At 36.2% G+C, this 67,985-nt stretch overlaps 1 long non-coding RNA gene across 1 annotated transcript; it reads right to left on the reverse strand.

The window, feature by feature from the left end:
- Positions 1 to 15,555: 15,555 nt before the first annotated feature.
- On the reverse strand, positions 15,556 to 60,479 carry LOC138176075 (uncharacterized). The gene is made up of 3 exons (XR_011172155.1): positions 60,139 to 60,479; positions 42,424 to 42,539; positions 15,556 to 16,211 (listed from the first exon to the last, which is right to left on the reverse strand). It is a non-coding gene; the product is annotated as an uncharacterized lncRNA (long non-coding RNA).
- Positions 60,480 to 67,985: the final 7,506 nt, after the last annotated feature.

Consider the following 67,985-nt stretch of genomic DNA (forward strand, 5'->3'; position numbering starts at 1 on the left):
CTTTAAGCATAATTCCAAATTGCTTTCCAGAATGGTTGGACCACCTAACAACCACCAAGAAAGCATTTTGTTCAGTTGTTCTATCATGGCCAACTCTTTGTGAACCCATGAACCGCAGCATGCCAATATTATTCATGGCGTTTTCTTGGCAAAGATAGTGTAGTGGTTTGACATTTCTTTCTCCAATTGATTAAGGCAAACAGAAGTTAAATGACTTGCCCAGGGTCACAAAGCTAGTTAGTGTCTAAGGCTGAATTTGAACTCAGGTCCTCCTCACTCCAGGTCCAGCACTCTATCCATTGAACCATCTAGTTTTGTCATTTTCCTTTTCTGTCATGTTAGCCCATCTGAGAGGTATGAGGTGTTTTAATGTGCATTTCTCTAATTAAGAGAGATTTAGAGCATTTTTCATGTGACAGTTGATAACTGATTTCTTCTCAAAACTGCCTATTCATATCCTTTGACCATTTATCACTTGGAGAATGGCTCTTAATTTTTAACAAGTTTCACTCAGTTCCCTCTATATTTGAGATTTTCCACCATCTCTTTAGGGAAAATATTATTCTATTTCATTCATGCACCATAATTTATTCAGTCATTCTCCAGTTATTGGATAAAGCCTTACCTTCTATTCTATTTCTAATTTCTATTCTAGCACAATAAAAATTCTGCTGGAAATATTTTTGTACATATAGGTCATTTCTTTTTCTCTTTGCGCTCTTTGGGATCTACTTTTGTTGTTGTTGTTGGATAATTTTTCAGTTGTTTCTAACTCTGTGTGACTCCTGTTGGGGTTTTCTTGGCAAAGACACTGGAGTTATTTACCATTTCCTTCTTCTGCTTATTTTACAGATGAAGAAATAAAGGCAAACAGGTTTAAATGACTTGCCCAGGGTCACAGAGCTAGTAATTGTCTGAGGTCAGGTTTGAAAAAGATATGAAAATTTTAAAAGAAGTATATTAGAAATAAAAAACAATATATTTCACATAATAACCTAGACTAAATCTTTGACAAAAACAAACATTTTTAAGAAGAAATTTACATGATAACTTTATTTTACATTTTTAAAGAATAGCAGGTTGTATATAATAGATTTGCAGTTTCATGTACAATCATGTTATTTTTCTATTCCACTATGCTATGGAAATGTTTATTTTATCTAAGTTTAGAATAAATTTTTTTTAATTTTTAAAAAGTAGTTTTTTTATGTAAAAATTTTGTAATATTTCATTTTTCCCCATTTTTTTCTGTTTTCATCTTTCCTTTTCTTTTCCCCTCAAATGAAGAAGGAATTGGAAACAAATTCCTATGGAAACAAATAAAAGCAACTATTCTTCTCTCAATCCCTCCCCTACAGAAATATTCCTAGAGGCTATTAGGAAATCATATACAACCTTGCAAGAAATGCCTCCTCATAATAAATCAGGGGGTCCTTTGTAAACTTTGGAAGTCTTTTGAAAGCAATTATATTAATCTTTCTATAATAATGATTTATAGTTGTGTACTATTTACCTCAGAATAACCCTGTGAGCTTGCTAATACCAGGGTCCTAAATTTTACATGAAGGAATCCAAGTTCCATAAAGTTTGTCACTTACTCATAATCACACAGCTAGTAAGTGGCAGGATGGAGCTGAAACATGAACCCAGGTCTTCAGACTGTAGTACCAGGGTCTGTCTTTTTTACTACACAACCCTACCTTTGTGGTACAAGGTAGTATGTTATATCCCCTTTCATCCCACCCTTGAAAAGGGCAGAATGGCCTGTGAAATGGTCAAGCGGGTAATCAGATCTCTTGCTGCTTGTTCAAGGAGGACCAACGCCCACTTGAAAATGGGGGTTTGCAACCTGCTGAGATTAGATGGAACTTTATAGATGAAACAACAGCTAAATTGCCAGGATGTCTCCAAGGAGTGGCCAGATGTGATTTTAAAGATGACTACTGCACCCTATTGTTGCCTATCCTTCATTCTCTAAGAGGAAGATCATGACATGACCATGACATCATAAGAGAGATTGAGCAAGGATTAAGAAGGACCTCCTTGGGGCGGCTAGGTGGCACAGTGAATAGGCACTTAATATGTACTAGCCATGTGACCTTGGGCAAGTCACTTAACCCCAATTGCTGTGCCTTCCTCTCTCCAAAAAAGAGAGAGAGACACAGAGAGACAGAGAGAGACAGAGAGAAGGACCTCCTTTACTGACAGAGGAAACTGATGAGCTTTGCAGTTTCCACTGGGCTATTTTTTTTTATTTTGGTAGCACTTGAAATACTCTTGACCGTTAAATGGTAAGTTGTAACTTTAGTCTGTAAAAAGTACACTGGGGCTTGAGAATTTGTAGTAAGGGAGAAGACAGGAAGAGAGAAAGGGAGCTGCTAGAGGATGTGAAAATATGAGGGTCATATGACAAGGCAGCTAAGTCTGAGGAGCAAAGTAGATAGGATCTTGGGCCAGGGTATAATAATTGCATATTTAAAAGATACCTACATATCTGAGATAAATGAGGTCCTTTTTTAAAAAAATCTATTTACCTTTCTTTGCCCCAGCATTTGTGAATGTCAGAAAGCCCTGGTGTGTATATGTGTGCATGTGTATGTGTGTGTTTGTATGTGTTTGTGTGTGTGTGTTATTCTTCTCCCTTGTCTTTTTTTACATTTTTTTTTCTGAATTACATGTGAACAAAAATTTTTAACAATCTGGCTTTTTAAGTTCTGTATACCTCCTTTTACACCCTCCCTCCCTCACCTTTTCAAAAAATAGCTTCATTAGCCTTTATACTTGAGAAGTGTCCACATCTACTACAAATGGTGCAACATGTCACAAATCTCGTAGACAAGCAAAATTACCTGTTGTCATTTTTCATGATTGAAGTCTGACCTGGAAGAACTCAGGTGAATAATACGACCTCAAATTTGGCGAAATTCCAGGAAATCTGCTTTCATACCTGGGTTCATGAGTATATATAGTATTTTTGTCATAGCTAAAGCTCATGGATGAAATATCTGTCTTCATTCCTCACTATGAAGAGAAACTTATTTTAAACTAATCAAAACCTAGAAGTATAAGAAAAATTGATCCATTTGCTGAGTTTGGGACAAAATCTCAAATAAATGAAAACTATGTGTCTATTTGATATAGGATATATAGACAGAATGAGTGGTACAGTAGAGAAGTGCTCTGGGCTTATAGTCAGAAAAAGCTGGGCTCTAGTCCCTGTGATGCCACTACTACCTATGATCTTAAGTAAATCACTTTATTTTTCCAGACCTTGAGCTTGTCATCTGAAAAATCAGAAGTCTGTACTAGGTGATTGCTGGGGTTCTCTCCAGCCCTACATATATGAAAATGACTCATTGCTCATTTTACCAGTAATTCTAAACTAAAGGTAGGCTGATTCAATGGGGAGAATACTACAGAGAGAATTTGACATGCCATGAAAAGAAGCAGAATAGTACTTCCTGCAGTGATTCCATTCTATTCCAATGTTGCTAGAATAATGTCATTGGATCATATGTTCAAAGGCAAGAAGGAACGTAAAGACCACTGAGTGTAACCCACTCATTTTACAGATGAAGAAACTGAGGCATAGAGAGATTAAATGATTTTCTCAGAGTCACATATCTACTGTGTCTGAGATAGTATTTAAACCCAGATCCTCCTGACTCCAAGTCCACCAGTCTATACATTACTCCATGGTGATGATGATGATGATGATGATGATGATTGATGATGATAATGATAATGATAGTAATTATTGGTGATGATAATGATTATGATGATAGTGATGATTAATGATAACAGTGATTTATGATGATAATGATAGTGATGATTGATTAGGATGATGACAATGATGATGATGATGGTTGATGAGGATGATGAAGATGAGGAGGAGGAGGAGGAGGATGTGGTTCAGATTTTTGTGGTGGATAACAGATTGGGTTTGTTATAATTGCCTCACAATTTCCAAAAGATAATTCAAGTCAGTTTCCTTATTGTACATAATTCTGGGTCCAATCCATTAACCATCCCTAAGATAGAGATAGTCAGACTGTCTTGAAAATCTGTCAAAGCTGCAATCTGGACAAGGTGTATTTTTAAAATCTTTGTTTTCCAGTATGGGTCACCAGATCACTTTCTTCCACATTGATGTAGATCAGTTTGAGGAGGGTTTACAGGGTTTAGGAGCATGATTCAATATGGCACAGTGGTAGAGACCTGGCCTTAGAGTCATGAAGATCTGGTTTCAAGTCCTGCCTCTCATACATACTAGTTATGTGACATGTGGCAAGTTAATTAACCTCTTTGTATTTATTTCTTACATATTTATGTAAGTATGTATGTATATATATAAAATACCTAAACATCTAATATAAAATAAATAAATATGGATAAATATATGAAATAAGTATAAGAAGTTTTTACATATAAATTTATTTAGTATATATATATTGTGTGTATACACACATATATGTATACACATACACACATGCATACACAAGATATCTCAAAAGTGTTAGTATAGTTGCAAGCTTTGAGAGCTTAAAACTGCACCAAGATTTTTGGGATATATGTGTGTGTGTGCATTGTATATGTATATATGTGTATATATAATCCCTAAATATATAAAAGTAACAAATATATAATATATTAAATAAGTATAAGAGAGTTTATACATATTTAGCATATACGTATGTGTATGTGTATACATATACTTACTTGCATACACACAGGGTGTCCCAAAAGTCATAGTGCAGTCATAAGCTTTAAAAGTTTAAAACTGCACTAAGATTTTTATAATATCCTGTATATGTGTATGTATGTACATATATCATGTGATTGCATGTGTGTACATGAATGTATCACTTGATAAATGTAGTATCATTGAGGACAGAAACTATTTCATTTTTATCTTTTTATTCCAGTGCTTGGCATAGAATAGAAGCTTAATAAATGTTTGTTGATTGATATCTAGTAAACATTCTTCACCTAATTGTTTCATTTTTTCCTTGTGGATTTTTAGGTTTATCTCTTTTATCACGTTCTGTACTATTCTCAAACTGGATGTAGTCAAACAAAAGTCGTCTCTAGAATGCTACCAGTGAGAAATAACATGTAAATTACAGTGGTAGAAAAGATATCACCTGGATACCATTTAGTTATCAAACTCAGATAGAAACACGGGCAATTAATTCACATGGAAGGATGTTTATAGGCTCCTATTGACTTAGTTTGGAAATGTCATGTTTTTCATGTTCCATAGTATTTTTTTTTATTTTGTTAAATATTTCCCAATTACATTTTAATCCACTTCCTGTGGTTTGCATGTGGCCAGCAAACTGTGTATTTAACACCTCTGCTCTAGGAAATGTTTGACTGGAAAAGGGATGGGGCTCTTCCCAAAGTGAGAATGAGGGATAACAAGAGAACAGGCTTATTGCTACATTAGTACCCACAGAATGTTGACATATTCAAAATAAAGCCTACATTGTAATGGGAAGATCCTTTCCACCAATGTAGGCCTTCTTCTGTTATCCATCATTCTCACTTAGGGATGGACCCACTTGGTTCTCATAGATTGAGGATAAATTTCTTGACTTAGATTATAGCAGAATGGAGCAAAGACTGTGTTGTTAAATGTTTACCAACAGGCTTTCCAAAAAAACAAGTGAGCACACTTTTTAACATTTGACCTGTATTAACATTTTCTTTTGACTTTCTTAAGTCTAGATAATAAATAAACAACAAATTAAGCCCTGATATATAATGTTTGCTGATTCCTAAAGTGCAAATGCTCACACTGAAAATTTAACAATCAGTTCTCTAGAGCCAGTATGTACAGTTCTATACTCCTTTTTCATTATGTGTATAGGGATATGGTTTTAACTTTTGGAATTTTGTAACTTCCAGTGCTATTTTTCTTCCCTCTGAAATATGTAAATGAATTAAATTTTACTTGCTATAGAATACATGCATGCAGACACTTAATAAAACTCCTTCAGACTTAAGTCCTATTCGTGGTTTTCTTCAATCCTCGTTGAGTTGCCACACCTAGCTTGCTACATAATTATTCATTTGAAGACACTTTCACAGTCAAATGAATGACCTAATCAAGTGTTTTCTTCATTTCAAAAAATTCTTTGAACTTAGAGACCCCTTTTTCTAATTACTACACTAAGAGACCCTAATTAAAGTCCTTCCTTTCCAACTGCCCATGGATATCCCTTCAGTATCTCAAACTCAATAAATCTAAAGCATAAATCATTATATTCCCCTTGCCCTCCTCTTGACTTCCTCCTTTTGGTTAATAGCACTACCTTTTGACCAATAGCTACCTAGTTCAAAACCTGGTAACCACCTTTGACTCCTCTCCTCACATCCTGTCACTAACCTCTATCCAGCTTATTTCTACAATGTATATCAAATCTATCCTTTAATTTCCATACTCTTAACAGTCCTAGATAAGGCCCTCATTAACTTCCTTTGTGTACTGTTGCCTTGGTAAATTATAAGAGGCAGATCACCAGAAGGTTTGCCACCAAAGATGGTCCCCTCCACCCATCCTTTTTTATATACAGCAGCACATAAAGACAGTCCATTAAGAAAAACTGGCTAATTAAAAACAACTAGAATTTCTAAAGCATTTTTAGGTTTGAAAAGTACTTTGAAAAGTCATTTGATCCTTACAACAACCCTGGGAGGTAGAAAGATGCTATTATTGCACCATTGTACAGATGAGGCAAACAAGGATAGCAGTTAAGCAAACTGCCTAATGTGAACTCAGAGTATCCTGTCTCCAAGTCTAGGACACTACCCACTGTATCACCTAGCTGCCATGTTGATTTAGAATAATTGTGATCTGTATTAGTGGAGAGAATACCCACACCAATTTTGGTTTGAACCTATCATGAAATCATAAATTTTTCGAAGTATTGAAGAAATGCTATTTCTGATTCAACATTTGTACTTATCGTACTTTAGATAAAAGTTAATAGACTTTGACCCAATGACCTAGCCCTCAAGGAGGTCAAAGACAGATCAAAAGTCCCCTCATGTATCAAAGTAGTCTTTATTATCAGAGAAAAGAATAGAAACAAACCATTGATTGGTGAATGATTGAAGAAACTGCATTATACTAAAAAGATAGAATACTGGGGTGCAAATATAAAGAATTCAGAGAAACATTGGAAGATAGAAACACGTGCAGAGGGAAGTAAGCAGAAGCGGAAATCAAAATACATGATGACTGCTACAATGAACAAAATGACTGCTTGCTGAAAGGAAGTCATATTTCCAGCAATTCTAATGACCAGTCTTGGTCCCAGAAAACAGATAATATAACACAGTGCCAGGGGCCTACCAGAGCCAGGTCCCAGGCTCACTAAGAGGCAACAGTTACATTTCCATTGCAAATATTTATACCTCAGAAATTGGCAAATGCTATAAATCAAAGTTTGATTTATAACTTTGTTGATTTTTTTAGACTTAAGAAAGCCATAGAGAAAATATTAATACAGGTCAAATGTAAAAGTGTGTCATTCATACATTGTTTATAAATTGATAGAAAAAAGTTAATAATTCAAATGAAACTTAAAAGTATGTCATGCTTTTTGGAAAGGTGTTTGTTAAATATTTTCCATCATACCCTTGCTATGCCTTCATCCTCTCAGGATAAATAGATGGGGGATTATGCATTTAGAATATTTTATATATATATATATATATATATATATATATACTGTTTGATATAGAAACTGCACCTTTTTTGTTTTTGTTTTTTTTCTTATGCAGAGGGGTGGTGTGTGGCATATATAGAAATGACTGTCATGGATGAATAAATGAGAAAGCATTTATTAAGGATTGACCATATTTAAAAACTATATTACTTCTCTAAGAGCTGGGGATGCAAATAGAAAAATAAGTCAGTCCCTGTTCTCAAGGAGCTCACATTCTAACAGGGAGAGAACATATGCAGGAGATTTCAGCTGTAAATTGGATAGAAAGGCCCTATGGTCTTTAGGGTATAGCAGCAAAGCAGATGGTAATGAATCTTTTTTAATGTCATTTCCATTAATAAAATGATATCAGTGTCTAATGTTGAACCATTTGACAGTACCAAGGACTTTGTTGGTGAGAACAGAAGGCATTAATAAAAAATATTGGGGTGGGGGAATTAAGGAAAATAGTACATCTGTAAATCATACAATTATTCCTCTGCCTCCAAAACTGGAATGTATTAAAAATTCTCACAGAAAAAGTCATAAGCTATACACATTCTAACTAGTGATAATGTAACATTGAACATAGTTGATCAATAAATGTGTTAATTGAAAATATGCCTCATAATAATCATGTTTTAATTTTTTCTAGACCTTAGGCCAGTGTTAAGTGTCGTTGTTGTTGTGTGTGTTTTTTAATGTGGGAATGATTATATGTGACAGTTTGATATAGAGGATAGAGCTAGTCTTTAATTCAGAAAGATCTGAGTTCTAGTCCTGCCTCCTACATATACTGGCTGATGGTGCTGGACTGGTCACTCTCTTAGTACTCTAGGCAAGTCTTAAGTTGCAAAGAAGGTGTTGATCTAAATTGGTAAAGGGAGCTTCTTCACCAGAGAATTATATATGCCAGTGAAATCTCAGCTCCAGTCCCTGGTAAGTCAAATCAATGAGTATTTGTTAAATTCCTATCATGTGTCAGACATTGTCCCCTGTTATCATGTAAATATATTTAATCATTTCATGATGAAAATTTGCCACTATCTCCTCTTCCTGTCACATTTCTTTACTTTAAAAAGTTAACATTTGTAATAAAAAAAATTCCAGAGATGGGGATTGTTTTGTCACTATGTAAAATTATCTCTTTCTAGTAAACCTTCCCTTGTGCAGAGAAAGGAGGGAAACAAGCATTTATTAAGTACCTAATATGTGTCAGGCTCTGTGCTAAGCACATCAAGGTCACATGTAATCCACAAAACAACTGTGGGAAGGAAAAAGATGTTGTTATTATTATCCACATTTTACAGCTGAAAAAGCTGACACAGACTTTAAGTGACTTGCCTAGAGTTGACATAGCCAATAACCATCTGAGGCTGTATTGAACTGAAGTCTTCCTAATACAAGTCCAGGGTTCTACCCAACATACTACTTCACTGCCTCTGCCATATAAGATACACACAGTTCTCAGTCTCATCCCCCATATTCTAAGAAACACTTACAAAGAGGAAATTGCATTGTTTGTTTCACACTCTAAAGTGTGTTGTCTTTTATTTCTATGTCCTTAAGGCTACCACGCCATCATACTTTCTACTAAACCCAAGGTTACAGATTCTAAAAATAATGCCAGGGATAGCTAGATAGACAATCTGAATTTCCTCCTTCCAGCTTGAATATTGACCAAGTATATTGACTTTGGTCAGGTCAAGTCAGTTTTTCAAAGACCCAAACTGGATCTTTCCCCCCATCTGTTTGTATAATCCTTATTTCTCCAATATTCAGAGAAGGTGCTACAGAAGAGCAAGTATTACTATTGATCCAGTATTGCATTTACAGGAGGACTCCAGCAAAAGTCACTGAACCTATTAGCCTTGCTTTGTCAGGCATTCATTGCTGGTGATTACCAGAAGTATTTGGTTTGGGTTAGTTATCCTTTTTTTAACTTTTTTTGAAAATTTATTTGCTATTAGTTTACAACATTCAGTTACACAAGTTTTCTAATTCCAAATTTTTCCCCCTCTTCCCCCATGACAGCATGCAATCTGATATAGTTTCTACATATACCTTCACATTAAACTGTAGTCAAGTTGCAAAGAAGAGTAATAACCAATGAGATGAATAACGAGAAAGGAGAAACAAAACAAAACAATATGAAAAAGAGAGAAAGTAAGTAGTTTGCTTCAATCTGCATTCAGACTCCATAGTTCTTTCTCTGAATGTGGATAGTCTTGTCCATCATGAGTCCTTTGGAGTTGTCTTATAACTTTGCATTGCTGAGGAGTTAGTTATTCGTTGAGGGATATAATGACCTAAAAAATATACCCAGAATAGTTGAGTGTCGCATCACAAAAGGAAATCATTCTCTTTTGTTGGATCAATCTTTGATGTAGACAAAGATTGCACTATAAATGGGAATTTAGTTTGTTCCTGTAAGCCAGATTAGGATTTTAAAAGAAGTCCTGACAATGTAAATAACTTTTACAACAACATTTGAAACTAGGCTGAAATCTTATTGGGGTGGTAAGCTTACAAACTCCCACTTGTATGATTTCATGATAGTGAAGTCTTTTGAATTACTGCTGTCTCCCTTTGTTTTTGATTACTTGTGAGGAGAAATAGTAGATGAACTCAGCTCTATGGGTTAGAATCCAATGTAAGTCATTTCTATCTCCTGGTAGCCTAACTGGTAGGCAGATTCAAAGCAAACATGAATTTCTAGGGATATATTATAATATATATTATGTGATTAAGTTCCACTAGCTCACCTGCAATGGATTTGTGCTCTCTCTTTCTGATAGAGACCCATGCTTTTTTCCTATAGTAATCTTCCCAAAAGGAGGTTCTGTACATTGGGCACTTAGGCTCTTTTAAAAATGAATGCAAATCTCACTTACACAACCATCAAATACCACAAACATGATTGCAAAGAGAACAAAACAGAATAAAAATATTGTATTTTCATCCCTCATCAACAGAAAGCTTATATGTAATATACCAGTTTATTAGAGTTTGGTGTGTATTCATTTGGTTGAAAAAAAACATTGTTTTATTTTGTATAGAAAATTGCAGCAATAAAATGAAAGTAAGTCAGCATCTAAATTATGAATAACAGGTCCTCCCTTCCTTTTTTGCTCCTACCATAATATTTTTACATTTTCTAAATAAACTTTTGGACAAGCTAATTAAAATACACTATTAGCTTTGTTCCTAACAGACTATACCTAGTTTCCAAGACCCAGTCTTCCTAAATTAAGAAAGGTTAATCACAAGTAGCTAGCTGGCAACTTGTTGATGAATTACTTGGCCATGATAGACCAAGAGAATACAAAATGGCCCTCAGTCTTACATGTTTTCCTTCTTCTGAAGTGATGTTGGCACAGTAGTAGAAAAGGGGACAGAGGAGGCTAAGAATAACATAGATTTTAGAACATCTATAAACAAATTTAGCTGTTGGTATTCTAAATGTGGGTGACCAGGTGGCATAGCGGATAGGGTGCCAGGCCTGGAGCCAGAAAGACTCATCTTCCTGAATTCAAATCCAGCCTCAGATACTTACTAGCTCTGTGACCTTGGGCAAGTCACTTAATGCTGTTGGCCTCAATTTCCTAATCCATAAAATGAGCTAGAGAAGAAAATGATAAACCACTCCAGTATCTTTGCCAAGAAGACCTCAAATAAAGTTACAAAGAGTAGGACACAATTGAAAAAAGACTGAACAACACTCTGAATGTGAAATTCTTGTCCAGTGAACAACAACTAGTTGAAAATGTTACTAGAGGAACTTAATCTTCTCAATTTTGACATGATTACTATAAATGAAATGAGAGGACCCAAGGTAGTCACAACTAAATAGAATGATGGTTCTCCTTGTAGAGGAAAATTAAGGAGTAGTCAGAGTTTATTTTATCATCACTCATCCAAGGATAACCAAAAAAATATCATTTCAAGGGATACCACTATGACCACATTGGTCATAGGATCATAGGATGGAACCATGAGGTTATCTTGTCCAGTCTCATCATTTTGCAGATAAGCATATTTGAAACCCAGATTGACTTGTGCACAAGTCTGTAAGTGGCAGAGCCAAAATTTGAAATCGGGATCTTCTACTCCAAATTTTAGGCTGTAGTATATAAATGATGAAAAATCTTGGTTTTTTTAGATGAAGAAAAAAGGAATGAATAAAGGAAATTTTTGAAGTTTATTGTCAAAAAAAAAAAAAAAGAGCAAATGGGCAGTTATATAGTGAGAACAAATTATGAGGAAGTTGATTCATTGAAGACCCCCTACTCTCTTCCAATCAGTATCAATCAATTTGATATAATTATAAGCTCTGTATATTTGGTCCCAAAGCTATGAGCTGCAGATAGTATAAGATCACTTGAGTAATCATGGGACGCCGGCTGGAGGCCCTCCATCCTTGCTTTTCCTTGTCTTGGTTATGAAGTCCAAAGTGGCAGAGGAGACTCAACTACATGGAAAATCCCACCAAATTACTTTTGTACCTCTGGACCATTCTCTCTTGCCTAACATGATCAGGTGCTCATCTTGTGACCATATTATGACCACCTAGTCAGTGAAGATATTCCTTGTTTTGCCCAACTTGTGGCCCTGCTGATATATTGTTTTGCTTATTTTAGCCTATATGTCATATGTCAACCAGTTGAATTATTCTGTATCTTATAAATGCTCTGAATGTTTATACATTGGACCCTATAAAATAGAGCCCTGGAAGGAGGAGGCATCTCACATCATGAAGAGGAAGATCTGAGGTCCACTTCATTGGAGGGGACCATGAGCCCTTTAAGAAAGTGCCATTGGCTCAGAGCTCTGCTTCAATTTCTCTTATTGGAGGTTGGATAATTTTTATCCCAACAATTACAACTGATGAACAGCTCATGTGCTCCTTTGTTATCCATGTAATCATAAAAAGATTGAGAGGAAGCTGCTCATTGTATTAGGTAGATTTGGGAGAGGATATGGTCTAAATTCTCACAGGATAAGAAGGCATTGGTGGTTTGTGACATGCACCATTAGAAGGAGTACTTAAATTAATGAAATTAACAAGTACAGTAAAGTGAGTGATAAGTACTTAGTTTTTTAAATTATTTGTGAAAAATCCTGTCATATTTCTTTAATAGAAATTCTAGCTAGCAGAAGCTGAATAGGATTCTCTCCAACTTTGCCAACTACACCCAACCCCAAATTGAAATCTGTCCACTTTCATGGTTATTGTAATTCAATGCCTTCTTGTCAATAAAGACAAAGAAGATAACAATATGAACCAAGGCAATAGTGTAAATGAAAAGAATAACAATCACAAAACCGTTGAAAAGAAATATTACTAAACTACAAAACATAAACCTTGACCCCACAGATGAACTATAAGAAGACACCTCCTCCCACCCATTTACAGGCTGTAGGGTCTACAAGGATATACCATTGTATACATTTTCAGATATTTTTCTTTTTATTTTAAAAATGTTTTTAGTCCATGAGATAGCTCCCTGAGAGGAGGAGGAAGAGAGGAAGAAATATAAGAGGATATCTAAGTGTTGGTTTTTTTTTTAAGCTGTCAAAAATTTTTTGTTGCTGTATGTTGCTATTGTTTTGACTAAATTTCATTATCTTGCACGGGATGGAAATGCAAAAACTATTCATGGACCTAAAGTCATTAATTGAGAGCTTTTACTTGGTCTGTTTCTAACCTGGGCCAGTCTGGCCCTCCTTAGGCAACCTGGTGGCTTCCTACTTTTGTGACTCACCCTAATAATACTAATTCAGTTTGAACACCTTATCAGCATAGCCTAATGCAGCTCAGAATTTCCAAACTCAAAAGTCCCACTAGCCTCAGTGTCTCCGGTAGTTAGGATTACAAGTATACATAATAATGTCCGGCGGTAAAAAATGTTTTTTAGAAAAAGGTCTAAAAAGCAATAAATCAGATCATATAAGACTCAAATCACAGATCTATTTGGTTACTGCAATGAATCCAAGTCATATTTCTGGTGCTGTTTGACATATGTGTGTATGTAAATATGACATGTCACATTATTATATAATGAAGATTATATAACTATGCAATATATATGTACATGTATTATCTATGCAATTAGTAAACCCATTCTCTATACAAAATATTATATATATATATATATATATGTTTAAGAGGCTGCATAATGTCTTGAATGGATAAATATCCTTGGATTCAAGACCTGGTTTCTAACCTAATTTCTAGCACATACTGAGTCTGTGACCCTGAATGAATAACTTAACTTTTTAGTGCCCCAGGCTACTTCCCAAGGCTCTAAGTTGTAGAATAGTTGCCAAACATCATTGGTAGAAGTTTCTTTCCTGGGGGTTCTCTGTAGTGATGAAAACACGGTTCTGGACAAAAACAAAAGTATACATAAATATATGTATATGAGGGTATTCGCATTTATTTGCTGTATTACCCCCCATAGCAGTTAAACATAAGTATATAGAGACAAGAGTGTTCTTACTCCCATACACACACACACACACACACATATACATTGGTAATTGACTTAAGAGATTGCCTTTACAAATGTGTACACATGCATATGTGTGTATGTGTGTGTATATATATATATATATGTATATTTGTATTAATGCCAGTGCCATCTTCCCTTTCTACTGTCCTAGAAAGCTGGAACAGATCTGAAGCTTCACTGGCTAACTATGAAGTAGAGGTGGCAGTACAAAGTTTATTTTCTCAGCTCGATGTCACAATTATTTAGTGTGCTGAGCACCATTTTCAATATGCCCTTTAATTTCCTCTAATCCCTACCCCTTGCATGATGTGGAATTCCATTTATTCTATTTGTTCTATTTTAAAAGGGATGAAGTCATTCATGCTGGAAACTATGACCTGATTGAGAGTACTGAAATGCTGCAATGTCTCAGATTCAGCGCTGGCACACGGAGAGGTATAAATTAAACTCTTCTGCAGACATTTGATCTCTTGCTATGAAAAGGGATATTGTGCTTCCTCTGTTTAACAGTATTCTCTGTCCACTGTGAAAAGAAGCCTGTTTGCTTAAATAAGTGTTGCATTTTTTTCCACCCTGAGTGGCATTGCAAATGAAATCACAGCACACACTGCATATAGAACCAAGAGTCTATATTAAATTAATGTGTGTATAGACGTAGATATATATGTGTGTATGTATATCTCAAGAGAAACTACTGTTGAAATAATATATGTTCACTTAATTATGATATGCTGTGAATGATTTCATAATATAAATACTCCAATTACAGCCACCTCTCTAGTTCACCAAATTATTCATTCTACTGAGACAGAGAGATCGTTGGCACAATTGTGAAAATGTGTTGTGTGTGCCCTCCTGCCAATCATCTAGTGGTAATCCATGAACCACCTATACACACAAATATAACATCAACTTTGGTGGCCATCTTTTTGCATATACACAATTTCTAAATTGGGAAAAATCTCTTCTCTATTACAATTGCCCCCACATCTGGAGTCCTTTATTAAGACCATGGTAATTTCCTGAAATCTCTCTTTTAGTAAAAGTGTGTAAATATTTTTAAAGGCACTCTCTAAATAATTGGGCCAACCAAGATTATCAATCCTAGGGGAAGAATTCTAAAGGATGATGTTTTTCTTATACCAGGACTTCTTTTTTCTTAATGGGATGTGGAAGGTTTTTTAGTCTACTATGAAATGGAGAAGCCCACATGACAAGAAACACAGACCTTAAGAGATGGGATCAGTTTCTGGTAGTTGGCAAATACATGGTTCCTTTATCCTGAAAGAATATTTTAAAGGAATAAAGAAGCCACTTTCATGGACTAAAAACAAAAAAAAATATTTCTATTCAACAAGTTACCACATTGAACAGCTTAGTTTATTCAGGTAATAGGACAAAAAGACATTTGTTGGGCAAGGTTATTTTTATTACAAACAATAATACAAACATCAAGCAAAAAAGATTGGCTCATTCCCCCTTTTCACATTACCTTCATTCACTTTGTTAAAGGGGGTCTGTGGAATTCCTGGAAATTTTGCCCCAACTCTTTTCCAAGTAATCCCACCCTCAGAAAGGTCCCAGATTGCAGTGATCCATTTGTGGCTAATGTGTTGAGAATATTGTGCCATTCATTTTACTTAATCCTTGGTGAGAGAGAGGTGGTGTGCCACCTGACTGAGGTGAAAACTCAGGCAGTCTCACTAGAAGATTTAGCCCTTCTACATTGAATTAATGATCCAACCCTGGAACTTAGACGGGAACCTTGGGAAATGTGTGGAGCTGCAATGCCAACCTAATAGGTTAGCCAAAGTGTTCATTTTGAAGTCAAGAAGTTAAATAATCCACTCTTGAATTACATACAAGATAGGTCCAAAAAACGTGCTTTTCCAGCATGTAGTAGATATTTCAACACTTGGTGCATCCAGATATTCCCTTCCTTTGGTTGATTTATCCAGAAGCAATATTGCCAGAATGGTGGCTTGTTCATTCAATTGAGACCAAAAGAAAAAAAAAAGCAAAGTTTTCACTGAATTTTAAAGCATATTCAACATTGCTTCAAATGCCTAATACCCACCCTATTATTGACATGCTCTATGCCTGCCCCATTCACACATTCACACATACACACACACACACACACACACACACACACACAGTAGAGAGCCACAGTCAGAGATCCACCTTTTCCTTTACTCAGCCTCAAGGTTACCTTCTCTCAAATACTACAAAGGGGAAAAAAATCAAGTATTTCAATTTTTAAAAATCCTGTAGTAATGTGATTATGTCAAAGCTCTGCCTGAGTGAACATTCACACAATCAAGTTTGCTTTTAGGTCATTCTGCCAACTCTGGTAAATTGAAGCCGCATAGACAACTAACCTGGGAAATTCAAGCTCGTAAAGTCCATGTTGCAAGTGAGAAGAGATTTACTTTGATACCCGAAGTATATTACTGACAGTATATATATTACTAATATATACATATGGGCTTGAATTGTCCAGGCTGGTTGTCTACAAAGACTGAATTCTGCCACTTTAATAAATCCTGGAAATATTTATGAGCAGTTAAAATGATGAGGCCAGATTATTCATGCCTATATTACTTTGTTGTTAGATGTTTTCCCAAACTGACCACAATGATCTTTGAGCCATCGTGTTGAAAGGAGGCCAACAGTACAAAGATCCTTATTCATTTATGATGGAATATATTTGTTTGGTAAGCAATAAGATTCCTTCTCTGCCTATTACATGTACATTGAAAAAAAAAATTAGTTGCACCTTTTTCTCTTAGAGGAACTTAGTAACTATGTTGTTCTGAGATACAAAGGGCCATAGAGCATTGCCCACTGCCTTGTGAATGGGGCCTTTGTTTTCAATGCTGTTTTGGTAGGAAATAGTTGCTATTTAGGTCTCCAAGAGGGAATATAAAACTATGCTCACCTAATCAAACAGACCAGTAAATACAGCAGTTAATCTGACAATTTCAAATTCCTGAGTTGCATTCTGAGAAACAATTGTGCACAAACAATCATTTAAAGTCAGCCGAGTTACTGATCTGGTTTTTGGTTTTGGTTTTGTTTTTTGTTTTTTTAATTCTTGCAAACTCCCACTTCCAAGTCACATTTCAGCATAGAGTTTTCCTGTTGAACAGAAAACAAAACCAAAAAAAAAAAAATACCACGATGGGAGGAAAAAAAAAGTAACACTATGGCTCAATATACATAATGTCAAAGAACACAAAAAAGGATGGGTGAATCTGTGAAAAAGAAAGATGACCCTATCATAGTTGTATTATATAAAAATGAATTGATCCCAAAGGGTAGCATAGCCACGTGCAGGTCTACAGGGCCTAATGAGCTAGACTGCCAATTGTTCCCTTCTCTTCGTGCTGTTACTTCAAACTAATCTGCTCCGTGGCCAGCCGTGGAGTAAAAAGCAGTGCCTGTTTGTTCAAGTTATTACCAGTTTGACAATGAATGCCTTCAGCAAGTTACCTTGAACGGGTTTAGTCACCACTCAAAGAACAAAGACAAGGGGGCTTGGGGGAGGGAGAGAAGGGAAGTGCCCAGAAAAAAAAAAATCTCCAAGTAGTTCTTAAAGGCAATGTAGACAGATACTTCTAGCCTTAAAGAAACAAAACAAAAAAACAAAAACCCTTTCTTTGAGCTACGGGCTAGAAATTTCACTTTTGTGCTCTATGCATTTCCTACCAATTACAATAGCCCTTAAAACGGTGTCCTTGCAATATATCAGAGGACAGGGCCCGCAGTTTGGATTAAAAGTGCTATCCAAACTATTCTTTTCTTTCTGAAAAAAAAAAAATTCTAATGTTTCTGGTTTTTAAAAGACCCATTGTCACTTCGAGCTGGATGTTTATTTTACTGTCTGCTGCATGGCAGAGGGCATTCCACCTATAAAGAATGATTATATAGCACTGGGAAAATTTGACTACTCTAATCAATGCTAGTTAAAGTGGGGATAAATAAACTTTTATGTACTAGGGCCCCTACGCTTCATGGAAATTATTGTTAATTTATTGAATCAATAATCTTAAAACAATAAATTATAATGTCCTTTGTTTTACTAAGCCCGTCTCACAGTGTATTAAAAAGAAAGGGCTTTAGAAATATTGCAACAAGCAGGGAGGAGGTGACTAACCAAGGCTTTTTTGTGCCCGTTATGCAAGAGATTAGATTGTAAAAGTTAAAAGGGGGAAAAAAAAACATCATGAACACGAGTAGACACTAAGAAAAATAATCCTGAATTACTCAAACTGGTTGGGCATAACGGTTGCTCTGTTTCTTTAACTCTGTCACTGCCAGATTTCTTTGGTTTTCCTCCTTCTAGTTGCTTAAACTTTATAGCTTATTGTGATCCTAGAAGTTGCTGATTTTAGCACAGAGGCTGTTGAGACTAGAAAATGACTGCCCAATATGACCTTGATAGTTTTTTTTTTCTCTGAACCTTCAGAAACCACACACCTCCCAGGCACATGTTGAATTTGGGCTGCTGCTGAAATCTGGAATTTCCCTTGAAATTCATCTCAATACCCATATGCACTCTACAAACTCAGGGACCCTTATCTTTGAAACCTTAATTGTTTTTCTCACTTCATCCAATATATTTCATTGATATCAAAGTATCTTTGGGTGCCTATTCATCTTTTTACACAACTGTGCCCAAATGCAAACTCTATAGTTTAAAAAAAATAGAAGAGAAAAAGTACCCATTTGGGATAATATCTGCAGATGAAACATCACAGTAGAAGCAGTGTCCCAGAAGTGCCTAATATCCAAAGCTTTCTATATAGATTAAGCTCGTCTAATGGCTCTGCAGCTACTATATACAATTATCTACTCACTAACAGCTTCCCTTAAAACAGACATAAGGGATCTTTGGAGCCAAGCTCTGCATACCTTAATTATGGCACCAATTTGGGACACTATTTGTTCCAATATTTTTTTTAAAAAAACCTCCTGGTTTATAAGAACACATCTAATTCTGTATTATTTTTCATGCTTTGTGGATAGAGTTGCATGCAGGCGGTTCAAATGACTCCTTGGTGTGCCGGTGTTGCTACCATATTTTGTTGAGAGTTTTACAGTTTTTGTCGCAAAACTGACCCAGCCCTAGAACAATTACTCTCCAGAGCTAGGCTAATAACAAAAGTCCCCCTTTTATTCACCTCTGTATATGGGGCAATAACAATCGAGCATCGACAAAGGGCTCCTGAAATTCACATTGGAGAAGCTATAGCCTTCAGGAATGTTGTTTCCATTAACTAGCCCTACAAAGTAGTGGGAAATTCTTAGCCTACTATGTCACACTCCAGGACATCTTCCTAGGTTTCTGATTGGCCCAAATTAATCAGACTCAAAGCAAGCTAGGTTCTGCCCAGGGCTTCCCTAGCCACAAGCACATCAGAAATTCACTGAAGACCCCAAGCATATTCATTTTAACAGTCTTGGTTCCAGAATAATTTCTAAAAAAGGCTAGGAGTGATTTCAGTTCTACTGTACTCCATTACACCCATACCCTAGACCTCGACTCCCTTTAGAAGTTGCCTAGTTCATAGGCATCAGAGAGAAAAATAGAAAACCCTTTGCTTTATCAAGGTCCTTAAAAAATAATAAGCATCTTTCCTTATTAGTATGTGCATCAGACAAGACCCACAAAATGCTATCATTCTATGGAGCTTAAAAAAAGAGAGAGATTAGGATGGCTAGGTGGCACAGTGAATAGAGCACCGACCCTGGAGTCAGGAGGACCTGAGTTCAAATCCAGCCTCAGACACTTAACACTTACTAGCCATGTGACCTTGGGCAAGTCACTTAACCCCAACTGCCCTGCCCTCCCCCCCCCCAAAAAAAAAAAAAAAAAAAAAGAGAGAGAGAGAGAGATTATCATAGTGCTCTTAAAAAAAACCCATTTTGTTAGTCTGATGCATATCTTCAGGGACTTGACAACCTTTTGGAGGCTCTCTTGTACTTAATTTAAAAGGCATCCAGGGCAGCTAGGTGGCACAGTGAATAGAGCACCAGCCCTGGAGTCAGGAAGACCTGAGTTCAAATCTGACCTCAGACACTTAACAAGAAAACTAGCCATGTGACCTTGGGCAAGTCACTTAACCCCATTTGCCCTCCCAAAAAAAAGCAAAAAAAATGCATCCAACCATTTCAGAAAAACCTGGAAAGACTTACATGAATTGATGCTGAGTGAAGTGAACAGAACCAGGAGAACATTACACACAGTAACAGTAACAGTAACATTAGAGGATTATCAATTATGATTGATTTAGCTCTTGTCAACGATACAATGATTCCAGATAATTCCAAAAGACCCATGATGGAAAATGCTATCCACCTCCAGAGAAAGAGCTATGGAGTCTGAATGGAATGTAGATCACAGCATATTATTTTCACTTTTTTGTTTTTGTGTGTGTGGCTTTTCCCTTTTGTTCTGTTTCTTTTGCAAAGCGACTAAAGTGGAAATGTGTTTCCATGATTGCACATGCATAATCTCTATCAGATTACTTACCATTTGGGGAAGAGGGGAGGGAAGGATGGAAAGGAGACTGATTTAGAACTCAGAATCTTATAAAAATGAATGTTGAAAACCATCTTTACATGTAATTGGAAAAAATAAAATATTATTTACAAAAAAAAAATGCATCTAGCCCTTTCCCTTGTCCACAATCTGCATTCCTTAATCCTCACATAAAAAGACATTCAATAGCTATTCTAAGGATATATGACCCATAGATTTAAGTGAATTAGCTCATAAATAGAAAGATGTTCTATTGATTTAGGTCTATTAGCTCTATTAATATTAAGGTTAATTATGTCAATTCTATTCTTTAAGTACTGGCCCTTTAATCTTTGTTATTAACTAATTCTATATGATAGGGGAAAAAATTCTTCCTCTCATGAACCAAAATCCAACAGCAAATCAACTATACAATCAAGCATATACTCCTATCGAAGAAAATAGAGATAAAAAGGTCCTGGTAATTTAAATATCCAGCTAACTCTCCAAAATAATTTTATCTATTACATTAAATCCTCCTCCATATCTTGGTACCTAATCTTTTAAAAAAAAGAAATCAAGATACATTGAGCTGAGTTTCACCTCTTTTGTTCAACCTCTGTTAGAAGTATTAATAGGCATTGAAAAGGGCAGGCAGAGAGATGGAGAGAAAGAGAAGAAGCAGTGTCCAGAATAATCCTCAAACTTAATAAAAAGCTGCTGAATAATTTGAAATGGTCTGTATTTGGCATAGCTACAATTTTAATGAAATCAACCTTCACATAGCCCTTCTAAATTCATCAAAGTGATGAAATAAATGCATCACAAATAAGGAAGCCAAGGATCAGAGTGGTTAAATGACTTACCGAGGGTCACTCAGGTCATAAGTGACTGAGAAGAGAATTAAACTTATATCATCTTGACCCCAAGGCAAATGCCTTCCCCTATGCACACTGTCTCTCAAAGGACATGTACAGTGGATAGAGCTCTAGGCCTGGAGTCAGGAAGACCTTAGTTAAAATTTGGCCTTAGACACATAATAACTGTGTGACCCTGGGCAAGTCATTTAACCCTGTTTGCATCAGTTTCCTCACCTGTTAAGTAACTGAAGGAGGAAACGGCAAACCACTGTAGTATCTTTGCCAAGAAAACCCCGAATGGGGTGACAAAGAGTCAGACATGACTGAAACAACTGAACACAAAAACCACAAACATACAGTAAATATGCAGTCTAATTGAATTTAAAGATCTTCTTTGTTCAATATACTAGCTAAGGGCTGGATTCTTTAATGAAGATTTATTCATAATAACATGTCAGAGGATAAAACAAAATATAATTTAGTTCTGTCCCAGGTCATGGATGAGCAAGGTCAAACTGGGCTAGAATAGTTGGTGAAGGCATCAGGGAAAGAACCGGGACTTCCCATTCTGATGCTGCCTTTTCTCCATCTCGGGTCACTGGATAGCCAGTGCACCTTACCTTGCCCAGGGAACTCATTCCTGGGCTGCTGCTTCTGCATTCCACTTGGTTTCAGGACTATGATGACACTTTACAAATCACCTGGTGGAGGGTGGTGGTTTCATTTTATATATCACCACCTCCATTAGCATGAATTTTCCAATGAGAAAAGTAAATATATATGCTTATCATAGTTCTGGCACATAGTAGGTTGCTCATAAAATACTTGCTCCGTTTTCCCACTGCTGTTGTTTAGTCAAGTCAGGCATGTTCTATATTTTGTGACCCCTTTGGAGGGTTTTCTTGGCAAAGATACCACAGTGGCTTGCCATTTCCCTCTCCAGCTCTTTTTATAGATGAAGAAACTGAGGCAAAAAAGAGTTCAGTGACTTGCCAAGGGTCATTCAGTTAGTAAATGTCTGAGGCTAGATTGAATTCGGGTCTTCCTGACTCCAGGCCTGGCCCTCCTAGGCACTGTGCCTCCTAGCTGTCCCATATCAAAAAGTGACCAGCTGAAAGTACCTTCCAGCTTCTGAAATCTCTATAGTTTAAAGGTGGAACTTTACTGGTATTTGTGCGTCAGTCAATTATGAAGGCAAAACCATTTCCAATTATAAATAATAAGGGACTGGCTAAGGCTATATGCAGTCACACACAAAAAACAAACTAATTGAAAAGTTAATTCAATAACCTCTTAAATTATGACTGTGCAGTACTCATCATCTTCAAATTATGTCTGTTAATCTCTTTTTGAGAAATTATACTATTTCATTTCCCATAGCTTGCCAAAGTTATATATAACCACCAACATATTGCCCCCGTGCCTTCATGGGTTTCTAGTACTAAAAAACAATGGTCATTTAGCAGATATTAAGATGTTTAGTGAGATGTAATGCCAAATAACATTTTTCCCAAAGATGTACTAATAAATCTATCTAATAGATTTATTTGTCCTTCTACCCAAAGGATCACTTCTTCTCTGGAAATGCTATCTGACAAAACTTATTGCTTCTGTTAGAAGGTGAAATCGAAGGAAGGCAAATAATGAAAAAAAAAGTCATTTTTTTCATTGATGCCATTTTGATGGCTATGCAACAAAGCATTCCTAGAAAATCCATGTCCTATACATTAGCAAATTGTACTTTTCATTATCTTTCCATTAAACACGTATCCATGATTTAAGAGCTTCTGGATGTTTGTGATAAAGAAAAAAATGTAGTCTTTAACATGGAAAAACATGTATCTTTTATGCAGTTCAAGTCTGAGAAAAACTTATTTGTCCTGGACTTCTAGCTCCATTCTCAGTCCTTTGTTTTAGCATGGAAACAAATAAACAAAATGGTTTATCAAAAGCAATGAGGAAGTCACAGTTTATAGAATATTATTTTGTAGAAACAACATTCTCATCTTTATACCTTATTTGGTCAGCACTGGATTCATCCTTGTATCCTCTGAAGCACCAAACTGACTTCTGGGAGAACCAGTGGTAAAAGCAACACAGATTCACAGTTAGCCCTACCCTGATGCTGAATTCAGCAAACAAACCATATAGAATAAGCCATTTCCCTAACAAAATTTGTCAACTTTGTGAGTTTATTGATTTGCATTTTTTATTTTCATTTCTACTACTCCACTATTCAGTAATTTTTAAAAATCTCAACAAAAATTTGGAGCCAAATACTGTAATTTAACAATAGAGATAACCTTTATGCCTCCTTTTTGTAAAAACTTCATGCTAATCAGAAGCACCTAAAATTCACAGAATTTTAGAGCTTGGAGAGATCAGTGGTCCAACCCTCTAAATTTATAGATGCAAAAACTGAGGTCATCAAAGGTAAAATAAAGTCCAAAATAAAGTTTCACCTTTGCTTTTAGCAATGCAGGAACTGGAACTAAGGTCTCCTTATTCTCAGTCTTTTCCATTATACCTCACTTTCTTCACTATCCTAACCCTGTTCAAAGTTGTGGTAAGCCTAAATGCTGGGAAATGAAACAGAGAAAAACTAATGCCATTGAATCACAGTCAAATGATCTATCATATGATTGGAAGGCAGGTGGACCCTTTTCTACTTGTGACTTTGCCTGGACTGGAAGAAATACACAATTGTTCTTGGCTTTGCTTTTCCCTGAATATTACTGGGGAGGGGGGTAGAAGAAAGGGGTAGTGAAAGGGAGGAGGTGGTAGAGTGTGACTTGGTATTCCTTTGAGGATGTGGTATTTATATGGGTGAAGTCCTACAAACAAAGGCACTGTTATTTCATTTCTATGCCAAAAACTTTTCTTTGTCGTGGATTTTGCTGTCAATCAAATGAAAAATGTCCAGAGATTTGAACTGGTCTGTTGGTTGTACTTACCCTTATGGGAGCTTCTGCTCTCAACTTTACATTTGCCCATTTATAAGAGTGCTGAGATGTGCCACTGGACTCCCTTGTGACAAGGTGTAGATTTGTACAGTATTCAGAATGAAATGTGTTCATTAGTCAGTCCACTGGAGTAATTGTCAAACTGCCGTTTACATTGGCCTGATGCCTTGCAAAGCAAACTTAATTTCTCTCTGTTCAACTCCATTTGGCCTACCTCGAAGCCTTATGGGTAAATTTAGGAGGCACCAAACAGAAGTACCACCCCGTATCACATTCAATACAAGAAAAATAAAGGAGAAAGATAGGGAAATGACCCATTTTTGTTCATTCCTATGCTTTGTTGGCATTATGGTCAGAGCTAAATTATCAAACAATCAATAATCACTTATTAAGAACCTACTTGAGGGAACTCTCAAATCAATGGGATTATCAAACTATTTGAGTATCTGAAAGAAAAGAGCTAATACCCTGTGCACCAGGAGAGTGCTGTGTTCTGGGTATGCAAAGACACAAGTTAGATAGTTTTTCTCTTCTGAGAGCTTATGCTTTGGCAATAGAATTCAGAAGTCATTGATTTAGAGCTGGAAAGAAACTCAGAGGCCATATAGTCCAACTCCTTTACTTGACAGATGTGGAAACAAAGGCAAAGGGAAAATCAACTTCCAAAAGAAATGTTAGAACAAGTCAAGTTTTTACACTGAAAAGTTATTCTAATTTTCACATAGGAAGCACTAACAAGGTTGGAGCATGGGCTCTTTTTTTTTCTTTTTGGAGGGGGAAGGCAGGGCAGGGCAATTGGGGTCAAGTGACTTGCCCAAGGTCACATGGCTACTAAGTGTTAAGTGTCTGAGGCCTGATTTGTGTTATTTTCCTGTTAGTGTTTCAGAAGTAGGAAAAGATAGCATTTCTACAAAGGAAAAGAAATCAGAGAGATTAATTGTACAATACTTAGAAACACAAACTTTTTTTCTTCTTTTACAAGTCAATAGCCACAAGTCAGTCTCAATTAATGGGATATAGAAAGGGTGGGGGGGACATTATTTACATTCTTCCAAGAGATATTTCTTATATTATTACATTTTCAACTACTAATAGCTAAAGCAGTCAATCCTGAGCATGTCCAAGAGCACTGAACATTAAGTCATAAGACCTGAGTTTAAGTCCCACATCTGATACTCTTTGGTGCATTTAACTTCTCTGAGCCTCAGTTTCCTCAATTGTAAAACCCATAGAATAGTGGGGAAAGCAGTACACATGGAGTCAGAAATACCAGATTTCAATTCTGGCTCTGTTTTATGACCAAAGCTAAGTACTAACATTCAGGGCCTCAGTTTCTCCTTCCATAAAACAAGAGGGTAGGACTAAATTATCTCTAAGATTTCTTCCAGCTGGTGACATCCTATGATTCTATGACAATGATGCTTGTACTACCTACCTCCTAGGATTATTTCAGAGAATGTGGTGACATAGTTACATAAGCTATTATGACTATGCTTAACATCTAAAAAAGATCTCCATTGGAAAAAGAACCTTTTGTTGGACTCTATGATGAGCCTAAAGTCTAGTGATTGGAATATCTAATTCTCCTCTTCTGGAGAACAGATTTTATTTTAAAGAATTTAACATATTTTATTTAAAAGAATTTAAAATTTCATTGAATTAGGTGAGGATCAGGGAAGTTCAAAAATGTCTCAAGTTTGGTTCAGTAGGGTCAGAAACAGTTATTTCTCTGTGACTTGTGTGCAGACCAATAGTTATCCTACAAACATAGTCACTGTTACTTTATTTTCCAAAAACTTTTCTTTGTCTCTGATTTTGCTATTGATCAAATCAAAAACGTTCAGGTATTTGAATTGGTGTGAGAGTTACCCTTGTGAGAGCTTATGCTCTCTACTTTACATTTATCCATTTATAAAAGGGCTGAAATGTGCTACTGGATTCCTTGTGACTGGATGTAGACTTATATAATATTCAAAATAAAGTGTGTTCATTAGTCAGTCCACGGGAGAAATTGTGGACTTCCAATTGCACTTCCTTGCTCTAAACAAGCATCAAAACCAAAAGCCATTGAAAGACTGTTAGAAAAGAAAAACACTTACATTTGTAAGTGGAATAGAGCTCTGGGGGGGGGGTTCCTAGTATAATTATTCGATAGTATAATAATTCAATGTTTATTAAAAGATGTAATTTGTTCCAACTCTCTCATGTTGGTCACAATGATTAATACATACAGTTTATGCATTTATGATGTTTAGCACATCAAATAAGAATTTTCTCTAAGGAAAGAAATCAAAGAATAGCAAAACTGTTAGGGAATTGTGCCAAAATGCTTAGGTTAAGTTAAAGTCAATTATTGTTGAATAGTAGAAGTGACTAGACAATGTGACAACATTTCAACAGTTTTTTTTAATTCATTTTGTTCTGTTTGTTATTTGCTAATAAAAGTCTACTTGTTATAAAGAAATCACATATAATTTGAGTGTATTCCAGTGAAACCATCATAATATTGTATATGTATATATGTGTGTGTGTATATAATATGTATATATATGTTTGTGTGTGTATATGTTCTTTTCCTTTTAACAACCGCCAAAATTTCTAGTTTACTGTGTCCTCATCTCCCATTTTGCTTTTTTCTTTACTCTTTCTCAGTGTCTTATATGCTGCCTGACTCTTTTCAAAAGTTTCTTACTCCTCATTATTTGTTGGGGGGGGGGGTGTGATCTTCAGTCGCAGCCTTGTTTCCTCTTACCCCTCTGACCCCTCATAATCCTCATGTATCCTTTCCCCCCAAAAGAAATCAATCTCAAGAGACCCCCTAGATCTACAAGTTATGAAACCTGATTTCTGTTCCTGGGGTGCTCACTGGCTTCTTAGTAAACATATTTTCTAACTCTGTAGTATGTGGATTATCCCAGTTAGAAGTTCCTAGAATGCAAGAACCATGGCTTACTCATTTTATTTTCAAATCTTGCAACTCCCAGTATATAACAGAATGCCTTGTGCATAGTAGTAAACTTTTAAGAAATATTTGTTGAAATCACTGAATTAGATAATAGCTGTTAATGTTTTTCAACATTGGGAATATTTTGAAGAAACTATATATTTGAGCTAAGTCTATACAGCATGGAATGAAATAACTATAATCCAATTTATCAGGTCAATTTTTAAAAGTCAGAGTGGATCATTTGGGGGGGGGGGGATTTGCCCAAAGGGTTCTCTGAAAGAGGTAATATAGTATATCTAACAGAGAACTAATTTCCTAGAGTTAGCAAGTTCTGGGTTCAAGTTTATGTCTGTATGACCCTAAGTAAATCACAACCTCTCCATGCCCCAGGCATGAATAGTTGCTATACTGCATTCGTAGAGGGAGCTCCCAGGGAGAATCAATGAAATCATAGGTCCAGACCAAAAAAGAAAAAATGTCCTCTATCTTAATTACATTCTAAGTGTACCTCTCCCCTTTATCAGCTTTGATATTGTTGTGCCTTGATATATCAATTTCATACAGCATAAAGCAATGTAACAAATATTAAGTGCCTGCTCTATAGTGTGCACTATACTCTCATCTGTGAGAGATACTAAGTTTAAATAAATGGTTCTTCCTAGCATCATAGAGCATACCATCTACTATAGTTGGTATCTCCATCAACCCAGATAATGCTCAATATTATGTGAACGATAACTTTGAGAATTACAGAACAAAATTAAGGATGATCAGAGAAGATTTCATGGAGCTGGTGGTATGTAAGTCAGGATTTAAGGAACCAGTAGGAAAGGAATTCAACTGCTAAAAGGGGAGGGGGGGAAGAGAATCATCCCAAATGTAGGAAATAGCTTGAGCAAAGGAACACAGAGTAATATGATCTTAAAATCACAGATCCAAAGCTGGAAAAGACCTTCCCATTCATTTCAATCCCCTCATATTACAGAAAAGAAACTTGATTCCTAAAGAAGTAGAGTGATAATCCACTCAGCTGTCAAAATGATTTTTTTCTAACACATATGTCTAACCATGTCACTACCCTTCTCACTGAATTCCAGTGATTCCTTATTATCTACAGAATAAAATATATATATATATATATATATATAAAGTCTTCTGTTCGGCATTTAAAGGTCTTCATAACCTGGCCCCTTTGAAGTATAAGACCTTTACCATTTTCTTATACTTTACTCCCCTCTACATATTCTATGATCCAACAAAGCTAGAGTTCTTACAGTTCTTTAAATACTATACTCCAGCCTGCATTTCCATACCTTTTCACTGGATGTCCCCCCATGTCTGAAATGTTCTGTCCTTTCACCTCTGCCACTCAAATTTTCTGGCATCAGGGCAGCTAGGTGTAGCAGTGAATAGAGCACTGGCCCTGAATTCAGGAGGACCTGAGTTCAAATCTGACCTCAGACACTTAATGCTTACTAGCTGTGTGACCTTGGGCAAGTCACTTAACCCCAATTTCCCTACCTTCCCTTCCCCCCCCCAAAAAAAAAGGACAAAATTTCTGGCTTCCCTCAAGTTTGAGTTGAAGTCTCATCTTCCACAGCAGGTTCTCCACCCCCACCCCCCACTGCTTAATGCCTTTCCCCTGTTATCTCCTTATGTCTCTTCTGTATGTACTTGTATGTACCTAGTTATTTACATGTTGGCTCCTTCATTAGATTGTGAGTACTTTTAGGACACAAACTGTTTTTGCCCTTCTTTGAATCCCCTGTGCTTTGCATAGTACCTGGTACATAGTAAGTGCCTAATAAATGCTTGTTAACTAGCTGATATTGACCAAGGAAAATTGGGTAGTAAATAACCAGATAGAAAAAGCCAGGATCCAGACTCAAGTCTGGTGACTCCAAGTTTAGCCTTCTGTCCATAGCACTCCCCAGGACAACATACTTCATGTTTCAGGAAACAGAAAGTAGTTGTTTTCTTGGATGTTTGAATGCGTAAAGGGACATCATTTGAGCTAAGGATGGAAGGGTGAGGTGGTACAGAAATATGGAGGGACCTGAGTGATGGGACAGAGGAGCTTGAGCTGCAGGCCAACATGCACATGTCACAGGGACACACACACACAACTGGAGAGGCTGCTTTTCATTTTCTTAATTTCTGAAAAAAAAAATAGCAATAAAAAAATCACTGTCAAGGATCATCTAAGCCATGCTGCTTACTTTGCAGATGAAGATACTGAGGCCCGCGAGATTAAGCAACTTCTCAAGAATATACAAGAGTAAGAGGAAGGATTCTGAGCCTGACACAAAAATAAATGGAATTGCTATAGGCAATAATAAGTTGGCAATCCTGCATTAGTAGAGGGAGTTATCTCAATGGGAGCTCCCTTTACCACTGTAATCATAGCTCCAGACCAAAAAAAAAAAAAAAAAAAAGAGAAGGGGCGGGTGGTGTGGAAGCAACAACCATCTTTATAGCTCTTCAAGACTTGAAAAACACTTTACAAATTCACCTTATTTTATCCTAACAACCCTGGGACATAGCTGCTATAACTACCCTCCCCCCTTTTTTAACAGATGATGAAACTAAGGCTCAGAAAGGTTAAGCAACGACTTGCCCATGGTCACATTTTAATTAAGGTCTTTTTGCCTCCAGGTCCAGCTTGAATCTATTGCTTCTTGAATGGAAGTACTTATATATTCTTGATCAGAAAGAGTTTACTGTCTCATGATGGGATCATCTAGGTTTCTTGTTTGAATTTTTTCCTATTAGGAGTTATTTGTGGCCACTTGGTGGCACAGTGGATAGAACACTGGGGCTGTTATCAGGAAGACCTGAGTTGAAATCTGGCCTCAGACACACTTAGCTGTGTGACCCTGGACATGTCACTTAACTTGTGTCTGTCTCATTTTCCTCATCTATAAAATGAGATTAAAAATACCACCTGCCTTAATAAGGTTTTTACAAAGATAAAATGAGATATTATAAAAATGCTTTACAAGCCTTAATGTACTATATAAAGACTGTTTTATTATTATTATCATTCATTATGTTATCTCTGCTGAAAATGACCATGGCTAATAACAGGATAGTCAAATATTAAAAATTTCTGATTTCCTTGCCTTTCTTGTAGTGTAATCTCACTGGCAAGCTATGTGTGTGTATATATATACATAAATATGCATATATACATGTATATTATTGTGATCTGAACTAAATGTAAAATTATGTGCTTCAAGTTTAGCCTCATCTTAATTGAGGGGAAAAAACATTATTGTTAACATACTTTTCAAGAACTTTGTAAATAGTGTTTGGGGTTTTTAAAAAAATAGGATTATTCATTTTAAATTTGGTTTACCAATACTGGAAGCATCCCTATTTTCTGGTTTCTTTAATCCTTCTTATGTTTGTCTTCCTTAATGCACACACTGAGTTTCTTTCAACACCATATGAAACTTTACTACTTAAAAAACCCTACAGGTTTTAAATATCACCATTTTTTGTCCATATACTGTATACCCTCTTAAAAAAAAAGTCACAGAACATTGCTATTTTCCCCTAAAATTTCAACCCACAGAAATCCCTTTATTAAAAATGAGACTTAATGAGAAGAAAAGTAGAGCTACTGTTTATAAGACTGCAAAGATCACTGTGGAAATATTTCATGTTTACATTTTGCTGAACTATTTATAGTGTGGACACACACTACAGTAAAGGCCCTCTTTTCCCCATATAATAGAAATCCTTGTGTCTAAATTCTATATACTTAGTATGGTTTACATTTTTTATCCAGTTTTACCACATTTTATTCCACACTACTTTGTCCCCAAACAGAGTTATGTTATAGCAACACCTTCTGGCAAAAAAGAGATATTGGAACTATGGTCATTTCAAATGGCATATGCTCATCAGTTTTGTTTATTGTTAGCAGGGAAATCATACTGGACCCAACTGTTAAACAAACATTTAAAAGTGGCTAGGGGGAAGATTTTAGCCTAACCTATTACTGTAATTCAGTAATTTTCCAGTATTTTAAAATTTTTCTACTTTCATTATTTCTGGTGATTGTTGATGAATGAACTGTCTTTTTTTTTTATTTTGTTTTTGTACCTCTGGCAAGTAGCATACTGTCTTGTATGTAGCACTGTCAAGTCAATAAGCATTTATTAAGTTCCTTCTGTGTGCCAGGAATTATGCTAAGAATTGATGATGCAAAGAAAGGCAGGAAACAGTCCCTGCTCTCAAGAAACTCACAGTCTAATGGGAGGTGTTGACCAACTGGCTGAAGTCACACAACTGGTAGCTATTAGAGGCAACACTTGAACTTAGATCTTCAGGACCTCAAGGTTAGCTCTCTGTCTCCTACAATGCACTGGTTCTTCTTGTATATAACTAATATTTAATGCTTGCTTGATTGGATCAGATCAGTCTTTTTAATGGTCATTGGAGAGACTAATTACTCATATGTCTCTCCTCTTCCCCTCCCCTCTTCTTTCCTCATTTACAATGGTTAACAACACTTGGTGTTGCTTTTCTCACACCCATACTTTCCCTACACTTCACTAATATGTGACTTTATGATGAGAAATTTAAATACAAACAAACTCTCACCCAGGACTATCATTCTGCACATTTCTTTGCTATTTTTTTATACTTAGGAGACAATGTGAGGGAAAGTCTTTAAGGAGAAGCTTTTGAGTCATTGAGAAAGAAGGCTGTCATTTCCAGGAAGGTTTGTAATTGTGCTCAGAGGAGGTTAAGAAGTTATTCACTTGAAAGAAAGTGACATGTCTCCTTGACATTATAAGTTGTCCCCTTGACATTTCTTCTGTTATCAATGTTTCCAGTGCTGATAGTCTCTAAATCTCAGAATGTTCTGTATTCACCAGTTTCTAGTTGCTTTCTGAGAGTAAATGTGCTCTTATCAAACATCACCTGCTTTCTCTCTTCTCTAAGTTGAAGAATGTTTATCATGCAGAATGAGCTACTCATGTGTATGTTTTAGAAAATGAGTACATTGAATTCCCTGAATATAGAAGGAAAGAAATGAGAGTCCCAACAGAGATTAAGGTTGAGATTTTCAAACACTCCTGAATGTTTCCTCAAACATTTCTCCCTAAGACCTTAGGACACCTCATCCTCCCCTCTTAATAAATCCCTGCAGCTCTTAAGAGATCACACTGCAACATTATATTATATTCCGTTAAGCAGAGGATTGAAAAAGATCAGCTATCTTTATACAACTATCTTTATATAAATTGAGCTGATTAGACTTGAATATAAAACTAGAAATGGAATCAGCTGCTGTATTATCACTGCACAGCATCTGAAATCATCAGTATCATCAAATATCAAGAATGCACATGCCCTCGAGGCTATAAAGCTAAATCAAACAGATGTGGACCTGCTCTCTGAGAGCTGATGATCCAGTATTTTACTAAATGTTAGTTTGATATTAGAGAGAATTCGTGCAACATTTGTGCAAGGAATTTGTGAAAGATTTCACTAGCTTCTGCAGATTTTCTTCAGTTTCCAAAGACTCATTCAATTCTACATACTGTTTGATTTCAATGTGTGTTTGGTGGCTTTAAGCAGGTTTGGGGAAGGCTAGAATTCTGGTATTTTCCAAGAATATAGCTATTGCAATCTAGCCAAGAGACAAATCTTCTTCCTTATTTGGCAGATTTTTAATAGACACTTACCTCTTAACTGAATTACAGCAACCAACCTGAACCCTTTAATGTCCTGTTTCTGGCAGCCATAGAAATAAAGTGGGAAAGAAACCATCTCTCTAATTCAACTGATGTAGGTTTTTCTGACTCTGCAGCTACATGATTTGTAGACTTTCATGAATAACTCTTTCAACTGCTGTCATATGGTTCCAATTATTTAAAATCAGGATGTCTAGCTGACAGCCCTAGAAACATGGGTGCTTAGCACCACCTATTGTTCAAGAACAAAACAACTGTGTGGCAAATAAGGGAAGAGGACACTAGGGACTGAGGATTTTTTGTGGGAGTCCCAGACAGGGAATATTCAAATCTGTCAAATCCACTTAAATCTTTCCAATTCTGCCCTGTCACTTTCAAAGCGTCCATTATGATAGAAGCATTACTTTTCCATTTGGTTACTTGCACTGAAAGAGAAAAGCTCCATTCTAACGTGTCACCCATGCAACTTGGAGGGTTCTTTGTTTATTTGTTGATACAGTGAGATTATTGTTTTTGAGACTTTCTCAGGTGTGTTTATTCAGTCTTTCCACAACTAGGTCTTAAATGTCTCTTTAAGGGAAGGGGCTGTTGCTCGATGCTTTCGAATTCCCCCATGGCCTGTGGTAACGTGTTCTGTGATTACATTGGATGCAGAATAAATGTGGTTAACTGATTGATGATTAACATATTTTCTGCTTCAGGACTTCTGCTCCAAATTCCACAGTTAGAAAAGAGAAAACAGAAAGTGAGCCACCTCTAATGGTAGGTACCCAGCCTTTGGGTTTGTGCTTGCAACATCAATTCAGACATAAGAATCTCTTGACATGTCTGCAACATTCACGTCTGTAATGGAAAGAAAAGCTAGGAGAACAAAATGTTGGACTGGCAGGGTAGGAAGGGCATAGGAAGCATGCCAATACAAAATTGTACCAGTCAAGGGACATTTACTAAGCACTTACAACTATATGGCAAACATTGTGCTAAGTGATAGGGATACAATGAAAGGCAAATAGTCTTTGTCTTCAAGGAATTCACAATCTAATAGGGGAGACAAGATGGGAACTATGTACAAACAAGCTATTTACAGGATGAATAGGAAATTATCCAAAGAGGGAAGGCTCTGGAATTCAGAGAGATCTGGAAAAGCTTCCTATAGAAAGTAGGACTTTAGCCTGGGTTTGAAGGAAGACAAGGTAGAAATGAGGAGGAAGAGCATTCCAGGCATGAGGGACAGTCAGTGAAAATGCTCAGGCTTTTTCATGGAATAGCCCAGGAGGCCAGTGCCACTGGATCAAAGACTATATGCCGGGGCGGGGCGGGGGGGGGGGGGGGGCGGGAGGGGGAGAGAGGGGGGGGGGGGGGGGGGGGGCGGGGGGGGGAGGGGAAGCTATGAGAAGACTGGAAAAGTAGGAGGGGGATAGATTATGAAGGATTTTTAAGGCCAAACAGAGGTTTTATGTTTAATCCTGTAGGTGATAAGAGGCCGCTGGCGTTTATTGAGTCTGTCTTACTGAGGGTTATGTAGTTATACCTATATTATTAGGAAAATTTCTTTGGTGGCTGAGTAGATAATGGACTGGAGTTTAGAGAGACTTGTGGCAAACCAAATCAACCATCAGGCTATTATAATAGTCTAGCCATGAGGAAAAGAAGACCTACCCTAGGGAAGTGGCAGTATCAAAGAAAAAGGTGAAATCAACAGACTTTGGAAACAGATTCAAAATGAGAAGAGATAATGAGGAGTCAAGAATGACACCTAGTTTGTGAACTAGTTTGTGTACTACTACCTTGAGATACTATGGGCACCCAACAGTGAGAAGCAGCTATTGACTAGTGACATCACCAAACTGAGGGAGGGCATTTCCAAACTGATTGATAGCCTGTAGCCATACCTTAAGTAGGTCCAAACCCAATAATTAAGTGAATATCAAAAGAATAAGTACATCCTGGTAAATTCCACTTAAAATCTGGTGGGCAGGGGTGAGGTGGAGATTTGCTCTCGTGTAAATCTTGACTTTAAGAGTTTAAAGTTAAGACAGCCATTATAAGTTGGTATTTTTACATCTGGAAGAAGAAATGGGCATTTGAAGGCAAAAGACAGGAAAAGAAGACCAGAGTGAAGCAGTTGCTGGTTTCTGGGCACTGCCTATTGACATTTAAAGGGAGTACACTCATGGAAGTGACAATGCATAAAAACCTTAGAGTTAGAGGGGGCCTTGGAGATGAGCCATCATTTTTTCATTCTACAAATGAGAAAATTGTAAAATAATAAATTATAAATATAAATTTACTATGTATAATGTAATCTCTTTCCCTCCCCTTTTAGTGCAAGACCTGGGAGACAGTTAACTGAAAAGAGACTTGGGAGATAGGTGCACATCTACTGCAGAACTTGGGGATGAGTTAGGGAGATGGCTACAGGCAGGATAAGAGGTGAGTCATGGGTAAGGTCTCTTCATCCTGGGCCCATCTTCACATCAAATAGACAGGGACAGAGAGGGGGGAAGGTGGTATGGAAAGTGGCAGAGAAAGAGAGAGGACTCAGTTGAAGTGAAATTACTTGTCAATAATTAAGATTCATAGAGTGTTAATGGCTTTCTCCAAGTCACATAGCTTGTAAACACTGATGATAGGATGCAAATTCAGTCCTCTTTCCATGGTACCTCACTGTCACATTGAAACGATAATGTTGATATAGGCTTTGAGCTGTTTTTCTAGTTATAGAAACAATAACTGCTGTATTGTCATAGCTACTGTGAGCATGAGAGAAAAGCTAACCAACTAGCGACAACAACAGTGATGACAGCTAGCATTTATACAGCAAATTAAGGTCTGCAAAGCATTTACAATTATCTCATTTGATCCTCAGCGAAACCACGGGAGGTAGGTGCTATTATTGCCCCTATTGTACAGGTGAGGAAACTGAGGCAAACCAAGGTTAAAGTGACTGATCCAAATTCATACAGCTACCTTCAGAATATATATCAGAGGTTGGTTTTGAACATAGATTTTTGTCTCCAGATACAGTGCCACCTTGCTACCTGAAGGATTTTTTATGGTTATGTTTTGCTTTGCTGTTTTGTTTTTGTTGTTGTTGTTTACTTTTTGGAGGAGACAGACAGTTAAAGAGAACACTTAAGAAGAATATGTTTCAGGTCTGTCCTAGGAAGGAATGTGCCAGTTTATAATTGTGTCCTTTAGGTACGGATGACTCTGGGTGTCATAAGAGCAGAGATCCTCAGTATCTTCAAATAATTTGTGACGTTTTTGAAATATAGGGAAACAATTCTGTATTTCCTTCACTGTTGCATAACATGAAGTTTATGTTGCTGTTTGAGAATGAATGGAAACCATTGAGAAATTGCTAGGTTTATTATTTTGCAATCCTCTTTATTAGGGGAGTTAAAATAATACAGGAGCTATTTATCTATTGGTTCTTTTTAAAGCTGAAATGGAAAAATCTTGTTTGGCCATAGACCAAATGACTGTTTACCTGCCCTCCTGAAGATGTAAGTATAAATGGTTGCTATGACAGCCCTTTCTCATTTCCCACTCTTAATTCAAATATTACAACTGCCGCATAAATCTGGTCTTTTAAAAACTTGTAAAATACCCGAATGGGAGATGGCATGGGTCATGTCTGTAGTTGTGAAATGAACTGTTGGCAATGTGACTAATCCTTTCATTCCGGTGTGAACCATCAGTATAGATTGCCTCAAGCTTGATATGGTAGTAGTGATCAGTATTGGCTGCCTAAGTATATATGTCGGCCAAGTCACACTGTAAATCATTCACCACATACACATAACCTCAGACCAGTCTCATAGAGAGGATCAACAATATTTAAAGCTGTCAAAAAGTTCTCTAGCCCTTTTGAAACTTCTAAATGTTATCCTTTCTCACTTTCTCTTATACGTCTCCTATTTCACTCATCTCCTACATCCAGAGAACAGTTTGTTCCAACAGCCATGAAGGTAGTTGAAGCAGGCACTATGGAGCATTTAGAGCTTGGTCAGCCCACTGCATCGTGGGCTATCTCCAATCATCTTGACTTTTGTCTTGTCACTAGACTTTTAATGACTATAAGAATGAGGCTGATGACTTTGTACAACCCTGCCTCACTTAAATCCAATTCATAAGCAAATCAAGACATCATCCTGTGGTGTCACTGGCCCTCTTCAAAAATGAAGGATGAACATCTACTACAACACTGTCATCTGACTACTTCCAAAGAATTTCAATTTACCTGCCACAAACAGACAAAAAGGTAGTAGAAGGAATAGAGTTAGCTTCTTAAATTTCATCATGGTTCAGTGCCTCATTTTTATGAAGACCATCCTGACTTATTTTAGAGGATATACCGATGCATGCTAATTTTCTTAGCTTACCAATGCTGTGTTAGTTTATCACTTTCTGAAAAGAAAAAATTCTTTGCGAGAAAATGTAATGCTGAGTGTCTTGGGCCACTTGAAATATTTAAAAGAGGATGATTCTATTACTGTGTATAATTGGTAGAAACTTGGTTCTCTCCAGATCACAAAACTAACAAAAAGCAGTTATTCCTATATGTCTGGAGGACAGAATTCAATTAGTAGAGTTATTTTCCCTAAAAATCTTTGAATGATCTTAGATCCCATGCTACCCTTACATGAATATGTTGAAAGGAAAAATGGACTTGATAATAGATGGAACCCAGTTTACCGCTGGAATGGAGTAATGGTATAGGTATGTAGCAATAAGCACACTGTATCGATAATAGGCTACATTCAGAACCTGAACAAAATGTCTGGTGGAAAACAAATTTCCTAATTAAGTCGTTAGAAAAATGAGTTTTGCAGAGAATTGTGGAGGTAAGGATGTGAACCATCAAAGCAGGCATCTCCATATTTCAAAGGTTTGGGATGTCATTATGATTCAATGTACAAAAATGTACTGATAAAAGAATTCTAGGGTGTATTTTTTTTTAAACTTCATAAAGAATTTTTTTAAAAAAGGTAACATTGATTGAGTCATGTGCACCAACCACTTTAAAGAAAATAAACCACAGTACCATGTGAGCTATTTCAGACCTCCACATTTAATTAAAAAGAATAAATCACTGTTTTAAGATATCTTAAAATGTGAATTATGAAAATAATCAAAGGGAAATCACTTCTCTTGACAACCAGTTATTATAAAGATGGATTCAATGGGTGTAATTCTTATGTTGAAATGAAAAATGGACTTGACATTAGATGGAACCCAGCGTAGCTCTGGAATGGAATGAAGGTGTAAGTATGGCACTATGGGCACTGGACAGAGTATATCAATTCCCTAATTGTTCAGCCCTTTAAAAGGAGAAAAGCTGTAGCATACCCTCAATGGGCTGATCTCTGAGGTGTTAGTAGTACTTCACTATTATATTTGCTATTACACTGTTGCCTACTTTCTCAGGATTGAATGACAATTGATACCTAGTAAGGTTATTTTAAAAGTTTTGCACCAAATGGCATTTTCTCTAATCAAGTTATCCTGATTTCAGTCTCTTGACTGTGCACATTCTAGAGCTATTTAGGTAACACTATGACAATTCTGTTCAGAAATACATTATTTAAATTAGTTCGGGCTGATTCTCAAGTTATAGGCATACTCCAAAATGATGGCTTACTAAGACTAAATTGAATAGGTTTGTTAAGTTTGATACAGAAGGCCTATCCATACGTACATGAATTTGGGCAATGAATGTTACAATAAAAACTAACATTAATCTTTCATTCTTGATTATCAAAGAGATTGTGCTTTGAATTAATCCTAGTACAAGAAATTACTGTCTCATTTTGTACGACAGTATACAGAGTAAATCTCAATATTAAGTGAATACCTATTCATAACCCAAAGTAAATAAAAATAACACCTTCATCTAATCTATGCCCTGCCTTCTTCTTCTAATCAGTCTCTTATCGCATAACTTCCTACATCTTTATTTATTCTCTTTAATCCAATAAAATATTGTTTTACTTGGCTTTTCATTTCTTTTTCTCACTCTTGTGTACACAAGAAAGTCCATTAAACTTGAAATCAGAAGAAAAGGCTGCAGATTCATCTTCTGACACTTGCTAGCCATGTAACTTTACACAGGCTCTTAATATCTCAGAGTTTCAGTTTCTTCATCTGTAAAGTGAGACTAATATTTACCCTGCCTATCCCACAGAGGTAAACGTTGCTAATATATTCTTTGTCATGATATTCTTGTCATAACACCTTCTATGCTGGACCTCAATTTGCCACCGAGAATTTCATGAGGAACAAAAGATGTTTGTTTTTCAGGTATTTGGTCTCATCTTTGTCTGCATGTCTTCTCATTCTAACAGAGAAGGAAAGTAAATTGTCCTGACATGATTTCTTATTCACAAGATCATGTCTGAAGCATGAATCCTCTTAATGACTTTATATGTCTTTCTTCTCTTTAGCTTCCCAAGTGAAAATGTGATTTCAAAAATATTAATGAATCACATTGGACATATACCATTTCCCCATAGTACATGAAATGTAAGCACAAAAAGGGTCACTCACTCTCCCCATATCAGAGATAAGGAACTTAAGCAAACAAATGAGGATCAAAATTCTACCAAAAGCTGTAAGGGAGCCAATCTTCTCTATGCAATCTTTCAATTTCTCCTACATCCCAAGATGTTGAAAGAATGGGCAGGTGTGTTTTCTGAACCACTCTCCATGATATTTGAAAGACTGTCGAGAATGGTAGAAGCATTATAGACTAAAGAGGAGAAAACGTCCTGATTTAAAAGAGAGAGAGAATGGGATCTACAAATGACAGACCAGTGAACTTGACTTTGATTCCTGAACAAAATTTCTTAAATGTAGTTTTATATTTTACATATTTAAATGTAAAATTAAAGAGATCGAAGCATACTTATAGAAAAGACAACAGCAGTCATGAAGAAATAGAGTTTCATAAAGTTATGAAGCTTATGCCAGATGAAGCTCATTTCCCTTTCTACGAATACACAAATGGTAGATCAGAGAAATTCTATCAATACAAATAATCTAAATATCAACAAAGCATCTGACAAAGTCCCTCCTACTAGTCATGGGGGGAAATGGAGTGGTGGACACTAGCACTGGTGGTGCTTCATTTAGAGTCCTAATGACAAACTCAGAAGCAGAGGAATGGCCAAATACCCAAAGTAATCATTCTTGGTTTGATGCTAGAAAGAGACTTTGAGTTCCCTCAAGTTCCATCCTTTGCCCCATGTACCTCAGTATTTTTGTCAGTCACTTAGGTGGAGGCATCAGTGACATGCTTAACAAATTTGTGCATTGCAGAACCTGGGAGAGAGAGCTGGGATACAGAATAGATGATAGAATAGGCATCCAAAGGTATTTACAGCCTAGAATGGTGAGCCCAATCTAATAACTGAACATTTAAAAGGGATATCTTATGTGTTGATACTGAGTTCAAAATCAGCTTCATAATTACAAAATAGGGGGGTTGTGACTAAAGAGTGACTGATCCAGAGGTTTTAGTAGGTTGTAATATCATTATGAGTCACCAGTGAAGCATGACAGCCAGAAAAGCTAATGCAATATCAGGCTGCACTAGGAGACACAGCGTACCAAGGACTACTAAGGTGATAGTTCTCTTGTACTATGCTACCATCGGAAGGATGGAGCTCAGGTGTCACATTAGAGGAAGGACATTGATGAGCTGGAGAAGGTCCTTAGCAGGACAACCAGGGTGGGGAAAGGACCTGAGGACCTTGCCATGTGAGGACCAGTTCAGTCAACTGAGGAAGCCTGGCAAAGATTTAAGGGGTACATGGAAGGTGTTGTCAGGTATTTAAAGGGCTGTCATATGGAAGAGAGAGATGACATTTGGTTTTGGTTTTTTGGCACCAGAGGTCATAACAAGAAAAATTAAGTAGGAGAAAACTTCTCAGAAGGTAGTTCCATCTAAAATATGGCATTTTGGATAGACAGCTTACCTAAGAGGCAAAAAGACTTGGGTTTAAGTTTAAGTTCATGCATACAGGCACCGCATCTTGCATTGAGCAAGTTATCAACTCCTCAATTCAACTGGGCAAGTCTATTGCAGAGAAGGTAATGACATCCTTTAGTAGAGGGAGTCTCCTCACCAGGGGGCTGCCTATATTACTGAAAACATTGGCCTGGTGTCTATCCCCAAAATTAGACTCAATGGTTTCAAATTCTTGCAACTCTTAGGATCTGAGACAATTTCAATTAGATTCCAGCTGCTACTCTGTTTTATATAAACATAGAATATAAAGGGAAGAAATTATCTAGGTTACCTCTCATTTTATGAATGAGGAAACAGAGCTGAAGGAGGAGAAGCATGGTAGTGGGAATAATATCAGATTAGGAGGATGAAGACCTGGTTTTTAGCCCTGGATCTGCTACTAACTTGCTGTATTACTTTTGTTAGCTTACATAATGCCTCTGGGACTCATTTGTAAAATGAGGGGAGTGAGACTGGATGAAAGGTAGCTTTAAAAGCAGTGACTTACTCTAGGTCACATATAATAATAGCAAAGCTCAGAATAAAACCCCCAAATTCCTAATTTCTTTTCTATTACCTTTTCCAAAATGCTACATATCTTCTTTTCCACACATACAAAACAACTCAGATTAATTCCATTCACTCTCTCATTCTGTCCCTACTTATACTATTCCTGTCTCCTCCTTTCTACTTCAGTGAAGTTATCCCTCCTATTTCTGACCTCTAATGTGCTCCCTCCCACAAAAGGGCTCCAGCTTTGGGCTCACACAAACTGGGTTCAGGTCTGGGGAGCCTGATCCTGAAGAGGCAATTTAATGCTTTTTTCCCTTTCTATTTTCTGGCTAGTTATGCCTCTACCCCAGGGATTCAAGAAGTTATGGGGAAAATCTCTACAACAATGCTTGTATACGGCTCATTTTTAGGGTCTTTCCTAAAAGCAATTAACAAAGTCCCTTCTAGAAAAGATACTCAGTATATGAAGTAGATATGTATAAAACAGCTATTTCTTTTCTCCAACACACACACACACACACACACACAATGTTTAAAATATGTGTACTTTAAGAATATTTAAAACATAAAACAATACGTTATTGCATCTGTTATATTTTCCTGAGAGGGAAAGTCTACTTTGTCTTGTGGAAGAGAAAAAAGATAATTTCACTTCAAACCTGATTCCCTGTTATAAGTTCCTTCTGGCCTTCCAGGACAAACATGGTTTGTGCTTTCTCAGGTCTTCCAGATGCAGCATCATCCTAATGGTGCCATTCTTCTCTCCTGTGAAGCCCTGTATTAATGGAAGTAGGATGCACCAAATTAGCAGTCCAGGAATTCTCAAACCCCATAGGTAACCATCAAGATAGGAAAGGTTCATCCCTCAGAATTACTATTTGACCATCTTGCATTATGCCCAAGGAACCAAGACCCAGAGAGGGAAAGTGGCCTGCTGAATTTCTCAAAGGTCACATATGGAAGAGCACAAACTACAGGCTTTTGATTCCAGACTCAGCGTCCTTTCTACTACCCCATGTTAACTCTCCCTGTCTCGGAACATTGAGCAAAAGGATAAATTGGATCTTGGAAATAGACTGAAGGTAGGAACAAAGTCTTGGATGACTTCTCTGAGGGTAAGAAAGTATTTGTAGAACTTAAAAAAGAAAACCTACCAAAAGTGTGATGTGAAAAATAACCCAGAGCAATCCTGGCAACCAAAATGAAAGCCAGCTTCTCTGATCACTGGAGACAAGATGCATTTAAAATGTTAACTAAAAGGATTAAAAGTTAGGAACTACATTTTTCTAGGGAATGTATGTTCCAACTGCTAAAGCATTGAAAATCGTATTATTCTAGAAAAGCCAAAATAAGAACAAGATACAAAAATCATAGTAATAGGGGATGATGGGAAGACTGCAGGTTTGGATATGCCAATGTTTACAGTTAATGTGTATTTCTTAAAAATGCTTATCTTTTTTATTCACATTAGACACCTGAGCCTCTATACTAATGGAAAATATGAAACCTTGTTTGTTAGAATCAATTTAGAACTGGAATTGAGAAGCCCCTGTGTCTTGTCTTTTCTATGTAAGAGACTTGTGAACTGGTACGTGATAAAAGTAAATGGACAGTCCTTGCACACGAGGAGCTCACTCTAACATTTAATAGAATCTGTAATCACATCAATATTTACATTCCCTCCACTGATACAGATTTCAACCAATCAATGTCTGACCATTCAGTCAGATGTCTTCACATAAATTAACCACATGATGTCCAACCATGGACCTATGCCCCTTCTTTGTTTTCTTGCTTACATAATGAAGATTGCTTGGAGCACATGTGCTGTCTCATAACTGGTTTTGGTTTTTGCTCTTATAACATAACCAGTCTATCTTTTTGATGATACATTGCTTGATGATATGCTTGACTCTGGCTCATCTCCATAGTTTCTTGCTGATTATGGGCTACAGCCTGTTTGCACCCATCACGTGCCTAATTCATTGAGTAATACTCAATTTTAATTCTCCAGTGCATGTAGCATTACATATGATAGAGAATATAGGAAAGTAGTGAAGTACAATGCATCCAGCATCAAAGGAATTTAAATCTTGTTTCTGTAACTTATTTCATGTCTACTCATGGGTGAGGTACATAATGTCTCTGTACTTCAGTTTCCTCATCTCTGCAATGAGGGGGTTGGACCTCTTAGGTTTCTTCCAAGACTAACTGTATGGTCTTATTAACAGTATCAACAGAATATTTGTCTTTTTTTAATGGGGTCTTTAAAAGAGGATTACAGTTTCCCATAGGCAAGATAATGTGCCGTTCTTACTTGATTTAACCATGGGCTCAATTTCTCCATTTTTAGCATCAGCATAAGACACACAAACTATCCTTAATCACTCTGGGAAGGGCTAATGAACCTGGTGTTAAACATTCAGGGATCAGCTCTCTATAGGTTGTCTATATAACAGCATGTCATAAATGGACACTAGGCGTTCTTAATCTATTTGGTTTTTCCTGTATGGATAGTTAGGCCAGACTCATCTGAGTGGTTATTGTTCTCATCCAGGAAACTCTACAGTGTTCTGGGCCTTAACACAACTAGCATAGCCTTCATAAACAGCAGATCTATGGAATCCTGTAACCCAAAGGAAATCCCCCTTCAGTTTGGATTCTGTATTATATCACCTTGACAATAGCAAACATTTTTGCCAACAAAGATCCCATCATTTTATGCCCCATCTTATTCTACTCATCAGAGGGTCACCAACAAGGCTATTCTATTATCATACCTAATGTGAAATCTTCCATAATACTGACACATGCCTGGAAGTTATCTTGTTGGAAAGAAGCCTTTAAAGATGTTTTTTTAAAGACATGTAAAGAAGCAAAAGCTTTTTTAAATAGTCAACGATTAGCACGATAAGTTCATATGTTATCTCTATATTTCAGGCAATGATGGGACAATAAATATGTGGTCTGTTGTAGAATATGATTTGCAAAAGCCTCCTTATTCCCTACTAACACTCTTATTAAGGATAACCTAAATATATGTTTATTCTATTCTTTTAACTATTTTATATAGATGGGAAAGTAGTCAAATGGATTGCTAGTTGTGGATGTTTTCTCAGTTGCCTTTTTAAAATTAATAAGTTTTGAGAATTGGTCATTTTTTGATATTTTCCATTTAAATAATAATAATGATGATGATAAATATCCAGTATTTATATAGGATTTTAGGGTTTGTAAAGTATTTTACCTATGTTATCTCATTTAATTTGAATTGAATTTCCCTAACCCTTCATTTTCTTCAGCAGATGATGATGGGTAAGGCTCCAATTTTCATGGTGGTCTTTTTGCAAATATAGCTAGTTTTAATTGGTGAGAATAATGAGTCCCACAAAGTGATCCCATGTATTTAAATTCACACTGTTTAAAATTATAATTATGCAAAAATGATAGCTGGTTCCAATGGAAATGTGCAGTGTGAATTTGAATAATGGGACTATTCAGGGAATTTGTTATTTGTACTTATTGGGACCTGGCTGTAGAAAAAACCAAATGTCCAATAAAATGGTGTTTCTTACTGGGTTTTCTTTTTATGTATGCCAAAACCAACTGATTTATTTGCTTCTTCAAGGAGAACCTGTTAGCTATCCTTCCATTTAAGTAGATGAGGACTATACAGAACTGAGGGCCATCTTGCATTTTCCCTTGTTGCATGAGTTGTCATAACTGAAGAATCCATCACTAAGTGACCAGTCAACTAATAGCAATCCTCTCCAGTTTTAGGAAGCAGACTCACTCTGTTTCTTGGAATTTACTCAAACCCTTTCCAATATAATAGAACCTGAAAAGTTTCCACTCCACTAACATAGCCTCCGATCATGTTAATTGATATTTTATGGGAGAGGATCTTAGCTCCTTCCATGCTATGGTTTTCAAAGTACTGAGGATATCAATCGTTACTTTTTCTTTCTTTGGATCTGTGTATATATATATTCTACCATTTCTTTTTTTAAAAAAAATTGGTCTTTATTAATTTGTTTGTTTACTTTTACTTTACAAGATTCAGTTCCACAATTCCTTGAGTTTCAAATTGTCTCCCCCTCTCTCCCCTCCCCACCCCATGGTGGCATACAATCAGGTATAAGATCTGCAAATACTTTCACATTAGACATTAGTCAGATTATAAAGAAGGATTGTATCAGATGGAATGAACAATGGGAAAGAGGAAACAAAACCAAACAAGAAAAAGAAAAAGAGCAGGTTATTCTACCATTTCTTGCCTCTCCAGATTATGAATTTTAAGTGTTGTGTTTATTGTTGTTTTTTGTTTTAGAGTCAGAAGTGAGATTAGAAATCATCTGATCCAACTTTCTCATTTTATAGATAATTATGAGGTTAAATGACTTGCCAAAATGTATACAGGTAGTAAATGTCAGAGAAAGGATTAAAACCCTTCTCTCTGTTTCTATGTAGTGGAAATAGAATTGGACTTAAAAGATCTGAGTTCAATATCTGACTCCACCACTTAGTATGTGTGTGGCCTTGGAAAAGACACATAATCTCTCTGAGCCTCAGTTTTCTCATCTGAAAAATGGGAATTAAATTATTTGTAATTTATACCTTACAAAGTTATAATGAAGGTCAAATGAAAGTAATATATTTAAAACTCTTAGTAACCATAAAGTGCTATCCAAGATAGATTCTATCTTAACTCAAATGGTCTAGAAAGTGGTGAACATATCCTTTTTGAATCATCCAGTTCACAAGGGCTCCTCTAGCCCAGAGGTGTATGTGTGGGATCAGGGGGAGAGACCAAGGTGCTTGCTTCAACCTCCCCAAGACTCCTCAAGGTCTTGCCCTCATCTTCTACCACTAAGCTCTTGGCTACTCAAATATCAGATTCCAACTAGCTTAGCGTGTTTATATGAGCCCTATATAATGTGATCAAATTTCTCAAGCGGATTTCCTGTACCATGCATTTCTCTTATGAGTGATGTCTAAGTCATGTTCATCACACCCAATTCATGCCTCTGATGGGAATGATTGCATATTCTCCACTGAATAACACATCAGGACCCAGCATTTGTCACTTACATACTTTCATTGGGGGTTGGGGTGGTTTGGTCAACTTACCCATTTGTTCTCCATTTTTATAATAGTTTCTACAAGTTTTCTCATTAGTAATAATAAAGGAGCTACTCATTTGAATTGAAGAAATGAGGAGATAAATATTTCACATTCACTCATTCTAGGAAATGGAATGCTTTTTGTTTTTTCTTGCCTTTTGTAAGATAAGGATTATTAGACATTTAAATATGGTATCAAAGCTATATATTGACTCTACTCAATGCCAACTACAACGATAGAGGGATGATAAACTCAAGATGAATAGTGAAACAGATTTTTTTATATGTCCCATGTAGAAGAATTTTATTGACTATGTACATATATTTATATATACATACATATTGTTATAGGAATGGGAATTTAAGATCTTCCCTGCCCCTAGGCCCTTTGATAGGCTTAAGTGCACCTGGAGCCTGTGGAGGGAGGCTTGTTTTTCAGGAATGCCCACACCTTAGTGCTTTGTGATTGGGCAGTGGGTCAAAGGGGTTGTGACGTTCTCTGAGCCAGGAGAAGGCTATATAATCCCTGATGTGAGACTTTGTTTTGGAGCTCACTTTGAGAAGCATTGTGCGATTTGACCAGACAAGACTCTGGGTAGCCTTAGATCCCCCCGGCTTTGAAAACCTAGATGTTGTTGCTTCCCTCTCTGGTAACTGACTAGGTATGGATTTAATGGTCAGACAGTTGGAGGTCTGTCTACTTGATCTATTTCTCTGTCTGCTTGTAACTTCTGCTTGTAACTTGTTTATATTCTCTGAAGTTCAGGGTGCTGACCTTTTTCCCCTGAACTAGGTAAATGATATGTTTGATTGATTAAAGCAAGATTGGTAATCCACTTTGAGTTGTTTTCCTTTAGAAAAGCAGACTTAAGAACCTGTATTTGTAGCCACCCTGGGGATGCTGGGGTGCTTGCTGCAACACACACACATGTGTGCATGTTTGAATATATATATATATATATGTATGTATATATGTTTGTTAAAAGGTTTTATTCTTTCCTTTTTTTAATAGTGGAGAGTCAGGTAGGACAGAAAATAAATAATTATTATTGGGGGGAAAGGAATATCTAAATAAATATACACACACACACACACATATATATATAAAGGCATGTCAAATATAGATTATCACTGCACTAAGACTTCTGGGACATTATATATATGTGTACACACATAAATATGTAGGTATGTGAATACATATACACACACACATATATATATATATTCATATACTGTCTTATAGATCTTCAAGCATGTCTGAGATGATTTTTAGTATAATCCCATATGGGAAGAAGAAACAAAAAGATTTGAAATGTTGTGATAACATAAAGATATAAATTTGGTAGGTTGACAGTCTCCTTTCTACAAATACATTCACTATAAGTCAAGTCAATTCAACAAGCACTTAATACGCACCTACTATGCAGCAAACATTATGCTAAAAGCAGGAGATAAAAAAATAGAAGGGAGGAAAAGTGGCTCCTGCCCTCAAGGATCTCCTGATCTAATGAATGTGAGGTGGAGGAAAAAGACAACATGCAAATAACCATGTATGAATGAGATGTATATAGATATATCTATATGTACATGTTAATATCCTTTGTATTGATATAATTTTCTATATATTTCTTTATATATTATATATGACAAATTGAAGATAAACATAGATGGAAGACATTAATATTAAGAATGACTGGGGAAGACTTTATACACATGTTAAGTACTCAAAAAATGTTTATTGACTGATTGACAAAAAGGCTTCTCGGAGAACATAGGACTTTATCTGAAATTTGAAAGAAACCAGGACAGTTAAGATGCTGAAGAGTAGAAGGAAAGCATTCCAGGCATGGAGGGCATGTTGCCAGTGGAAATGCAGAGTCTGAAACAAGTAAAGAAAAAAGAACAGAACTTAACTTAGAATTCTTAGGTCTTCTTGCTAGGGAATTCAATGGAAATAAATAGTCTTTACAAAAATAATCTACTCCTGTGACTGGTGTTATTAAACTTTTTGTGTCATGGAGCCCTTTAGCAATCTGCTGAAGCCCCTGAACGCTTTCTCAGAATGGTGTTTTTAAATGCATCTAACAAAATACATAGAATTACAAAAGAAATCAGCTATATTGAAATAGTTATAAAATACGTTTTTTAAGTTCATGGAACCCAAATTAAGAAAATTTGTTCTAGGAAAAAAAAATTAAATCTAGTGAAATCTAAGCCAAGTAAGATATTCCAAGATAGGAATTATCACTAGCATGATGAAAACCATCATTATTATTAACATACTCAGTGTATCCTAAAGTATAGTGTATCCTAGGAATTCACAGACTGACCATGAGTTGTTTGCAGAATTTTACAGTTGAAAGAGAAAGACAAGGATCAGATGAGTCTAACTAAGCCTGTCATTTTACAAACTAAGACCCAGAAAAAATTAAATGGCCTACTAGGAATCAAATAACTAGTACTGGATGAGGGAGTGTTATTCCAAATCCAACAGGGTTAACACATATCAAATTCACTAGTTTAACCTATGTGAGACAGAATTTTCATGATTATGAAATGAAGAACTAACTTAGAAATGTCTTTCAAGTTGTCCTAGAAATGAACACTATTAATGAAAGGACATCATAGAAAGATCAATTGAGACTTCCACTAAGAACAATCTCCCAATAATTAGAGCTATCCAAAAATAAAACAGACTGCTTCAGGTGACAATGGGCCTTCAAATGAAAGATGAACATGCTGGATAAATTTGAAGGCCAGATTTCTACTCTAGTCCAGGTAGCATGTGATTATGTCTGAGGTCCTTTCTATCTCTGAAATTCTGTGATTCCAAATGTTGAATATATGAATAAAACCACTATTGAGAGAATTTCAATTCAAAGGATTAGAGCTACTTTTCCATAATTTCCCTATTGTGTTTAATTTATAAAACAATTTAATGGCTTCATTCATTGCTATTGCAGGAGGTTATATCTTACCAGAAAAAAATATCCATTTTCAAAACACATTCATCATTCAGCATAAAGGATTTATTCAGAAATATATTATGAAAAATGGAGATGGCCAAACATGTAGTGACAGTAAGTAATATATTCCATACCATACAATAGCACATGTGCTCCACTGAGATCCACGTGATGTCAAAAGAGCTAACAGAGGCTGCCCATAAAACAGCAACAAACCTTGCACAGGACAGAAAGGTCAGGTTACAGTCTGCAGCATTGTAAAGAGAACCCACATCAATTAAATCACAGGGTGATTGAACTATCAATGTCAATCAACTGTTATTGAAGTGTAGTATCATTCTCAATAATCAACATTTATCTCTATGAACATTCAAAAGTGTATAGCATTTTAGAAGTCCTTTTCTACCTCCAAATAGCAATTTTGTTAGAAATCTATAAAGGTTTTCAATAAGGGACAATATTGAGCAGGGTTTGAAAAATTCAACCACCATAACTGAATACTTGACAAAACTAAATTACCTCTCCTCTTCCAACTGAGAAAAAATTACATAGGAAACATTCAGTACTGTTTACATGGGAAAGAGCCTTTCATAAAACTGATAAGTCAATCGATCAAAAGCCTTACAAACAAAACATCTTTTGTAGAAGTTCACTGCTTCTTCATTTAACATCTAAGTTACAAATTATCCTTGGGAAAACTCAAGGTTAGAAAATATGTAAGCACATGTATGTGTGTGTACGTGTGTGTACCTGTGTACGTGCATGCGTGTGTGTATGTGTGTGTATCGTGGTATATTCAGCAAAAAATCCCCAACAGAAGATCATTCTCAGTATTTGACCTCAAAATACCTTGAATAAATTAGTTTTACACAGCAGTTCCAGGAATACCACAAGCATGTTCTTGTTGGCAACATTTCTGTCAGAAACTATCAAGGAGAGACGAGCCAGGTCGACAGAAGCTCTCTAGAGGAAAACTGCTTAAGTTAATACGAATCTTTACGCCCAAGCTAGAAACAGCAGTGCTTTAGATAAAAGCTCCCAGTAATATAAATATCTTGAGTCAGTTAGATGCCCAAGAAAAACCTTTCATAAATCAAAGTCTTCAAGTGGAGACCCTCACTATTTGTGAGAACCAGAAGTTTGGACAATATGAACAAGAAAAAGCTCCCAAAGATGTAGTAGCAGTTTATGTGGGTAAAACATTCCTCACCAGAATATTTTAACTCAAAGGTAGGATGTGTGAGACAAACAGGGCAATCACTGTATTTAGCAACAATCATGCATTCATCTTTTTTTTTTCCCCAGAAATTGATGTGTGTGATTTGCATTCAAAGAAGTCTGAATCCACAGTAGATTCCTTGGTCACTTTTTTTCCCTAGCTATAAAGTTCCATATTGGGCAAAGATTTCCATTTTATAACTGACTGAATAATCCTTATTCAAGAAAATCACATTTCTGCATTTGGCCTATATAGTTGATATCATTTTGTTGTTGTTGCTGTTCAGTCATTTCTCACTCTTCACGACCCCATGGACCATTGCACTATCCCCCTTTATCCTCCACTATCTCTTGAAGTCTGTAGAAGTTCATCTTCATTGTTTTCATGACCCATCCATATCATCCTCTGACTTCCCCTTCTCCTTTTGCCTTCAATTTTTCCCAGCATCAGAGTGATCTTTTAGAATGAGTCCTGTCTTCTCATCATACAAATTATTTAAGCTTCAGTCTCAGTATTTGACCTTTCAGTGAATAGCCTGAATTAATTTCTTTCAATATTGACTAATTTGCTTGCTGTCCAGGGACTCTCAAAAGTCTTCTCCGATACCACAATTCAAAAGCATCGATTCTGTGGTCCTCAGCCTTGCTTAGAATGCAACCCTTACAGACAAACATTGCTACTAGAAAAACAATGGTTTTGACTTCACAGACCTTTGTCAGCAATATGATATCTCTATTTTTAAAATGCTGTTGATATTTGCTATAGCCTTCCTTCCAAAGAACAAGTATCTTTTAATTTCATGGCTGCAGTTGCTGTCTGAAGTGATCTTTGAGCCCAAGAATATAAAATCTGACACTTATTCCATTTCTTCTCCCTCTGCTTGCCAGGAACTGATGGAACAAGTTACCGAGATCTTATTTTTTTATGTTAAGCTTCAAGCCAGCTTTTACACTCTCCTCTTTTACCCTCATCAAGAGGCTTCTTCACTTTCTGCCATTAGAGTGGTATCAATCTGCATATCTGAGATTGTTGACATTTCTCCCAGCAACCTTAATTCTGTTTTTTAATTCATCCAGCCTGGCACTTCACATAATATATTCTACATATAAGTTAAATAAATAAGGTGACAATATACAACCTTGTTGTACTCCTTTTCCAATCTTGAACCAATCAGTTCTTCCATGTTTGGTTCTCACTTCTGCTTCTTGATCTGAATACAGGTTCCTCAGAAGACAAGTAAGATGATCTGGTACTCCCATCTTTTTGAGGACTTGCTTCATATTGTTGTCTAAGGCTTTAGTGTAGTCAATGAAGCAAAAGTAGATGCTTTTCTGGAACTCCCTTGTTTTCTCCATAATCCAATGAATGTTGGCAATTTGGTCTCTAGTTCCTTTGCCTCTTCAAAAATCAGCCTGCTCTTCTGATAATTCTCAGTTCACATATTGCTAAAGTCTAGCTTTCAGAATTGTAAGCATAACCCTGCTAGAATGTGAAATGAGCAGAATCATTCAGTAATTTTAATATTTCTTGACAATATCCTTCTTTAGGATTGAGACATAAACTGATCTTTTCCAATCCAATGACCACTGGAGAGTTTTCCAAATTTGTCAGTATACTGAGTACAGCACTTTATAGCATCATCTTTTAGGATTTTAAATAGCTCATCCAGAATTCCATCATCTTCACTAGCCTTACTCTTTGTAATGCTTCCTAAGGCCCAGTTGACTTCATTCCCCAAGATGTCTGGCTCTAGATCAGTAACCACACCATTGGCGTGATTTTAAGACCTTGGTGATTTTAAGATCTTTCTTCTATACTTCGTTTTTGTATTCTTGTCACCTCTTCTTAACCTCTTCTACTTCTGTTAAATCCCTACCATTTTTGTCTTTTGTTATGACCATTTTTACATGATATGTTCCCTTGATATCTATAATTTTCTTAAAGAGATATCTTATCTTTCCTATTCTATTATTTTCTTCTATTTTTATGTTACTCATTTAAGAAAACCTTTTTTCTCTCCTTGCTATTCTCTGGAATTCTGAATTCAGTTGGATATATCTTTACCTTTCTCCTTTACTTTTAGCTTTTCTTCTTTCTTCAGCTATTTATAAAACCTCATCAGAAAGCCATTTTGCTATCTTGATCTTTTTATTTGGAATGTTTTTGTTGCTGCCTCCTGTACAATATTGTGAACCCCTACCCATAGTTCTTCAGGCACTCTATCTACCAGATCTAATCCCTTAGATCTATTAAACACTTCCACTTCATATTCATAAGGGATACTAATTAGGTCATATACCTTTATAGTCTGATGATTTCCCCTACTTTCTTCAATTTAAGTCTAAATTTTGCAATAAGAAGCTCATGATCTGAGGCACAGTCATTTCCAGGTCTTGTTTTAGCTGTCTAGAGCTTCTCCACTTTTGCTGCACAGCATGTAATCTCTGACTCCTGTATTAACCATCTGATGATGTCCACGTGTACAGTCACTTTTTGGGTAGGTGAAAAAAGAGTGTTTGCTATGACCAGTGAGTTATCTTGAGAAAACTCTCTTCAAATGTGTGTTTGTGTTTTTTTGAGTTTATACTGGTTGGTATCTTTTAGTGGACTTATAATGGCTTACCTCCTAGATTATGGAAGCATTAAAATAGCTCTGCTGGCCATGGATAAGGCCTATTAGAATTATCCCTCTAAACTGAGAGGAAAATGAGATTGTCTCCTAATTTGAGTTGTATGTCCCTGCAGGAATAAGTACAGTCTGTGGGAATTTAATCACTAAACTATTTTGAAAACAGAAGTTGAGTGATAGTGGTAGAAAAGCTTTATGCCATTTGAAACTACAATTTCAAAATACTCATGAAAATAATTTTTGTTAGCCTATCCCTAATTGTTTGGAGCACTTGAGTCTTAAGACATTCCAAACTCTTAATGCCTTGGTATTTGTATCTCAGTTAATGGCCTTGAGTTGGCCTCAATGTCAGGGAAACAGTAAAGAAAATCCAGGTGCATTGGCTGATACATTCCTATCTTTACTTCTTTTTTCTTCTATAATCTCTACTACTTGTTAATTCTTCATGTAATAAACACCTTTCTCCCCCACCTCACCCCCCAGAAACATAGAAGAGATTCAGCATAAAGTTTTTATGGTATTCAACCATCTGAGGCTTTGACAAATGAAGGTTTTTGCTTACTATAGTGCCAACAGGAAACCAAATAAAGAAAGAGTTGTTTTAAGAATAAAATTTCAACCTCTGTTCTTCAAGTCAGAGAGAAAACTGAAGCTCAAGTTACAAAATCTCTTTTGCATATTGTTTTTACCAACCCCAAAAGGAAATTTTTATTAACTACTGTTAACTATTTTCATTCTGTCACAAAAGTTCACCAAAGGAGTATTACACTGAGCTCTTACCCTAAGCAGAAATTATTGTTTCCAGTAGAAATAATATTAGACACGTAGGTGTCATGGAAAAGAATATATAAACTTTAGATGGGATGGGAAATCTTATGCCTCTTTTTAAAGTATTATATAATTGGAGACTTCATGAAAATTATCAATGGACTACCCCTCTATGGAATAGATTCTTTTTACAAACATACAGTGCTTTTAGGCAGATTGTAGCACTACACATAGTCATATAAAATCAGAGAGACAAATTAATTTTAGCAGCTATTTTGGGATGGATCACTGAACTTGTAGGCTTCCTCCCCCACCCCAATTCACAATCCAATATTAACTCATAATCTCTTTCATGTGCTTTGGTAATTGTAGTCTTTGAAGACAATCTATGAATATGCATTTGGCCTTTAGGCACTTTAATTGCCATTTCATCCAATTAACAGATAATTAAAAATGCTTCATGTAAGTACCTTTTTTCCCTTCCTTTTATCACCAAAGAATACATAGTGCCAGTAATGATGGAGTGTAGGAAGCATTTCACATCAATAGCAGATCTAACAACATATCAAAAGCAAGCACAATCAATCTCTCTTATTTTCGCTGTTTCTGAGTTGGTTTATTCCTCTTTTTCTTGGATTTAGACTTTATTGTCTGGTGATCTCTTTTCACAATCCATGTTCATAGTATTCAGTAAATACTTACAAAAGTTTCCTATGTTGCTAAAAAAGAATTTTCCTGTGCTTTGGATTGTTTTTAACAAAACTAAAGACTAAATCACCCATATGGCTAGGTTTTTTTTTTCTTTAATCACCCAACCACACATTCTATTATCATCACTTTCCACACTTACCCTTCCCTCAGCACTGAGCCATAGGGAGCATATTCAACCTGAAAACATGTAGTATACCTGGATAAAGCAGAAGGTTCATATTTTATATATTTTCTTTTAGAATGTTCATTTGCCTCTCATTTCTTACAGATTTTGGAAATGAAAGTCCACACTGCATATTAACCTGTACTACTGAAAAGTAAACCACCAGGCAAATGGCAAAGGAAGTCACATGGCTCTCAATCGATCCACAAACATTTGTTAAATGCCTACTATGTTCTTAGTACTGTGCTAGGTGGTAAGGATACAAATTCAATGAATGAAACAATCATTACTCACAAGGAGCTTACTACACAACTATGGTTCAGTAAAGAATGAACATTCATAAAGAAAAGTAACATGGCTCAAACTCTCGCCTGATAACCTAAAGAACTGGTATTAGAGATTCCTTTACTAGATATAGAGGAGGTGATGATTGATATTAGCCCAACTTATTTCTTTTTAAATGGTTTCCATAGATAAATGCATTTATTCCTCTAGGCTCTATTCTGGCAGGTGAAACTAAACAGGAGTGAAGTTAAAAGATTATGGCTTGAACTTGGTGTAATCTACCATCAAAACAGAAAATAACTATTAATGTATGAATGATACCCAGATGTGACTCTGTATCATAACTGCCAGGGCCAGCCTCACACAAGGATGGAGTAGGTGGTGACTGACAGAAGGAATATGATTTATGGGCGCTGGAGAAGGCCCCCAGGCCTCCAACTCTTTCTACCCCATTGGGAATCGGCAAGTTAGAGCTTGAAAAGACCTTAGAGATGATATTTTCTAATACCTTCATTTTAAGGTGAGGCAAACAGAAGTGAAGCAATTATGCAGAGCTAGTTATGGTAGAATATATCCCTGTCAAGTGTTTTTGCTTGATGATTTCCACAAAGAAGGTGCACATACCACCAACGGGATAAACAACATTAATGAGATATTAATTGATCTACTTCACTGTCCTCAGTTCTGGTTCTGAGGTGAATGAGTATGAATAATAAGTCCAGGGCAGTTTAGTGGCAGCTAAAGAGAAGAGACTGTAGTCAGGAGGACCTGAAATCAAAGCCAGCCACAGATACCAGTTGTGTAAACCTGGGCAAGTCACTTAACCCTGTTTGCCTCAGTTTCTTCATCTATAAAAAGAGCTGGAGAAAGAAATGGCAAAGCACACCAGTATCTTTGCCAAGGAAAACCCCAAATGGGGTCACAGAGTTGAACATGAGGGAAATTGCTGAAAAATAATAGTCCTAGGAAATCAACTAAGTTAATTTCTGATTCTTAGAGGCAAGGAGGTGACCAAGTAGATTGATGTTAGATTTGGAGGTGACCAAGTAGAGTGATAGATTTGGAATCAGGAAGATCTGAGTTTGAATTCCTCCTCAGACCCTTAACTTGGCTGTGAGACTCTAGAAAAGTTACTTTATGTCTTTCAGTCTCAATTTCTTTATCTTTTAAATGGAGATTATAATAGCACCTATCTTAGAGAGCTGTTGTGAAGATCAAATGAGATGATATCTTTAGCATGCTGTGCAAAACTTCAAATGCTATATAAGTGCTAGATATTATTATTAATCCTGGCCAGTATTGAAGGCTAGTTTGAAGTGGGCCATGACTGGTGTTGAGCATAATATTATTTTATACCAAAGTCAAAGGACCAGGAGTCCTTTACAAATGTACCATTCTAAGATAAACAGACTCTTAGCAACTTTTAATACATCATAAGTAAGCTCAAGAAGTTTGAACATAAAAGTCAGTAAGATGCTGTTGATATTAGTTAATGCACTTAATAGAGTCTTTAATTTTTTTTCCCTACAGTTAAGAATAGGGTTCAAATATAATACCTGCGAGAGGTAAGACCAAAATATTTATCCTAATGCTAGAAAAAATGACATGAGATTCTTTTCTGGTAGTATATCTTGACACAATAGAAAGCATGTTTACATTGTAAACTTGCAAAGGGGATTAGTGAGAGGAACATTGCCCTGGTGGAAAAAGGGACTCAGAAAGAATAGACTGGAACAGAGAGAATTCACTTATCTCACTTGAAAAGATTGCCTGGGGCAAACTTTTCAGAGTTGTGGGGTCCTATCCATAATGTGAGATTTACAGTATCTTGATCTTGGGAACCTGAAATTTTAAACAATATTTATTTTGATAACTATATAAATATAATTGGTTTCCTCTGTAATCCTATATACTTTGATGCATTTAAAAATATTCTGAGACTGAGTCCATAGGCTTCACCAGACTGCAAAATCATAAAGTCAGTCAGACAATAAATATTTATTAAGCATCTACTACATACCAGGCACTATGCAAAAGACTAGAGATACAAAAAGAGTCAAAGGACAATCCTTGCCTTCAAAGATCTTGAAATATATCGGGGAAGACAAAAAGCAAATAAATTTGTACAAACAAGCCATACAGTGGCTAAACAGAAGTTAAATAATAAAGGTAATGCACTAGAATTAAGAGGATTTGGGAAGGGCTTCCTGTAGAAGACAGAAATCTGTTTGGGATTAGAGGAAGCCAGTAGGCAAAGATGAAAAGGAAGAGCATTTCAGGCAAGGGGGATAGCCAGAGAAAATTCCCAGCTCTGAGATGGAATGTCTTGTTCATGAAGCAGTAAGAAGGCCAGTGTTACTAGATCTAAGGCTACGTGGTAAGGAACAAGGTATAAGAAAACTGTAAAGGTAGAAGAGGACTAGGTTATAAAGGACTTTGGAAGTCAAGCTGAGGATTTTGTATTTGATGTTGGAGGTGATAGGTAATCACTGGAGTTTTTTGAGTGGGAATGAAGGAGGAGTGGACCTAGACTTTAGGAAAATCACTTTGAAGTCTGAATAGAAGATAGATTCAAATGGGGAGAGATTTGAGGCAGGCAGATCCACCAGCAGACTATTTCAGTAGTCCAGGAATCAAATTATGAAAACCTCCATAAGAGTGTTGACAGAGTCAGGAGAGAGAAGAAGGCATATTCAAGAGATAGTGCAAAAGTAGAATCAATAGGCCTTGCAATAGATATGGAATACAAGAGGTAAGAGATAGTAAGGAGTCAAAGATAATACCTAGATTGTGAGCTTAATGTACTGGGAGAATGGTGTTACCTTCTACACTAATAAGGAAGTTATAAGGTAAACAATGAGCTCATTATTGGATATGTTGAATTTTAGATGTCTATTGGACATCCTGTTCTAGATGTCTGAAAGATGAAAGTAGTCAAGATGAAAAAATTTATAGCCCCTGTGAGTCTAGACAGAGTGTTCAGTTTATTGTTTCACTACTAATCTGCAACACCTTTCTTTATTATGACCATCAAGCTGGAGGCTAAAATTAGATTCCAAATATCCTTGGCAGATTAATCTTAAACAGAGAAAATGAAGTCTAATAGAGGGGGGAAGCCATTAAGGAAACAAACAGTTTAAATGCGATTCAATTCAACAGCTATTTATTGAGTAGCTTATAGATCCATGGTGATGATATTACTAAAACATCATCATCAAGTCTCAGACTCCAGAACTTGAGTAAAAGGTTAAGAGGAGAGGTACTAAGAAGATTCAAGAAAAAGAAATAGAGAGTAGTTAAAAGAGTTAGACTCTTTTACCCAGAGACAAAAAAACAGGGCTAAGTGGAAAGTGACCAAAGAGGTTAACAGAGAGAGACTGAAAGACAGAGAGAGAGAGACAGAGACAGAGAAACAGAGAAAGAGAAAAAGAGAGAGATGGAGGAAAGAGCTCTGGCTTTGGATTGAGAAGAAACTGGTTTTAAGTGTTGGTTCCACTGCAGTTCTCTGATTTGGGGCAAGCAAGCAATCTCAGTGTTAGTTTTCTCATCTTTAAAATATGGTTAATATCACCTGTACTTTCTACTTCACAGGGTTATTGTAAGGATCAAATGAGGTAATGTATATAAAGTACTCTGTAAAGTAAAATGCATGTATATGTACACGTGTGTGGAAATTGCTTCTAAAAAGTTATTTAAGTTTTGCCAGAAAGTTTTCCTGAGAGTCTTGGGAATGGTTTAATAAGAATTTCAATAACATCTTCTCTGAAGGCTATCAAAATATGAGAGTTTCATCTCCTGTGGGATGGGTCTAATTTGAAAATTCTACCCAATGATGACCCCTGAATTAAAGAACCATGGTTTTGGTGGTAGATGAGCCCAGGAAGTAACACACAGTCAACTAGTTCTCCCTCTACATGCCAATTTGAGGAATAAGGTGGCCAATAACATTGGCAAGTGAATTGTACAACCCATTGAAGTCACTTAGGGCTAGTATGACATCTGTTATATGTGTCCTCACAAAAGAACATATTCAACAATGAAAGGAAGAGCTTGCCAAGTTTAGTATTCCAAGAACTGCCAAAGTAACTCTGATTCAGTTGGTAATCTTGTTTATGCTTTTAAATTGTATAAATACACCCAGAGGCTCTATAGAAAGTTCCAGATCTTATAAATTGGGGGAAAAAATGAATAGCAAGCTGGTAAGCAGTGATTAAGAGACTCTTGTTATTCAAGCATGCTAATTTTTAAGAGAGAACACTATGATCATAAAATTCTGTGAGAATTAGATCACATATAAACAAAAAGGAAGTATTAGGAGAATATTCGAGTTCAGACATTAGTTTTTTTTTTTATATTTTAATATTGAACCTGTATATATCTGCTCTGTGGCAGATTCAGCAAACATCTATAAATCACTTTACAAAACTTAAAAATCTACAGATACTATAGGTGCTACTATTATTCATAGTAAGAAGTTACATGTAGTTCAATAACACAAAGACCTACTTACTATTGGAAGAGATTCCTCAGGTTCAGAAAGTCCATCCAGGTCTTGCAAATAAGGACCATTTCTAAGACTTTCTTTTTTTTTTTATTAAGCAATCGGGATTAAGTAACTTGCTCAAGGTTACATGGCCAGTTATTTCTGGGTGTGGTGCTGAGTATCTGAGCCCGGATTTGATCCAGGTCATCCCGACACTGGAGCTGGTGCTCTTACTCTCTGTGCTACCTGGACTCCCCATAAGAATTTCTTAACTTCAGAAAAAGTTTCTCAATTACTCTTTCATTTGGAAGTTATCTGCTAGCCTTCTGCCAAACCAAGAATGCTACTGTTCTTGTCATTTGCCCTGCAGCTCTCTTGAATCTTTATAGAACTCATTTAAAGCACCTAGCCTTTCCAATGAGAAGATAAGGAAAGAGAGCTATAAAGAAATTTAAGTAGTTCTCCCTTAGGCATAGTCAGGACTAAAATTAGCTGTCTGATCAAAAGAAGAATCCTTGAATTGAAGTCTTAGAAGTGGTTTCTCCCACTACAAGATGTTATCATTAAATTTGGAAATGGACTATCTTATAAAGAAAATTCAGATAGAATAAACATGGTAAAAATGATGATAAAAGCAAAGACAAGGAAAAATATATTCTTTAAGCCCTTAGAAAGATGTGATGTCCTCATTATTATAATGCATCCTCTGGGTAGGTTCTGGACGTGTATAGATTTCTGGGATTTGGAGATTTTGCTCATGTCCTTAGGCAAGGAAATATCACATGGTTTGGATTGAGACAAGACTAAAAAGACATATCACATTCAAGAAGGGGAAAGATCATTTGGAAAGGAATAAAGTAGCAGGACAGCCCCCCTCATCAAGCAGCAGCATGGCCAGTGACATATGCAATTCCCCATCTCTCATTGATACCTCCAGGGAGACCAAAGATGTGAGAACTAAAGCAGCAAACAATGAGGCATAAAATTATATATGTGAGTGTATATCTACACATACATGTTTTAATCATGGGTGCTTCTCATATGGCTTTTATTCTGTTAAGGACTGCATCTGACTCATCTAATCTTATTTCTCATGAATACCTGCCAAACTCTCCCTCTACCAAAATCACTCAGGAATCTCTCTCCCTTCAGGTTCATTTAGTCCATCTTCATCAACCAGTCAAGATTCTGATAGCTGTTATCTACTAACCCCAAAGACACTCTTCTACCTTTCTCAGTGAGTTCTGTGCCTGGCTTTCAGTCTTTCTTTTTCACCTGATTCCTGCCCTTATACATCAAAATACATAATGGTACACCCTTAAATACTGTCACTTCCCTGTTTCTCTATATATTTATTTTCTATGACCTTCTCCTTTACACCACCTCAGCTACACACAAAGATGTTCATCCTCAGCTTCACTCTCACCTCTCTTCATTACTAATCTGTTAGTAGGCCTGCTGATCTCAACTTTTCAGTATCTCTCATATTCACCCCCTTCCTACCTTTGTTTGACACAGCCACTGCCCTGGTAGAGGACATCATCACCTCATGCTTGGACTATTGCAATAATTTTCTGATTGCTCTCCCTTCTCCAAGCCATCAAAGTGATTGTCTTAAAGCATGCATCTAGCCATGTTAACTCCTACTCAGTGAACTACAGTGACTTTCTATTAATTCCAGAATCAAATAGAAAATCCCCTATTTGTTTTTTAAAGTCCTTCATAACCTACCCCATTTCTTTCTTTTCAGTCTTCTTATATTTTAATCCTCTCCACAAATTCTACAATCCAATGACACTGGCCTTTTTGCTGTTTCTTTCATAGGACATTCCATCTCCCTACTCTGTCTATTTTCACTGATCGTACTCCATGTCTCAAATGCTCTCCCTCCTCATTTCTGCTTCTTTGTTTTCCTGGCTTCCTTCAAGTCAGTTAGTCAGTCGGTAGAAATTTATTAAGCATCTACCATGTGCTAGGTACATGGGGATACAAAAAAAAAAAGGCAAAATACAGTCCCTGTGTTCAAGGAACCAACAACATAATGGGAGAAAACAACAGATAAAGAGAAATTGAAAAGGTGGGGGGAATGGTAGGGGTACTGAAGGTCCTACAGTCAAGTGGGAAATTATAAGGTGTCTGCCCTAGGTCCCTTCTTTAAATAGAGGATCTGAGAGCTCCTGACATTCTCTCCAATCAAAGGGAGAGTAGGACCAAAGGGGGTTGGGAATACAGAGGATGTGTGAGTTTCACAATTAATTTGGGAGTCCCAGATAAAATTCTGTCTTCTGCAGGTGGCTTTTCTAGTCCCTTCCCCCAACCCTCTTAATGATAGTGCCCTCCCTGAGATTGCCTCCAATTTACCCTTTGTATATGATGTATGGCTGTTTACATGTTTTCTTTTCCATTAAAATATGAGTTCCCTGAGGACAGGAACTGTTCCTTTCTCCAAGACTAAGAAGAGTGCCTTCTATATAGTAAGTACTTAACTGTAAGTACTTAATAGTAAGTACTAGTTGGCTCACCAACAGTTAATAGCGTTAGTATATTAGAAGGATTTTTGTTTTGTTTTGTTTTTTGGCTCTAAACTTCCAATTACATTGGATTAGGAAGTCCCTGTAAGGAAATTCTCATGAAGTTTTTTTTTTTTTTTTGCAACTTATAAATTTATCTTGAAGAGTTGCTTGGAGGCCCTGAGGTGTTAAGTGATTCACCTATATCCCATAGCCAGAAGGTATCAGAGGCAGGAATTGAATTCAAAACTTCCTAACTCCAAGGCCAGCCTTCTCTTTCAAATATATCATACTGCCTTTGGGGATATAACATAAAGGCACAAAATATTTTTTCATTTCCATATTATACTAACAAAACTGGGGGAAATGATAAGAGAATATTCAAATAAATACAAAATTCATGAAATATATGACATATAAGACATATAATATAATATATTATATATAATATAATGACATAATATATGACATATAAGACATACAGGATACAATTAAAAATATTCTACTTAAATAAGGGAGACATAATTAAATAGAAGGCTGCTTACTGTTCATGGTTGGGCAGTGTGCATATAATAAAATGACAATGTTGCCTCTTAGTTTTAGCACTCTGCCAATCAAATTACCAAAAAGAAAATATTTTAAAATTCATTCTAAGAAACAAGTCTGTAATCACAGTGGAAATAATGAAAAAAAATGTGAGAATAAAGAGGAATAGTATCACTAATCCTCAAACTATATTGTAAATTAGTAATATTCAAAATTACTTGAAATCATTTTTTAAAAAAACAGAAAAAGAAAACACTAGAATAAAACTGCAAGGATGAATAAAAAACAACTGAAAACAATAGCCCAGTGTTTTATAAACCTATGAACGTTTCTTACTGGAGAAAAGATTACCTTTACAAGAATACTAGAAAACTAGAAAGTAATTGGACAGAAATTGGATTTATATCAGTATCTTGTGCCATATACTATCATAAGTTCATAATTTAAATATGAAAAGTCACAGGCTTTTTTAAGCTTAGTGAAGAATAGGAAGAGATATGTTTCCTTTTTGTAATTCTTTATTTTTAAAATAAGCAATAGATATACACATATATACACATATGTATATAGATATATGTGCACATGTGTGTATATATATATTCTATATATCTATCTATCTATCATCTATCTATCTATCTATCTATCTATCTATCTCCCTCTCTCCTCTCCTCTCTTCATTAGCTTCCATGAATTTATTATTTCACCAAGGAAGTTAAAATTCTCTGTTAATAGTTCTTTACTAATCTTCCCCATCTTGTTTTTAGTTCTTCCCTTTTTTGTTGTTCAAGGAAGAACATACTTTTCAGCACTACTTAAGACAGGCTGGCAGAAACTGAAAAACTGATATACAGTGCATATGCATATATGCAATGTGAATAAATCATGCAGTTTTTCTTCCCCATCAAAAGTATTTCACTTAACTAATGCATTGTCAGTGGAATTGTGAACTGATCCAACTATTCTGGAAAACAATGTGAAAGTATCCTGAAGGGCAATAAAACTGTACATACTCTTTAATCCAGCAGTACCACTATTAGATCTGCATCCCGAAGAGATTTTTTTTAATAGAAAAGGACCCACATGTACAAAAATATTTATAGCAGCTCTTTTTATGGTGACCAAAAATTAGAAATTAAGGGGATGCTCATTAATTGGGGAATGGATAAACAAGTTGTGGTATATGAATGTAATGGAATTCTATTGTTCCATAAGAAATGGTAAACAGGTGGATTTCAGAAAAAACTGGAAAGACTTGCTTGAATTGATGTTAAGTGAAGTGAGCAGAACCAGGAAAAGCAACACTGTGCAATGAACAACTTTGTTAGACTTAGCTCTTCTGAATAATGCAATGATCTAAGAAAATTCCTAAAGATTTAGGATGAAAAATGCTATCCAGGTACAGAGAAAGAACTATGGAGTCTGAATGCAAATCAAAGCATACCATTTTCTCTTTTTTTGTAGTTTTTGTTTTTTCTTTCTCATGATGTTTCCCTTTTGTTCTGATTCTTCTTGAACAACCCAACTAATGTGGAAATAGGTTTAATATGATCAGACATGTATAGCATCTATCAGACTGCATGCTGTTTTGAATGGGGAGGTGGAGGTAGGGGTGAAAAACTCAGAACTCAAAATCTTATAAAAGCAAATATTGAAAACTAAAGATAAACAAAGGGTTACACTTAAAGATTTCACCAACAAATCAATCTTAGTTAAATAGGTAGAAGTTTATGGTGTTCTTTATCAGCATAATTCTTATGATGGCTTACTAAATGCTAAAAATCTTGGGTGTCTTATAACTTTGTACAGTCTCTAGTAAAGATATTTCCTTCAAAAGAGTGATTATTTCTTTTTGCACTAAACTTGACATTTAAAAAGACTAAGCAAAATAAAACAAGGTTTTTAATCAATTCTCTAAATTGATTTTTTTTAAAAAGCAATTGGGGTTAAGTAACTTGCTCAAGGTTACATGGCCAGTTTTTTTGTGTGGGTGTTAAGTATGTGAGGCCAGAACCGATCTGGGTCCTCCCAACTCCGGGGCCACTGTGCCACCTAGCCACCTCTTCTGAAGTGATTTCAACACAGAGTTACAATCCTTTCAGCCAAGGAATATTCCTCAGTCAAAAAACAAATGCCAGTGGTGTAGAAAGAAATCCTACAGTGATTACATAGCTGGTTGTTGCTCATAATTTGAGCCTGAACATTCAAGATTAGTCCAGCAGGCTTACACAAATGAATACTATATCCAGGAACTGCACTTATGACCAAGGGTGAGGCAGGAGAAATCTGTCACAGGGGAAAATAGGAGGGTGAAAGGGAAGGTGATGATGTCCCCTTACTGAATTGAAAGACTACACCCCTAGTTTGTAATGGCTTTGCAACAAATTAATTTTTTGCAAGTTTTTCCATGGCACCAGGAAATTATATTTGTTAGTGGGAAAGAGAAGAATGATCATCACTTCCCTGGAATGGTATAAGAAAGTGAAAAATACAGAAATATCTGATCCTTGAGGAATAAAGTGCAATATGAGAAGGGACAGCAACAACTTCCCTACCACTGAAGAGACCTCACTACAATGCTTGATGCCCCTATGTGCAACCCTACTGCAAGAATCTCTGTTCACTTTCTCTAAATAAGCAGAAATTGCCTAGCAACTGCCTCATCAGTGATGATTCATCATCGTTAAAGATATGAATCAATTGATCCAACTGTTCTTCAAAACAATTTATAATTATGTTAGGAAAGGAACTAAATTATTTGTGTCCATCAATCCTATAATTCTACCATTCAATTTCTACCTCAAAGTGGTCAGTGAGAAGTAAAGGACACATGTATGTTTGTTTTGGCACTATTCCTAATAAAAATAATAAAAAGCTAGAAATGAACTATATAACAATAGGTAGAGAATGGTTAAACATATGGTGGTATATAAACATAAAATTGTAATTGTAGTGTAATCATGAAAAATTTGGAGAAATAGGGTAGAACTTATATTAACTGATGCAGAACATAGAAAGCAGAATCAAAAGAATATGTAATTTCTACAACAATATGAATTTTAAAAACACTAAAAGACCACAGAAAATGTCAAATATAGAGACTAATGTTAATAAATCATGGAAATGAAAAATGAAAATGTACTATCGGATTGCTTGTGGGGGGAGGGGGTATGAGAAGGTACTATGTAAGGGAAGGTATTGGTTAGAAAGTGGATGATCTGTCAAAACAAAAAGTATCAATGTTTTTAAAAGGCTCATCAGTAGTAGAGGCAAAGCCTTCCATGTACAAAGGAGAATGGGAAGGAGAACCAAAATCAAGATAGCTGCAGGGAAGAGTAAGCTGAACAACTGGAAAAAATAGATAATGATACCTACTTCCCTCCCATATCCCACAGGGAAGTGTGCTTGTGAAGGGGAGTCAAAAATAGAAAGTCTGGATGGACGAAGGAAAGAGAGTTTTGCTTCATCTTTGCTGACTTGATGTCTAAGGAGTCTACTACCACTATCCCACTGGAAGCTGAGTATATTAATAGTTTTTGTGTTTTAGTGTGTATGGTTGAGTTCTTCCTGCATTTGTATAAATACCTGATGTGCCAACCTACTCTTTAAATATGTAAGGACTAATACATTAGGAGTGAAGTTAGTTAAGAACTTACTATTCCTTTTACTAACAAGTTGTTTAAAAAACCATTTGGGGGAAAAATTATCAAGCTCCAGACTGTTATCATGTGTGGCAGGTGGGGAATCTGACATCTTAAGAAAGAAAAGAAAAGCCTCCACAGTTATTATTTCAATTTTAGTCAGAGATCCTGTGTTTTTGGCACTTAAAGTTTATAAAATTTCATGTTAACAAAGGTTTAGCTACTCATCCTCTTAAACTTGGACACTAAAGATGATGTTTCAGCTCAAGAATTAAAGTGATGGTGTTTGAAGGCTATATGGAATTGGTAAATGTGTATATAAGGATATGTTTGTTTCTGAAAATAATTTCTTTTCGCACAGGGAACCAAGGGACATTTCAATTGTTTCCTTTTTTTTAATTTTCTGCTTACCTGTACTGAATTTTTGTTACATTAAAATTCCTTCAGATGAAAGGATAGTTTTGACAATAATGATGCTTTCAAAATGTCTCCATATACAAAATTTCTACTTGCATTTTATTCTATCAATGAGGATTCTGCATGGGAATAATCTTATTCACTACATTGTGGTGAACTATAAATTATAATGGATAGAAATGGAGTTGGGGGCTATGTCATCAATGTTAGGAATTCAAATTCATCATCAGTGACATATTGAATGGTTATTGATTTTTTTTTTTAAATAGCATTTCACTTCGCCAGAGGGGGTATGAGGTAAGTTTTATGTGTTTCTCTGTTGTAATTTTCTGGATGCTTCTAGAAGCTGGTAAATTAAGGAATTATTAAATTGACTGGGGACTGAATAATTTGAGTAATTTGAGTATTCCAGAGCTACCTGCTCCCAAACTACAAGTACTGAAAATGTGATAGGGAAAGTTCTCTCTTGCTGTGTAATTCTGTCTCCTTTCCCTCTCTTCTCTCCTCTCCTCTCCCTCTCCATCTACATTTTTCTCTTCTCTCTCTCCTCTTCCTTCCTCTCATGTCTCTCATGTCTCTCTTCTTCTTCCTTCTTCTTCTTCCTCTTCCTCTTCTCTCTGTCTCTCATTCCCTTCCTCTCTCTCTCTCTCTCTCTCTCTCTCTCTCTCTCTCTCTCTCTCTCTCTCTCTCTCTCTCTCTCTCTCTCTCTCTCTCTCTCTCTCTCTCTCTCTCTCTCTCTCTCTCTCTCTCTCTCTCTCTCTCT

Source organism: Petaurus breviceps, unplaced genomic scaffold (assembly GCF_028583685.1).
Source record: "Petaurus breviceps papuanus isolate PSGF00001 unplaced genomic scaffold, PetGlider_PUasm1.0 81, whole genome shotgun sequence".
Taxonomy (NCBI): domain Eukaryota; kingdom Metazoa; phylum Chordata; class Mammalia; order Diprotodontia; family Petauridae; genus Petaurus; species Petaurus breviceps.